The following is a 71,486-nucleotide window of genomic DNA, read 5'->3' on the forward strand; positions in this document are numbered from 1 at the left end:
CGGTTTGCAGAAGGAAACCCACGTGATTCTGCTTCTGAAAATCCCTAATTTTTTTTTTAATGCAATGTCTCTTCTGGGTGTTTCGAGGGTAGGAGACAGAGGTGGTTTGTTCACAGGTCTCATTCTCTTCCCCCTCCCCTCGCAGAAAAAAAAGAATCATCACGCTTTGGAAACTTGAATAAAGGAAGTGGTTGACGGTGTAGCCGATAGAAGTGGAGATGAACAGCTTCTGGTCAAATGATTTAGCAAGAAACTACCACCCCTGCCAGTAACAAGGCAGGCAGCCCCCTCTGGGCGGGGCAGTTTGCAGGGTCCCCCAACATGTGCCCCAGCACCTCCCCCAGGGCCCACAGCCAGCACTGCCTTCCCCGAAGCTATGCGGCCAGCCTGGGCGCTGCTTGCCTTGGGCAGCCTGGTCTTGAGCGCCACGGGGGACCTGTCCCCAGGTAAGTGGAGGGTGTCCCCTGGGTTCTGCCTCCCTCGGACACAATGCCCAGACTGCTGTAGGAGCCAGGTGCCATGAGCTCCTCTTCCCATGCCCAGGCCCCGAAGCACAGTCCTGTTTGGGCAGCCCTAGCAGGTATGGCTGCGAGGCCGAGGACCCAGGGCTGGCAGCAGCTGCCTTCCAGAGGTCCCAGGGGTTCCTGCCTTCCAAGGGGTCCTAGGGGTTTGGGAATAGGGTTTAGTGCCACCTGGAGATGAGGGAAGACTTCTGTTCTCGGCTGCTCCCTGATCCAGGGGAGGCTCCTCATGCCCCTCCGTGGGGACAGAGGAATGGGTGTGGGCAGGCAGTTTCTACCTGATGGCCAGCCGTTCCTGCCTGCTGGCTGCTGCCCTGTGACTTGGCTCTAGGGACCTGATGATCAGACACTGTCACCCTTCCTGCCTGGCCAGCGCTGGGGAGAGGGGAGGAAGAGAAGGGTAGCCTTTGCTCCTGGAAACTGAGGCACAGCTAGGGTTGGCAACTTGCCCCCAGTTCACATGGCCAGGGAGCCCCTGCCTACACACACACACACACACACACACACACACACACACACACACGGAGTTGAAAATGCCTTCCCAGCACCAGAAGCATAGGCCACTAGATCAGTGGTTCTCAACCTGTGGGTCGCGACCCCTTTGGGGGTCGAATGACCCTTTCACAGGGGTCGCATAAGACCATCGGAAAACACATATAAAATTACATATTATTTTTGTGATTAATCACTATGCTTTATGTTCAGTTTGTAACAATGAAAATGCATCCTGCATATCAGATATTTACATTATGATTCATAACAGTAGTAAAACTACAGTTATGAAGTAGCAACGAAAACAATTTTATGATTGGGGGTCACCACAACATGAGGAGCTGTATTAAAGGGTCGCGGCATTAGGAAGGTTGGGAACCACTGCCATAGATGATGGTGAAGACCTAGAGGCCCCTGTCTCACCTCCTTTAGCCACCGAGGAAGCTGGTGCTGGAGGCCGGGATGACCTGCTCCGGTCACAGCCACTGCTTGGGGAGCAGGGGCAATGCCCAGGCGGAGGCTGGTTCCTGCCCTCCGTGTTCTTCAGGGGGGGCTGGAGCCTGGCCAAGGACACCAAGTGGGGGGTGTTCAGGCAGGACCAGTACAAGGGGCCAGCCCCAGTGCCTCTCAATCCATGGAGGGGTCACCCCCCTCCTGGTGACACTGTCTCAGGGGCTATGGAAACAGGTTCCCCTGCCTCCTCCTGCTCCCAGAGCTTCATTCTTAGCTCACACAGTGAAACCCTCCCCACCCGCACCCCCGCTTTCCAGCCTGTCCTGATTGGGTGCCACTGTCTTCCTGTGCCCCCCTAGTGCCATAGGAGGGGACAAGCCAGGGGGAGGAAAGGGGGTGCTCAGACCAGAGAAGCGCACTCCTCAAACCTTAGTGAGGGGACCTGTGGAGGGATGTGGTCCCTGCCTTTCAGCTGTATGGATGCAGTTATTCAGAACACATGTAAGTTCCTTCTGCTTGCCTCAGTGTCATCCCCTACAGAGCAGGGACAGGTCCAGGATGCATGGGGAATCCTTATCCTAGTCTTAGTGCCCTATCACCAGAGTTGCCCCCTCTGCTGGTGTTTCCTACTAAACAGAGCCCTCTCCATACACTCCCCTCCCCGCCACGCTGCGCCTACCCCTCCCTGCCAAAGCCCTGCTCAGCCAGCCCGGCCAGCCCCTTAGACCTGCTCTCTGCCACCAAGCCCCAGGCAGAGTGTTTAGAGTTCACACTCACACGCAGGCCTCGGGACACGCAGACTCCCTGAGCCTGGTAACTGTGGAGCCTGGAGCCTCCCTAAGCGTCAGTCTCTTGACCCATGAAATGGGTCAATAACCCAGCCCCTTGGTCCCTAGCGAGGCTTGACTGGCATGGACATGGAAGGCATGCTCACTGAGCCTGGAGTGCTTGCAGCCGCCCACCCCAGCCTTGCTCCTGAGTCTCTCCAGCCCGGTCCTGGCAGCCCCAGGCTGTCCCACCCCACTCACCCTACCCCAGCTTCAATCCTCTCAAGTACATCCTTCATTTGACAGATGCGGGCCTCAGAACCAGGGGCTTGAAGGCCCCTCTGTCTGGTGGTGGAACAGAGATGGGAACTCAATCCCAGGCCTGGTTCTCTCGCCCCCTCACACCCACCCTGTACCCAAGGCCCCCACAGCTTCCCCCTCAACTTCTGAGAACAGATCCCAGGGTCTTCCTGTGGGAAGGGGGGGTGACAGTTACTCTAACCCCCCTAGGGTGGCGGCACCATCTGGGAAGCTGGCTTCTCCCTAAGCGTAAGCACTAAGCTGCACTCACCTAAATGCAGAGCCCCCAGCAGCTCACCGCCACCCCCACCGCCCCCCCCCCTGCCCCGCCCCAGCCCGGCAGAATTTAGGGGAAATGAACCTGTTAGCGCTCCTGGAAAGCTGCACTCGGCCACCATGTCACACTCTGCTCTCCCCTCCTCATTTAGGTCATTTGCTACTGGTCTCCCCAGCCCTAGCTCCCTCGCTCAGCGCTCTCCCTCACGGCAGGTTACAGTCACTTTCCTGGATGGGCTCAGCCGGGGGCCTGCATCCTGCCTCCCTTCTTGTACTGTGGACTCCCTAGTCTCAGAGTCACCTTGGCATTGCCCATAGCAGCTGCCAAATGATACTTCTTGAGTGAGGAAAGGGAGAGCATGGCCTCTAGAACTAAGCGTGCTCTGCACTCCTCTGAGGCCTCAGTTTCCTCGCCTGTAGAATGGGCACCCAAGCCGCTGCAGAGCAGGCTTCCCTGCTCCCCGCCCCCTCCCCGCAGCGCAGAGGACAGCAGGCAGGCAGGTGGGGCTGACTCCGGGATGGGGTCCAGGGACCTGTTTGTCTTCTTCCCTGAAGGGGAGTCGCCTCTTCATGATCAGCCCTTCTGTTAATTTCTCTTGAGTCATCCTAAAACTGGTGTGACTTTTCAACTTTTTTTAAAATTAAAAAAGGAGCTTTTATTGTTTGTTTGGACCCCTGTGATGACTTGAAACTGACATTTTAGGAAACATGTAGCTAACTAAAAATAAAGCAACTTCAATATTTTCCATAACTTTTTTCTAACTTTACCAAAATCACTTAGAAACTAACATTACATATTCATCTGAGGTTCAGCCTCACCTGATTTCACTTCACTGTTTTAATTCTGCTAAATTCAAGCAAAATTAAATGTAATACATTTTATTTATTTATTTATTTTTTTTAAAAAAAAAAAAAACAGTTAAAGTGGTTACCTTGGAGAGTTTGGGATATATTTTTGTTAAACTGTTCTGTATTTTTCAAATTTCCTACCCCAAATAGGTAAGCTTATAATCAGAAAAAGCAATGGCTGTATTAATCCACGGCGGGGGGGGGTGGGGGGGGGCGGGGGGGGGGCTGGGGACCATGCAGTAACTGGAAACTGCTGTGTAGACTTCAGTGATGAGCAGAACGCAAGCTCCTTCCCCAAACAGTTCTTGTCAAAACCGAGAGTCAGTAAGCACAGCCCCCAGGAGTAGCGTCCCCACCTTGTTAGCATCAGCGTGCATGGGCGTGGGAGCCACGTGGGGAGCCGGGAAATGAAGGCTCTGGGCCTGACGCAGCCTGAGCAGCCCAGCTCCTGGAGCTCAAGGGACAGAAACAGTTTTCATGCTTCAGTCTTCAGCCCCTCAAGTGAGGGCTTCGGCTCCTGTGAGGATGTCATTTGAGGGCTGGACTATTGCAAGGCAGAACCTCAGGGACGCTGTGTGGAACGAGTGGGGGAGCTCACGGCAGCAGAAATCTCTAAGCCGGGAGCCTGTGGGGTTGGCGCTGCTGCTGCCCTCACACCCCCTCTCCACTTCCTGTTGCTTGGGCACCCCTGCCACATGCTAACCCTACCTACCTCTGCAGGACCCAAGGCCCTGCCGGCCCAGATGGCAGTCACCACCACGTGTGGCTACAGAGCACCTGCCACCAGCTGGGCCACCGAAAAGCTGAACTTGACACCATTTAATATAGCGAATGAAATAAAATTTGTGCCTGGGCCGTTGCCAGCCTGTGGTGTGGCATGCTAATTTTTCAGGAACATCTGGGGAAAGTCTTAGTAAAGAGAAGTTCACAGACCTAAAAAGCTTCTTCCCACACTCCCTCCCTCCTGGTTTATTTAGATTTCCCCCTAAAACTTTTAACTTTTCAATATACAAGCAGTACATGACCACTGCAGTAAAACTGACAGATTCACCAGGAGCCAGCAACCAGAAAAGGCCATGTTCACGTTGCAATTCACACAGCCTGTGGGTTTTCACATTCCCATGTTCTTTATAATAAAAGCCAATGTTCATAGCCTGGATTAGCACACACCCCCACCGGGCCAGCCTGGCCTCTGAGCATTTCTCCCCACGCCTCCTCGCTTTGGAGCGAGCCCTGGAACACCTCTGCCCCGCGGCCCACGCTCAGGCCCTCCATCCGGATCCGTGAAAATGGCTCAGCCCGACCTGCTCTCTGCGGACAAATCCCTGCACAGCTCCTCCCTCTCCTCACTCGCTGCTCTGAGGTTTTTCTTGCCTGTTTATTTGCGGAGCATGAGCTCCAGCGAACATAAGCTTCTGCACCCCCTGCACATGCGGGATGAAGAGGGCTCAGCCCGTGGGGACTGAACCAAGGAGTGAAGTCAGGTTCTTCTTCAGGGAGGAGCCTCGGGTCCGCCTGGGCCTGCTGCTGTGGGGGCTGGGAGAGGAGGATGTGGGGAGCCGAGGAGGGTGGCGGGGTCCCTGGTTCTGCCTGGCTGCCAGAGGCTGGGGTGTGGTGGTAGGGGAAGCCCCCCAGGTTGCTTTCCCCACCTTTTATCCAAACATGGGCCTCCTTGGGACAGGAAGTCCAGTCCTCCCTCCCTCCCTCCACCACTGCCAGCTCCATAAAGGAGCCATGTGCGATGAAGTCACCCAGGCCTGGCCCTGTCCTCAGACTTGTACCCGAAACAGTGCAGAAAGAGGCAGCAAGGTGAGGAGCACCAGGTGCTATGGTGCTGCCTGGGGAACGGGGCCCCTAGGAGCGAGGCCTGGAAGCTGGGGAGATGCTAACAAGAGCCCCGAGGTGGAGGAAAGCAGCAGCCTCCTTGTCGGTGAGAAGGCGGGACCAGCCTTGGGCACTTCCCTGTGGTCCACTTGTTGGAGACAAGCTGAGGGGTCGGGGCCAGATGTTGGCCTTGAAGGACAGCTGGAGCGACTTCTCCTGACACCCTGAGGCTACATCCTGTCCCGAGGCTCTGCCACCTCCAGACATGTTCAGGGTTTCTTTAAGACGCATTGGAAATAACCCTGGGTTCTGAAGGGGGCTGTGTGGGCAGGGACAGGAACTGTATCTAACCCATCATCGTAACACCCACCTCGCCTGGTCCTCAGGGCAACCATGGGGATTCACAAGAATTGCACTGGGGGGGTTGTGGAGGGGAGGGGCTGGATGGGCCAGGGAGGGTGGACAGGAGAGCAGAGGGTAGGTGGTGAGGGGAGGATGGATCGGTGAGGGGAGGGCAGATAAGTGACGAGCTAGACAGGCTGGGGACCACACTGGGAGCAGAGAGAACTGAGCACCAAGGTGTGAAGACCCTGGACCAAGGGCCCCATTAACAACAGTGTTCTTGTCTGGTTCTGTGTTTCTCTTTCAGATGTTTGTTCCCAGACCTTTAACTCAGGTGTGAAGCCGGGATTTCCCAAAACAATCAACACCAACAACCCAGGAGTCCTCAAAGCAGCCAGATACAGTGTTGAAAGGTTCAACAACTGCACGAATGACATCTTCTTGTTCAAGGAGTCCCATGTCAGCAGAGCCCTGGTCCAGGTGAGCATCTAGGTGCTGGTGGCCAGCATCTCTGGGGCCAGGCTGCAGAGGCTCCTACCCCACAGGGGCCCACCGTCCAGCGCCCTGGTCATCTAGAACACAAAACAGGCCAGGAGGCTGGCAGTGGCAGCCACAGAGAGCCTACAACCAGGCCACCAGTGTCACCAGACTTGAACAAAAAGTCCGGGACCGTCTCTTATGGAAACCAACTTCTTCAGGGTAGAGCCACTGGGAGTAGCACAGAGGTGGGCTGGGGTGGAACGGGGACTAGACGTGAGCCTGCTGAAGGCTTTGGGTGGGGAGAAACCAGAAGCTGGGCATCAGGAACCAAACTGATGAAGATGCTGCCCCTTGGAGGGGCCTACTGCCCCACCTGCCACAGTTGCCCCGGCCTAGGGCCCCACCCCTGCCTCACCCCCTCATCAGAGCCACAGCCCCATAGCACCTTTTGACGTTCTCCACCTGGGACTTATTTCACATATGAGCTTTGCCCAGAATGCACCCCCTCCCCCACACACAAACCCGTCCTCCACCAGCCTTGCCTCAGTGTCACACCCTGTGAAGTTGTCACAGGATGGCTCAGCCACCTCCCACCTAGAGGGGACTCTACAGGGCAGAGCCAGGTCTTGCTCATCTGTGTCCTGAGGACACAGGGTCAGCTTGGGATAAGGGATGCAGAATAGTGATGAGCCACAATGACGACGTGGCTGCCCACGTCTCTGCCTTTCCTGAAACCAGGGATACTGTACAGCCACTCAAAGGGAAGTTCCCGGCTGTGGGAAGCTGGCTTTTGGACAAAACCCACACATTCCCATGGGTTTGGTGGTGCGTGAAGGAGGAAAGATGCTGCCAGTTTGTACATAACTATTAATGGTTGGTTACCTTGGGTCACATAATTATAGGTGATTTTTACAACCGTGTTTATTCTTTTGGAAAATTGCAAACTTTTTAAGAGCAGTGTATTTTTTTTAAGATTTTTAAAATTGATTTTCAGAGAGAGAGGAAGGAAGAGGGAGAAAGAGAGAAATATCAATGCAAGAGCGAAACATCAATCTGCTGCCTCCGGTACGCCCCCTACCAGGCGTGTGCTCTGACCGGGAATGGAACCGGCAACCTTTCGGTGCCTGGGATGACGCCCAACCAACTGAGCCACGCTGGCCAGGGCGAGCAGTGCCTTTTTATACTTAGAGAAGCATTTTCTAGAAGGCAGTCTGGTGTGGGGAGGGTTTTTAATAAGGTTTCCATGGAAAGAGTCCGAGTGTCATCACTCCAAGGACACAGCTCCGGAGACTGTGTGAGGCCTCCTGCAGGACCACTGCGAGTGCAAGATGCCCAGAGCCGAGTGCCCGAGCCTTTGGGGGCAGGGGTGCATTATCCCTCTGTGACGCTGGGGACTGGATTTCACTTGGTACGTGGTGGGGCGAGACCAGGTTGCTGCCACATCCAAGTGAAGAAAGGCTGTAACTGAAAAGAAAATGCCCACTCTGTTGCCAGGAATGGTGAGGAGCCAGCAGAAACACTGCTTGCCCTCACCCCATGTAAAGGCCACACAGGGCAGGTGACTGTGGGTGACTGGGGCATGGGAGGGGGCCAGGGCAGGACTTCACCACGGCCCTGAGGCCGGGGCAGCCCCACGGCACCCCGCCTCTGCCACCCTCCTGATGCCCAATGGAGAGGCCTGGGGAGGAAGGGCTGTCCTAAGACAGGACACAGAGCCCACGTTTCGCCCCTGGAACCAAGAGCTAAGTCCCTGAGCAGGAATGAGAGGAGCGAAGAAAGGAGAGAACCGGGAGGGGCCTGGGGTCCAGTCACAGGCTTTCTTCAGCGGTTGGAGTATGTTCCACATTCCCTCTCCACCACTCACTCCCTTTCCAGAGGGCAGGGAGGGACCAGTCCCATCAGGGCACCCTCACCATCTGTCCTAAAGCCGCCCTCTGCTGGGCTGAACCATGTAACCCAGGCCCTGCCCTCTGCTCTCTTTAGATAGTGAAAGGCCTGAAATACATGCTGGACATGGAAATTGGCAGAACTACTTGCAAGAAAACCAAGCACCCCAGTCTGGACAACTGTGACTTCCAGACCAACCACACCTTGAAGATGGTAAACAAAGGGGCCTCACTCCTCAGACCCCTCCCCGCTTTCCTAGCCCCACCCCCTCGCCATGGCTCTGGGAAACACTCCTGCATCCTTTCTCTACCCCCACAGTTCCAGATTTCACTCTTGAATCCAGGTCTCCCAGTGTACAACAGGATCCTACAGACACGGGAGGCATAGAGGAGAGACCCCCTCCTCAGAGGCACATCCACATTCAGGGGCAGGTTAGAGCAAAAAAAGACCTTTCAAATAATTCAGAAATGTATATACACAAGCAGGGGGAAACCAAATGCGGCAACATTTAAGAATTTGTAACTATAGGCAAAAGTATATGTTCTTGAATTACTCTTTCAATGTCTGTAGGTTTGACATTTTTTCACAAGGACCCTCGGGGTATGGAGAGAACTCCTCAGTAAGGAAAACGCACAAGCATGCACACACATGTGCACGCACACACATGCATGCACACACAGGCGGCAGCACTGGAAACTGCAGAGCTGCAAGTGGCAGCCTCGGCGAGGCGGTGGTCCCTGCCTGTGGCAGGCAGCGCGATTCTTAAGGTGCCCTTCTTTGTTTCAGATCCTCAGTTGTTACTCTGAAGTCTGGGTCATCCCCTGGCTCCAGAGGTTCGAGGTGCCCGTTCTCCACTGTCACTGACTGCCTCTCAGCAATACCACAGCTGCTGGCACTTCTGAAGTAGTATCTCCCGGCAAGCAGAATGGAAGTGCCCACGGGCTCATTACAGAGTAACTGGGATGGAAGAGTGACCGCCCCACAGTTAAAATAAATACTTCGAATTCTCTCCTAAGCTAATTCTGCTGATGCTGTGTGCCTGGATTCAGAGTCTGAACATACAGGACTAAATCCTCCAGTGGAAATGTTCTGGGCTCTCAACTCCTGAAGGAGCCCCTCCCACCCAGGCCCTGGGTCCCCGATGCAAGCCCGAGATCTATCCTTTCGCCTGAATACTTGCACACTGGACGAAGGGATTCAGCTGCTATTGAGCACCTTGACCTTTCATCAATGAAGTTATAAATAAACATGAATAAGAACTGACCATCTCAAAGCAATGGCTGCTGCTTTACCTGTTACAGGGTCTCAGGAAGGTGAGGTGGGCGGTGAGGGGCCCCCTCACTGAGAGCCTGACCGGTCCAGGTGACTTCCACAAAGTGTCCAGGGCTTTCCAGCCTTTAGTCCATGAACACAACATACAGGAGACCAGAGAGCCAGAACCAGGCCAGCCTATGTCCATACCATGAACCGGCAGGGTAGGGGCACCCCAAGAGGGCGTCCACCTGCCAGCTGTGCTTCCTTCTGACAGGGGATGTCCACTCAATCCTCTCAGCTGCCTTAGAGACTCAGCAAATGCACAGCTGTGTCTGGACAAGTGGGTATAACAGGGTGCTGGGATAATATCCCACACATCCCCACTCAGGAGGAGCATCCCCCACAGAGATTCACCTAAGAGAGGGGGTACCCACACCCACAGACTCACCCAGAAGGGAGAGCACCCCCCCACACAGACTCACCAGGACAGGGAGCATAGCCTCACCCAGGGGACAGAGACCCACACACACAGACCCACCCGGGAGAGGGAGTTACCCCCCCGCCCCACAGACCCACCAGGACAGGGAGCACCCCTACACACAGACCCACCAGGACAGGGAGCACCCCTACACACAGACCCACCAGGACAGGGAGCACCCCCACACACAGACCCACCCAGGAGATGAGACCCCCACACATAGACCCACCCAGGAGATGAGACCCCCACATACAGACCCACCCAGGAGAGGGAGCACCCACACACACAGACCCAGCAGGAGAGGGAGACCCCCACACACAGACTTACCCAGCAGAGGAAGCACCTACACACACACAGACCCACCACTGGGGGCACAGGAGGAGACCACCCAGGGTCCGTGTAAGACAGGCCTCGCGCTCGCACTGGAAGGGTGTAAGACTGGACCGCAGAGGAGGAGCCCAGGACATGCCACAGGCTGAGAGCCCTGAGGCTTCACTCAGAGAAGATGCCCCCAGACACCCCGCGCCAGTAAGCCTGGTGCAGATGCAGGCCCCCCTTTGGAAATTCTACCTCCCAACGCCTTCTTCAAACTATGGGCTGGTACAAAATATGTTGTTGCCTTTAAAAAAAACACATGGACCTGGATCATTCACAGGAAAAAGGAAATCCGCATTAAATATGTATGGCAATTGGCACACGTCATAAACTTGATCAACGTGAATAACCAAAATAACCCACAGCTTCCTTCAGTGATGACAGAAAACTATGATTCCAAATCCTCAATGTTTTTTGCTGCCTTGATTCACCTCCTTCTGGTCATTTAATTCAGGGACACGGGGAGCAACTATGACACAAGACATTTAATTTATCCTATGATTCTAAAGGCCCCTGAAGGCAATGCTTTCATAAAGAAAAGTGAGTTCACTCAGTGCTGTTGACCCCCTACATCAGTGGTTCTCAACCTTCCTAATGCGCGACCCTTTAATACAGTTCCTCATGTGGTGACCCCCAACCATAAAATTATTTTCGTTGCTACTTCATAACTGTAATTGTGCTACTGTCATGAATCGTAATGTAAATATCTGATGTGCAGGATGTATTTTCATTGTTACAAATTGAACATAATTAAAGCATAGTGATTAATCACAAAAACAATATGTAATTATATATGTTTTCCGATGGTCTTAGGCGACCCCTGTGAAAGGGTTGTTCGACCCCCAAAGGTGTCGCGACCCACAGGTTGGCGACCCACAGGTTGAGAGCCGCTGCCCTACATGAACAAGATGGCAGGAGCACTGACCCCAAGAGCATAAGCCAGGTGGGCTTCAGAACACAGCTCAGGGGGCCTTTGTGACTTGTGCACGATAATGCAGCAAATGAGGAGGACCCCAGATTCTGAGCTCCCAGTTAGTCCTCACACTTAAGTACAGACCAGAGCTCACCAAGGCCAGGCCTGTCCTAAAATTACTCAGACCTCCAGACAGCCCCACCCCACTGGTTTAACAGGCAGGTCAGAAATGAGAATTCACACGAAGGAAGCTGTTGGGGAGAGCTGCCTTGCAGCCTCACAGCACACCTGCTAGGAGCTGCATTTGAACCCTCTTTCCCCGCCTCTCCTCCCCACCACCGCCCCTGCCCAGCCAGAAGACTTATGGGCTAACCTTCCCTCCTGGCAGGGAAGAGAAAGCCTCAAACCCCATCTCAGAACTCTCTTTGAACCCTAACGTATACCCACGATTTTCACACCACCACTTGGGTCCAGGAATTGACTGCCTCCTATAAGTTGACAAAGTCTTAGAACTATGGCAAACCAGCCAAGACAGAAGCCAGTGGACTATGTCCCCCAACCTCAGGCTTCTGCAAACCCTCCCTCCCTGAGGTCCCCAGGGCCCGAATCCAGGTAGAGAGGGGCTCTGCTTTATAATGCACCCACAGTTCTATCCCCCAACCCCAATCTGTTTTATGCAGTGTCCCTCACAGAAGTAATTGCTTGTCTTCAGATAACTCTTAAACCTCCCATGGTGACACCAGAAGGAAAGGGGCTGGGTGGCAAGCCAGGGTGAAGCTGCCTTGTAACTTGGAAATCAGCAGCTGGCGTACCTTTGTCTCCCCCAGAGCTGTGTCTACTAAACAAACCTCCGGAGACATTTTGCCCCAGCTTCCTGGAGAGCAGGCACTGCGTGCACTGACTGTGTCTGCTCCGCCCAACGTTCCCATCCTCCTAACTCTGACCACGGTGAGAGACTGTTCTCTCGGGACTCAGCACACCAAAGCGCCACCAGGGAAGGAGCCAGAGAGGCCTGCAGTGGGTTCAAACAGAGGAAACCAAGCCCCACATGGAGACAGTGTACTGACCACAGGTGGCGGATGTCAACCAGTGAACTCAAGTCCTGAACTGCAAACCCAACTCTACCTGTTTTTAAAAACTCATCAGCTTTACTCTCCTCAGAGGAAAGCTGTACCATCATCTGATGGTATTGTCATGGAGAACATGCAAAGTTAAGTGCCCAGTATTCTAAGACACACTAGAACTATGACCAAAAAGAAGCACTTTCTCAAAACCATCAAAATTCTGTCAGTCCTGTCCTAAGTGACCTAGCTTTCCCTGGCCACGGCCCTCCACCCTCCTCCCCAGGTGCCCCCAGCTCCAGACATTCACGCAACCTGGGCCTCTTGAGGTTGCAGATAAGCTCAGACTGTGATGAAAGTCTCACCAGTACCCATGGAGACCACCTCTGGAAGTGTGAACCACAATAATGCCCAGCCCACCCCAGGGAGCTGGGCAGCCCAGGGAACTCTGCCCTGCAGCCAGGATCTGACCCTCAGGCTGGGCGGTGGCCACCGCAGAGCCAGGCCCTCACGCCACCCAGCCCCGTCTCCCAGCTTCCCCAGCAGATTCCACAGTCACAGAACAGATCCTGGCTCAGTTGTGTGCTGGCTGTGACTCTAGGCAAGTCATTTACACACCAGCCTCAGCTCCTACCTGTAAAATGAGGCCCTATCTCCTTGCATCGTTAAAAGGTCTGAGTACATGAAAACACTTTCTAAACTGTAGACCATTCTGCAAGTGTATAGTCGTAATAAAAATATCAAAATGGGTCTTCTGTCCTATAAAAAGCAGTAATGAGTCATAATAGGGTTTTTATGATAGATAATAAAGAAGCACACAGTGAATGAACAACTTGATTTAATTTTAAAACCATGTTAGTAATTCACATTAGAGCAAATCCATTTTGTTTACAATAAAAGCGTATCACATATTCAAACCTAATAAGGTTATATTTTGCACTTCACCATGGCAAACTACCGAATAAAATACAGGAAATGACACTTTGAGACAAAAAGTCAACATCTAAATCAAATCAAGACTCCTTTGCTGAAAACTGTGAAAAGCAATTTACCAGCTTCTTTGTAACAGTAAAAATTAAGCACTAAAAGCAAAGCCCTTTCTTCTCATTCAAGAAGTCTACTTAACACCCAGCTGGTGTGGCTCAGTGGTTGAGCGCCAACCCATGAACCAAGAGTTCCCTGGTTCGATTCCCAGTGGGGGGTATGCTAGAGGCAGCTGATCAATGTGTCTTTCTTTGATATTTCTATCTCTCTATCCCTCCCCTTTCCTCTTTCTCTAAAATCAATTAAAAACTATTTTTTTAAAAAGACGTCTACCTCTTTAGGCCCCAAACATTTAAATTGATTTTTGTGGCAGAACGACGGGGTTTTACCCCATTATTCTTATATACTTGCTATATGGGGTACAACATTATCTATTTAAAATATTTAATAATCACTACTCAATTTCCTTTCCTGTAAAGTTACATAAATAGTAAGTCATTCATATGAGACAATACGGGTTGCACCACCTAGACTCAGGGGTGGGCAAACTTTTTGACTCGAGGCCCACAATGGGTTCTTAAACTGGACCGGAGGGCCGGAACAAAAGCATGGATGGAGTGTTTGTGTGAACTAATATAAATTCAAAATAAACATCATTACATAAAAGGGTACGGTCTTTTTTTTTTTTTAGTAGACTGAAGCCAGTCTTTGACTCGGTTCTACTGTTGCTACATAAAGCCGGCCGGAGGAGGGTGACAGAGATGAGGCCACCGCTAGACTCCGGACTTCCTTCCCCCAAAATCAGGCTGACCAGGGCATGGGCGGAGCTGGCTACACTGGAAAAGGGAGGGAAGGGGTTGGAGGCCAGCCAGTGAGACAAGACACAAAGGTTCAGATTTCACCACAGCTCTCAATCCCCTTTGAACTGTATCATTCATTACCTATTAAAATACTGTCCAATCAAGTTCTTAAAAACTATCCCAGAAGCCCAAACTGTCCTTCAGGACATTTCTTCAGAAACAGGTATCAGCCCCACTCTGTAGGTTGGAAAACAGGGAGCAGTGTGCTATCAACTTACCCAAGAATGAATTAAGGACGGAGGCAATGGCCTGAGGCCGCTGCTGCCCCCTGAGGGATCCCCAGAGGAACTGCTTGACCCTAAAACAAGACCCCAGCTAAAACGATCCTCACATCAGCATGGGTTGGAGTCAGATATCAGTCACTGATAATTATATTTAAAGAAGAGAAGAAACTCCTAGGCAACACCATCACAAACGGTTAATCAGCATAAACGTTTATTTAATTATCATCACTACAGAGGTCTCCCTGACAAAACTATGACCAGTGTGTAGACATAGAGCAACTTTGGGCTTTTGACACTGAAGCAAATATGACATTAACACCCGTACTATTCACACCTGTGGGTCTAGAGGTGAGGAACAAAGGAGTGTAAATAGGACTGCCCTAAACTCACCCAGCTGCTGGGTCATTCATTCGTGTGGTAGGTTGTTCAGAGAGTAACCGGGTAGTCCTCTTGGAGCTTTTGAAATCATGCTTCTCCTATGCACTTACTCAGATCCCTGCCTGTATATGACAGGACTCAGGAGTTTTTTTAAAACCCTGTTATGAGCCGGAGGAGGTTGGGGGTGGAAGCAATGGGAGGAAAAGGCCAGGGGTGGAGGCCGTGCCCTGCTCAGCTCTGGAGAAGTCGTGCTGAGGTCAGCGCTTGCACAGGCCCTTTTGCACTGAGCACTCCTTGCCCTTCCTTTGCTCCTCCCCATAAGCAGGCATCACCCTGTTTTATAATGAAGATACTGAGGCTGGCAGGACAGAGCCAGATGCCTGGACAACTCATCTACTGCTCTAGCCATCAAAACTCTGAGGCCTGCTAAAAGTGCATGATGCCCCCCAAGTCCTAGAGAACTACCGTACTTAGAATTTTTTAAGAGAAAATGGCTTTACATGAACATATCTCCCAATGGCATATGCTATGCTTCCCTCTAAGTGCAAAGTCAAACCCAGGTGAGTCTGTCCTGCAGGGGCACATACCTCCCCAGGGTCACACCACACTTCCAAGGAACAGTGCTACAAATGAAAAGGGCTGTGTCCATGGTGCCTCCTGGACCAGGTGGTGCCATGTGCCAACTCCTGGCACAGCCACGATCAGGGCTGCCATCGGGTGGCTAAAGAGACTGAAGGCTGAGTCTGCAGAGGAAGGGGGACCTGAAGGAGCCCAGGTAGAGGTACCCGTCATGCTCGTGCGCTTCGCTGATGTAGGTGGCCACCTGCCCGTCAGGATCGTGCAGACTTCTCTGGATGGTACCACTGCTGCTGAGTTCTAGGGCGAGGCTATACCGTGGCACAAACTTCATCACCGTCTCCTGACTAAACAGCTGGAAGGGAAGCACAGTGTGAGAAGTTGACCTACTGACTAAAGAATGTGACCTTTTAAAAACAAGATAACAGGCCCCCAATGGAATCGCTGATAGTAAGCCCACGTCACCAAACCAAGACTTCATTTATTTACAGTTTAGGCTCCCCCAGAAATGGAATCTTAAGCCAGTCAATCAGGAATCAGTCCCTAATGAGCACTAGTTAGGTCATCTGCCTGACAGCCCTGCGCCCCCTACAGGAAAGTGACCTTGCAGCCACCAACATGGTTTTTGCTCAGTGTGATGTCCTTGTTCCTATTCCCTTCTGCCTATAAAAGTCTCTCATTTTGTACATCTTCTTGGAGCTGCTTTTTATCTGTTAGACTGCGTGCTGCCCAGTTCATGAATCATTGAAAAAGCCAATAAGCTCTTTAAAATTTATTCTGTTGAATTTTATTGTTTAACAGACTCCACAGCCCCTCACCATCTAGAAAGGGCCCAGCTCCTCCAGTAACGAGGAAGCCATATAGGGCAGAGCCAGGTCAAACCAGTTCCCTACTCCCAGCACAAGGCCTGTCCCACAGCAGGTCTCCCCCAGCCTTGCCCCTTGCCTGGGGCAGATCAGGCCAAGGCGCCTCCTGTTACTTGCATACAAGAGGCAAGGCTAACATAGCACGAGGACAGTGGCTATCCAACAGCCTTATGCGATACCCCCCAATCCTGCAATGTAGGTACCTCTGGATGCCCTGGCTGAACACAAAAGCACAAATCACATATGAGGAAGACACAGCGTGACATCAACCCCAGAATGCCGGGTTAAAACCAGCACAGCCCGACAGGAATAAATGCCAAGCCCTCTGATTATATTTAAGATATTTCAACTGTGCAAGGTGCAAATGATGGAGATCTGAAAGCAGTTCACGTTAAAGACAAAAACCTCAGCAGGTCACATCAACAGTCCCTGCCCTGTGAGACACGAGGCAGCTCTAGGCCCTCCTGCAGCCAGTGTAGAGACCAAAGACGCCCACGCTGAGCAGGCACCTCCAGGAGCCTAGCCCCTGGCTCGGCTGGGCCAAGAGGCTCCTGGAGCTATTGAAAGGTTTTAGCAAAGAAAAACATGGTGAGATACATAAATTTCTGGCAGAGCAGAAAGATAACATGTAGAAAATGATGACAAAGGACACCACTGCATAAGAACAGCAAATGAACTCAATAGTCAAAGTTCAGCCTTCTAATAAAAGGGGAAATAGCCACACAATTACAGATGTCCAATGAATAATGTCTCCTAGTCACTGGAAATGTTCAAATAGACATACAAGTTGACTGTGGTCTAGAACAGCCGTGGGCAAACTACGGCCCGCGGGCCGGATCCGACCCGTTTGAAATGAATAAAACTAAAAAAAAAAAGGCCGTACCCTTTTACGTAATGATGTTTACTTTGAATTTATATTAGTTCACACAAACACTCCATCCATGCTTTTGTTCCAGCCCTCTGGTCCAGTTTAAGAACCCATTGTGGCCCTCGAGTCAAAAAGTGTGCCCACCCCTGGTCTAGAAGGTTCTATAGTGATGGATCAAAGTTGCATTACAGCTCAAAATATTCCACAAGGCTTTCCAGGACCCATGAAATCCCACCTCCCTTCAGCCATAGGTCCTCCTCTCTCCATTTTGTACCTAAGAGATCTCATCCCTTCTCGTTAGTTTAACTAGTCACTTTCCCAGGAAGCTCTCAAATCTCTGCCTCTATTTCCGATGCCCAGAGCTAAATTCCTCACTACCTGGGAATTTCCACCTGGACTTTCTAACAGCTCTTCAAACTCAACAGACTCCCCAGCTCAGGAGATGGGGCTCCTGACACCAGCTGCTGAAGCCAGGAACTCAGCCCTCACACTTAATCCCCCTCTCTCCAGCCTACAAGCCAGCACCCAGGGGTATTGTCATCTGTTGTGCATTACCAACCCCTCCCTGGGCTCTGCCCACGCCTCTCCCGACCACTCTAACCACCTCCACATGGGCTCCCCAAGCAGTGGAACCCTCCTGCAAGCTGTTCTCCACAGGGCAGCTGTTATCTTTTTACAACCTTCTTTGTAACACATTACTCCCCTCTCAAACAGTTCAGTCAAGCAGCAGCGTGCAGGGCAAGTGAGGCAGGTGTGTGCAGACATACAGCAACTTTGGCACTGAGCAAAAGGGGAACCCCAGTGGCTAGTCCAGGGAGTCAGTCTGAACAGGGTGAGGGAGAGTCCACACTGAGGGAAGGGAAAGGACAGTGAGGCGGAGTAGGGGGTCAGAGCTTAAGCAGGATGAGGAGGGTGTTCACCTGGGGAAGCTGTGCAAGTTTCAGAGCCCCTCGGAAGAAAGACTGGCCCCACAACATGGCCACGAGGAGGGAGGAGGCCCAGGCTGGTGCTAGAGCCCTAGCAGAGACCATGTGACAGGGGACAATGGCTACAAATTGGTGACATTTGGGGAATCTGATCAAATAGGTACGGAGGATAAGGGGATCCAGGTTTCTCACGAATAGAAAAAGGAAGTACAAATACAAAAGGAAGAAAACTAGAATAGACCCTGGGTATTAAGCTGGATGTAGGGATACCAGCTTTACTTATGGTTTTCAATTTAAATAAACAGATGATAAATAAATGTAGGTGTAAATGTGTGTATGTACATTGTATATACGTATATGTGTATACATGTATGACTACACATGCAAAATACATTCCCTGCTTTGTCCATGAGGGGGCCTGGGAGCAGTTATGTGGCACTTAGCCCCAGATCTCCTCTAGAAGGAACCAGGCTCCTTGAGGAAGTGGCTGATTCCAGAGCTGGGGTGGGGAAAGGATGAGATGAGCCAGAAAGTGAGGAACCACCCAAGAATAATAGGTGAATGTAAGGCCACGGAGCCACACTGAAGGGCTCTCAGTGGCCACGGCTGGACAACCTAAGTATCAAAGTAAATAATGATAGCCCTGCCGGTGTGGCTCAGTGGCTGAGTGTCAACCCATGAACCAGGATGGTTCAATTCCTGGTCAGGGCACATGATGGGGTTGTAGGCTCAATCCTCAGTAGGGGGCATGCAGGAGGCAGCCGATCAATGATTCTCTCTCATCACTGATGTTTCCCTCTCCCTCTCCCTCTCCCTCTCCCTCTCCCTCTCCCTCTCCCTCTCCCTCTCCCTCTCCCTCTCCCTCTCCCGCTCCCGCTCCCGCTCCCTCTCCCGCTCCCGCTCCCTCTCCCTTCCTCTCTCTGAAATAACAAATAAATAATGATAGTAACAGATTATATAACCCACTGAGTAAAATAGGTAACCATAAGATAATACTAATATTTACTTAGTTATAAAGTGCCTCCCCACAATAAATAAATTAAATTAAATATTAATTAATTAATTAAAATAAAATTTAAAAAAGTAAAGTGCCTCCAAACAAAATACTCATTAATTACAGAGGAAAAAGGGTGGCTTCACAGGGGAGAAGCCTGGCATTCACCACCGAATCAGATGAACTCCAGCACGGGACATGGTGGCATCAGCCCCCTCCTGCAGGACACACTGAAAACCCAGCTGCACTCTGTGGTCTCTGCCAGAGATGCATACCCTGACTCTAACCACGAGAAACACCTGCACCCAAATGGAGAGGCTTCCTGAAATATAACTGACCCGCAACCTTCCAACAGGTCAAAACTGGGGAGCTGCTCCAGACCGCAGGAGAATGAGGAGGTGTGTTGGCTGGAAGCAATGTCTGATCCTGGGCTGAATAACCAAGGACATCACTGGGGCAACCGCAGCAACCTGAATGGGCTGTGCGGCTGGACAGCAGCAGGTGTTCATGTAACTTTCCTGTCTGGGCAGGTGGTCTTGAGGGAGAGTGTCCTTGTTGTAGGAAATACACTAAGTATCTGAGGGGCATCAGGCAACAACTAACTTGCAAACAGTTCTTGAAAAAAGTTCTTTGTGCCTTTCTTGCTACTTTTCTATGTCTGATATTGTATCAAAAATAAAAAATAAAAAATCCCCAATGACTTTGATCCCATTTTGAATAAAATCTAACCTCCTACAAGGCCGGGATCCTCGCCCGCTTCTCCCACCTGCTAACGCCTGTCATGTCTCAGGTCACACACAGATGCTGAGCTCTCCTGCCCCAGGGACCCTAACCATGTTCTCCGTCACCAGGAACACACCCCACTGCTCCAGCTCTCTCTCATATTTATGGCCTCAGCTCTCGAATCACTCATTTATTCAACAGAAACTTCTGAGTGCCTACTATGTGCCAGACACTGTTCTCGGTGCTGAGGATAAAGGAGTAAACTAAACAGAAAAGTGCCTGCTCTGATGAAGCACACATTCTATCAGGGAGAGGCAGCACGCACCACCCAGGGGCCACATCCTGGCTGCAGAAAAGCTAAGAGGGCCAGAAACTGAACACTTACTACACTCAGCGAAGGGCATTATGTGCATATTCGCATTATATGTTTTCAGCATGTAATGAATTGCTACTATTCTTCCCACTTGACAGATGGAGCAACTGAAGCAGAGAGACCACAGCTGATCAGCTGGTGTGATCTTCGAAACTCTTCTTCTTGCCACTCTACCCTTCTGCCTCCTCCTAGATTCCAACGGAAACAGATGTTGGCTCTGAAGTCAGCCATACATAGAGGAGGATGTGTTCTTTCTGAACTAATCAGGATTTGCTACATTGACCGCTAAACTCAGAACAACACTGAAGGCCATGGAACAGCCTGACCGAGCAGGTGAATGCAGCCCCTCACTGGGGCCCAAACACAGGACCTGGCACCACATGGCCTCAGTAATTTCTGCCTGCTACCTTTCAGGACTTTAAGTTATAAATATTTTAATATCTATGCAAATATTCAATATCAATTTCAGATACTATTCAGCCTGTAAAAAGAAGCTTTTCAGAAAATAAAATTTCTGTATGAAGGAAGTACCTGTATCAGCAAGTGACTCATTCCCACTGTAAAATGTGTTTTACATTCGGGGCATTTCGTGGAAGCCACTGGAAGAAAGGGTAGGATGCTCAACATTTAAAGGCTGTGTTGAATGGTCTGCTGGCCGTTGGCAAGGGTGAATGATTTGTTTTAAATGGGGAAGAATCGGTGTGCTAAGATGTCAAAGGGCAAAATCCTACGGAGAGGGGTGACTGGCAGGAGGTTCCAAGAAGGGAGGAGGGAGCAAGGCAGCATGGGTCCAAGGTGAGTGAGTTACACGTATGGCCACAGGAAGAGGCACCTGGGAACTCTTTGAGGAGAAGCAGTGTCAACTGCTGACAGGGAGGGGAAGGCCAGGATCCAGGGTTTGGAGGAGAAGAGAGACCTTAAAAAGCCATCGCAGAGCAGGAAGAGGGAGGCTGACAGGCAGGGTAGAGACACCAAAAAGTCATGCTGGTGAGGGTGATGATAAAAACGCCTAGACCAGAAAACCAGAAAAAAAAAATCAAAGGGTCCAAATGTTTACATTTCATGTCAGGCTGAAGAATAAAAGGTGTTTAAAGAAATCACTAAAAGTACTAAATATTACAAGCAGAACTAGAATTTTTAGAGCTATAAATCAAACTAGATCATAATTAGATGCATCTTCTAATTATAGTTTTGAATCTTAGAATTATAGTTTTCAGTTACCTTAAAAATCATTCTTTTAATATAAGGTCTCTCGGATAAGAAATCCAACATTGAAAACCCAGGGTTGGGGCGAATGCTCGACATGCAGACCCAGTAACCCCCGGAGCTGCTGGGCCGGATGTTGTCTGGGAATCCAGGCAGGTTCTCCACGAACATGTCGACCCCTCCCTTCATCAGGCCAGACACGTAGACTCTGAAAAAGTCACCCAAGTAGGTATGAGCAGCAGCCCCCCAATTTAAGGAAAAACTTTAGCCAACCACAAAATTAGTCTTGGTTCCAATAAGTTTATGAAAATAACTATAAGTATGTCCACTATGAACAAAAGTGCAGCTGCTGAAAGAGGCGCTCGAGCACTGGGCCCAGCTGGAGGCGGTTGGGGATGTGGTGCGCCAAGACCCACCGATAGGGAAGGCACACGGGATGTGCATCGGCATTAAACTGAGACTCTCCCAGATGGTGACACTCAAGTAGGTGAGACATGGGGGAAGAAAACACGCCCTTGAGTATGATGTTTGACATCATTACACAAAGGAGAAGGTGCCCTGTCGATTCTCGAATTCTCTCAACTGACACCTCCACACCCACCCCGGGCACAGGGCTCTCTGGTGAACACGGGCCGCTCAGCAGATGCCACACGCACCTCCTTATCCTGGCCATGGTCAACTCTGCCACCAGGACGAAGTCCTCGTCAGGAGAAAGCTGCACTCCGTTAGCGAACCGCAACTGGTCCAGTAAAACCTTTACTTCTTTGGTCTCAGTATCGTACTCCAGCAGGCTGTGGGTGCCAACAGCAAAGGGTCACGCCGGGAGTCCACAACCCCCTGCTGGGCTGGAGCCTGGCTCACCTCTGGGCAGGGACCTGCGGGAAGGGACTCAGCCTCACACTGGAGTGACAAGGCCCCTGGTGGCCCCCTGCTCAGACCTGGGCCCAGGCTGGCCCCTAGGAGCCCTTCCCCACCCACGGCAGCCCCAGGCATCCTCTTCCAGACATCCCCCAGTCATTCTCTCACTGACCGGGAGCAGGCTCAACACCACAGGGCCATCATGGCTCCAGCCTCACCAGAGTTCCCTTTAGAGAGACAACCTAAAACCCAGGCCTGCTTGTAGGTCTCTCCCAGACTGCCCAGACCACATCCTCACACGAACAGGCCTATTTTTATTCATCACATCAAAGAGAAAGTAAGGTCCCCTTGCTCTGTTCTGTTGCACCCATCACCCATTTCCAGAAGCCAGTAAGGTCCTATCTGAAATGCTGAAATACTATGCTCAGAAACACTCCAAAGATTCCTAGAAGCAATCCGCTCTGCTAAAGCTACCCTGCCTGACTGATGATCTCACTGAGCAAAGATGTGAAATACACACTCACCGCCCATCATCCGTTCCCTCCATAACCAGAAGCAGAAAATCTCGTCTTTGCCATTTGCTGCTGGAATCTGTAAAATAAATCTTCCTCCCATCCCGAGTTATTGTGAGGTCGTTCACAAAGGACATTTTCCGCCCCTCGATGGGTATGTCGGAGGACAGCAACAATTTCACTTCACCTGAAGTGCAAAGAAGAAAAGGAGAAAAGGAAAGGAATGAAGAAAGGAAGGAAAGACGAGAGTGACGTGCTTTTGTTCTAAGAACTCGTATCACAATAATTTTGAAATATTAATTAGCCTGATTTAAAAAGAAAAACTAAAATGAACCTCTCTATGCCATATGTCAAAAAATGCATTGCTTCTTACAATAAAGTGTTTTCCGTTCTTTCATCAGTTAGCTGATGAATACTTTTAGACTACATTAAAGCAAAACCCTTTCCCTGAGAATGAGGAACTTTCTTTTATCGAGATCAACTGACTTAAAAGTTTATGTAAAAGGCAACACTCGATTTGTTTGCTTGAGAGAAATATAAAATGTTCTATTCATCTGCTTTTAAATAAAGAAATAAGAGTAGCTCAGTCAGTGAGGCTTGGTGGATTGAGTGTCATCCTATACACCAAGAGGCTGCCGGTTTGATTCCCAGTTGGGGCACATGCCCGGGTTCCGGGCTTGATCCCCAATAGGGGTGTGCAGGAGGCAGCTGATCAATATTTCTCTCGCTAATGTTTCTATCTCTCTCTCTCTCCCTACTTCTCTAAAATCAATAAAAAACTATTTTTTTAAAGAAAGTAGTAGGTTTTTTAAATAGTAGAACATTTATTGAGTGTCAAACTCTTTCCATGTATATCACTGAAATCCTCACAACAATCCCACAAGGAAGGCTACTACATTATCCCTATCATGGATGAGGACAGTGTTCACAGAGAGACTAAGTAACCTGCATAGTCACACAGCCAGACAATAGCATGGCAGACCCATGCAGTTGGTCTGCAGTGCCTGGACCCAGGGCCCCACGCACCTTCCATGATAACAAACTCCTCCATGGTACGACCCTCCCCTGCCAAAGCACATACAGCGAATGTTATGCCACTGCTCAAGATGACATCATGACCAGACAGGGGAAAGGAACGGGAGGAAAAGCTAGAGAAAGAAAATGAAAAGACATAGACGAAGGATAAGGATAAGAAAAGACTGAGAGGCAGAAAACAAACAGGAAGACAAGACGTCAAGAGAAACACAGAAAGCCCAGCCAGCATGGCTCAGTGGTTGAGGGTCGACCTATGAACCAGGAGGTCATGGCTCAATTCCCAGTCAGGGCACATGCCTAGGTTGTAGGCTCGATCCCCAGTGTGGGGTGTGCAGCAGGCAGCCTATCAATGATTCTCTCTCATCACTGATGTTTCTACCTTTCTCTCCCTCTCCCTTCCTCTCCGAAATCAATAAAAATATTTTTTTAAAGAGAGAGACAGAAAAATAAAGATGGATGGATGGAGGTCTAATAACCTCCTCTTGAGATCTGTGGCTAAAACACAAACGCCGGAGGAAATCAGGGTGCTGAGTAAATGCACACAAGTAAGGATTTATATGGTGCTTATGCTAGCTGATATTTGTAAGGCGATGCTTGCAGTACTATTCAATGAGTAAGAAATATCAGTCTCCAGCTGACTGTATTGAACAAATTCTCTTAAGTTCACTTATGCACATATTGTTTAAAAAATCTGAAATCATCACAGAAGGAAATAAGATATTGTCACATACGTGTCCAGGGATTCACTTCAAATAGCCCCTTGTATGCGTCAACCACAAAAAGGGTCCCATTGGGCCCCACCCGGATGCCCAGGGGTCTTCCACAAGTAGGCTCGTCGTCTCGGGTTTCTAGGGAAAGAAACGGACAGGAATCAGGGGCTGGTCTGTGCCCCCATTAGTGTGTAAGCACCTCATCCCACCATCCCTTCCTAAATTTATGCATAGTTCTATATACCATGCAATGGGATACAGACCCGCACCCCAGTACTCTAGCACCTAGGATTTAGGACAACTGTCCAGCATGTCCAGAGGGACCACCTGAGAATCCAGGTCTGGGCATTTACACAGCAACTGGTACCCAAGAATCATGTTCACATCAGCATCCCAAGACTTGAACAGTTAACACAGGGATGTCATCAGGACCCAGGCCTCGATTCCAGAATCCCCACAGAACCTCAGGAGCTGGGAGGTTCATCCCAACGGCCTGATATGAATACTCTGCCCATCTAGTAGCATGGTTTTCTCTCCTCCTGGCATAAAGGGAGAGTTCTATTTTATTCCTTAGGTTAACTCTCTTGCTCTACGACCTACACTCTTTTAAAACCTTTGGGGCCCTAGCTGGTGTTGCTCAGTTGGTTGAGTGCGGTCCCTGGCACCAAAAAAGGTTGCAGGTTCCATTCCTGGTCAGGGCACATGCCTAGGTTGCGGGTTTGATCCCCGGTCCGTGTGTATGCGGGAGGCAGCTGATCAATGTCTCTCTCTCACATGAATGTTTCTCTTCCTCTCACCCCCAGCCCTCTCTCTCTAAAATCAGTAAAACATATCGTCAGGTGAGGATTTTAAAAAACTGTGGCAATGCATATTTCCTGCAGGGTGCCCACTGTGGGGTGCCCACTGTGGGGTGCTTGCAATGGAGTGCTGAAAGCAGATGTTCACTGCAGGAGTGCTTACAACAGGATGCTTCCTACAAGGTGCTTACTGCAGAGTGTTCACTGCAGACGCAGTTACAGCAGAAGGAGGGTGCTTGCTGCAGGGTGCTTACCAGAGGATACTTACAGCCAAAATATGGAGTGGAAAAGGGCAGGTTAAAGAACCAAATGTAAAGTATGAGTCCACCCCATATAACCATGGGTGGCTGTGAGTTTTCATGAACAGAAAGATATCTGAAAAGTTATTCACTAAAATGTTAATAACAATTACATCTGAGAAGATTCCGGGGTGATTTTTACTTTCTTCTTCGTACTTTTGTGTTGTTTGCATTTCACAATGAAAAGGCATCACTTAAAAAAAAACATTTCAGCTATTAAAAAATGATAAGAAGAAGTCAGGACTACCAGTGTTTAAACAATAAGATTTTTCTGCTCTAGTTTTCTAAAATTCGAGTGACTTCAGGGTATTTTCACTTTGAATGACACTGCTGAAATTCCTAAGAAGCTAATGTAGGAATCACATTTAAGTATCCAAGTAATGACAAAGCTGTCTGCTTTGCTATGGTAGCATTTCAACAAACCTATTAATTTTCAAGTTACCTTAAAAGTGAGCATGGGCCTCTGCAGAATAGAGAGGGGTGGAGCTAAGAGTAAGCGGCAGGTGCCATGGCCACTGCCTAGCTGGGAAATTGCAATGAAGGGTGACAACCAGGCACCGTGAGGTCCAAGGACCACCAGCAAATGAAGAGCATGTGATAACACCCAAATCAGCCTATCGCCAGATGATCGGGGCTCTTTTTCTCCGAGGGTGAACCTGACTTATGGTACATAAGGCCATTTTGCACCTTTCTGAATGACGAGACAAGGCATACATGGGGAGGACTGTGACTAACTTACTGCATGGGCCCGACCCAAACCGGGCGATGGTATCTATTTCACCGTTTTCAATTTTTATGACCCGGCCATCTGCGGTACCAGTAAATATCACATCTGTTTAAAAAAATAAAAAGAATAAGAGTGTTACTGAGTTGGCCTAAAACTGTGATCATATTACCTTCTTCTAAAACATATGTGGCTTATTGGCCATTTTCATCTCCAGAGAAGAAAAGGCATTTCTGAAGATGGAGGAGAAGTGATGTTTGGGAACAAAAAGTCCTTAAAATGTGCAGCAGTAAAACTGTGGGGTTTTGAGGCATCTGCCTGTGGGTTTGAACTAACACTGAAGCAAGGGTGCAGCAGACACCAGGCAGTGATAAAACCATGAGGATTTTCTACTTTCAGAAGAGTACAGGCTCGTGGGCTAGCACTCAGGGGCACGTGCTCATGTCTGCCTCACATCAGTGTCTGCTGTTGAGGCTGATCAGATCCAACTAAAAGAGAAGAATTGCTAGGAGGTCCCTCAGTATAAGATTAAAGCACAATAGGTGCTCACTTCAGCAACACATACACTAAAATTAGAAAAAAACAGAGATTAGCATTGCCGCACACAAAGATGACATGCAAATTCATGAAACATTACATCGTTTTAAATATTTATAATAAACTCTAGGGCAACCACTAAACAAATTATAACAGTAACTAATATGCTAAGAAAAAACAGAAAATAGAATGAACCACAAAAGGTAGAGAGTAGAAGACAAACTTAGGAGCAAAAAATAAGGTCAATGAATAGAAAGCAGTAACAAATATGGTAGCTACTAATCCAACTGCACCAATTTGTACTTTAAACATCAATGGTCTCAACATGCCAAGTAAAAGACAGAGACTTATAAGTCAGAGTAGATAAACAAAAAAAAAAGCACTCAACTATACCCTGTCTATAAGAAACTCACTTTAAATATAAAGACACATATAAGTTAAAAACAGAGGACTAGAGAAAGATGTATCACGCTAGCACTAAACAAACAAACAAAATCTAGAATAACTATATTAATTTCAGACAGCCAACTTCAGAGCAAGGAAGTTGTCAAGGGGGGAAAAATGACATTATAATGATAAAGGGTCAATTCTCCATGAAGATACCTTTAATGTGTATGTGCCTAATGACAAACTGTCAAAATACATGAGGTAAAACTGATAGGACAACAAGGAGAAATAGACTAACCCACTATTAGAGTCGGAGACTTTAGCATCCCTCTATCAGAAATGGAGAGGTCCAGCACCCAGAAAATCAGTAAAGACATAGTTGAACTAAACAGCACCACTGATCAACTGGATATAATGAATACCTATCAGCTAGGTAATCCAAGCATACCAGAATATACATTCCTCTCAAACTCACATGAAACATTCACCAAATTAGAACACATTTTGGGGAATAACAAACACACCTTAACAAATTTAAAAAGTTAGAAATTACATAATGCCTACTCTCAGATCACAATGGAATTAAACTAGAACAGAAAGATATCTGGAAAAATCCCAAAATACTTAGAAATTAAATAACACATGGGTCAAAGAAGAAATCTCAAGAGAAATTAAAAAATTTTTAAAGTAAATTAAAAAAAGCAATTTATCAAAATTTGTAGAATGCAGTAAAAGCATTAATTTGAAATTTTCAGTACCAAATGCATATATTAGAAATCTAAAATCAACCATCTAAACTTCCATCTTAGCAAACCAAAAAAAAACCCAACAAAATTAAATCTAATATAAGCAGAAGAAACAATAAAAATTAGAGCAGATATCAATGAAATTGAAAACAGAAAACCAATAGAGAAAAATCAACAAAACTAAAAACCAGTTCTTTAAAAAGACCAATAATATTGATAATCTTCTAGCCAAAATAAGAACAAAAAAGAGCAAATGCAAATTATCAATCTCAGAAATGAAAGAGGGAACATCGCTACAGACCCCAAAGACATTAAAAAGATAATAAAGCAATACTATGAACAACCGTATGCCCCAAAATTTGGTCATCTAGATAAAATGAACCAATTCCTTGACAGACACATTTCTGCCAAAACTCATACAAGAAGAAATAAGATAATTTGATTAAGCCTATATCTATTAGAGAAAAGAATCAATAATTATTATCCTTCCAAAATTGAAAACACCAGACTAAGATGGGTTAACCAGTGAATACTACTGCCAAACATTTAAGGAAGAAATGGTACAAATTCTCTATAATCTCTTCCAGAAGACAGAAACAGAGAGAATACTTCCTAATTCATTCTTTGAAGTAAGCATTGCCCTAATACCCAAACCAAAGTCATTATAAGAAAACTATAAACCAGTATTTCTCATGAACAAAGATACAAAAACCCTCAACAAAATATTAGCAAATCTAATCTAACAATGTGTAAAAAGAATTATTCACCCAGCCCTAGCTGGTTTGGCTCAGTGGATAGAACGTCGGCTTGCTGGCTGAAGAATCCCAGGTTCGATTCCAGTCAAGGGCACATGCCTGGGTTGCGGGCTCGAACCCAGTAGGGGTTGTGCAGGAAGCAGTCATCAATGACTCTCTTTCATCATTGATATTTCTACCCCTTTCTCCCTCTCCCTTCCTCTCTGAAATAAATAAAAATAAAATTAAAATTAAAAAGAATTATACAACCAAACAACTGGGACTTATCCAGGGTGTGTGAGGCTAGTTCAGCATTTGAAAATCAATTAAGTAACCCACAACATTAACAGGCTAAAGAAAAATCACATATCAGTAGATGCAGAAAAAGCATCTGACAAAATCCAACAGCTATTCATGATAAAACTTTCAGCAAATTAGGAAGAGAGGGGAACTTCGTTAACTTGATAAAGAGCATCTATTAAAAAAAAAACAAACAACAAAAAAAAAACTACAGCAAATATCCTTAATGGTGTCAAACTAGAAGCTTTCCCACTGAGATAAAAAATAAAACAAGGATGTCCCTTCTCACCTTCATTTACAATATTGTATTAGAAGTCTTAGCTCATGCAATAAGACAATAAAAAGAAAAGAAAATCAATACTAATTGGGAAGGAAAAATAAAATTGTCTTTGTTCACAGATGACAAAATTCTCTATGTAGAAAATCCAAAAGAATCAACAACAAACCCCCCGCCCCGAACTAATAAGCAGTTATAGCACAGTTGTAGGATATAAGGATAATATACAAGTCAATCACTTTCTTATATAGTGAATAAGTAAAATTTGAAATTAAAAACAGGATACCATTTACATTAGCATACAAAAGAAGGAAATATAGAGGTCTAAATATAACAAAGTATATAGAAGATCTATATGAGAAAAACTATAAAACTCTAACGAAAGACCAAAAAAAATACATAAATGGAGATTCAATATTGTCAACATGTCAGTTCTTCCTAACTTGATTTACATATTCAAAGTAATTCCAATAGAAATCCCAGCAAGTTCTTTTAATATACATATCTGCAAACTGATAATAAAGTTTAAATACAGAAAAGCAAAAGATCCAGAATAGCCAACACTATACTGAAGAACATCCGAGGACTGTCACTACTTGACTTCAAGACAGCCACTTTGGAAGACAGTTTGGTGGTTTCTTACAAAATGAAATATATTCCTACCACAAGATCCAGCAGCTGTGATCTTTGGCATTTACCCAAATGAGTTGAAAACATGTCTACACAAACATCTACATGCAGATATTTATAACAGCTTTATTAATAACTAGAGGCCCGGTGCACAAAATTCGTGCATGGGGGGTTCCCTCAGCCCAGCCGGCACCCACTCCAATCGGGTACCCCTCGGGGGATCACCCCTAACCTCTTTGCCTGCCTGCCTGATCGCCCCTAATGCCTGTGCCTGCCTGATCGCCCCTAACTGCCTCTGTCTGCCTGCCTGATTGCCCCTAACTTCCCTCCCCTGCCAGCCTGGTTGCCGCCAACTACCCTCCCCTGCTGGCCTGATCTTGCCCCTAACTGCTCTCCCCTACTGGCCTGATCGCCCCTAACTGCCTCTGCCTGCCTTATGGCCCCTAACTGCCCTCTCCTGCTGGTCTGATCTTGCCCCCAACTGCCCTCCTCTGCCAGCCAATTTGGTTTCGATTGGTCAGTTTCTATGCCAGTCAGCATCAAAAGCTCCGCCTCCTAGGCAGCCATTGGCTCCTCACAGTTGACCCAGATTTGGTTCTGATTGGTCAGTTTCTATTCCAGTCAGTGTCAAAATCTCTGCCTTCTAGGCAGCCATTGGCTCCTTACATTCATCCAGATTTGGTTCTGATTGGTCAGTTTCTATGCCAGTCAGTGTCAAAAGCTCCGCTTCCTAGGCAGCCATTGGTTCCTCAATTCACCCAGATTTGGTTCTGGTTGGTCAGTTTCTATGCCAGTCAGTGTCTCTGGGCCTATCAACGGGGCCTGATCAGAAAGGCGAGGCTGATCAGCAGCCCCAGTGGAGGCCTGGAGAGAAATGGAGGCGCAGCTGTTGGTCAGGCGGGGAGAGAGAGAGAGGCAAGTTCTGATCAACGGCTGCCACAGAGGCTACGGATCAGACCCTGCCTCTCTCTCTCTGCAGGCCTCTCTCCGGGCCTGATCTGCAGCCCCCTAGGCAGTCAGTGCTGGGTCCAGGCACCTACAGCGGCCCAGTCAGTGCTGGGTCGCCATGGCAACCCAGCACAGACTTCCAGTCTGGTCGAGCCTTCAGTTGTTATGAGCCTGGCTCTTTATTATATAGACTAGAGGCCCGGTGCACAAATTCATGCACCAGTGGGTTTCCTGGGCCTGGCTCTCCAACATCCCCCAAAGGGTTCCGTATTGTGAGAGGGCGCAGGCCAGGCCAAGGGACCCCACCCATGCACGATCGGGGCGGGGAGAGGCATGGGAGGTTGGCTAGCCGGGGAGGAACCGCAGGAGGGCCCCAGGGCTTGTCTGGCCCGTCTTGCTCAGTCCTGATCAGCCAGACCCCAGCAGCAAGCTAACCTACCAGTTGGAGCATCTGCCCCCTGGTGGTCAGTGCACGTCATAGCAAGCAGTTGAGCGGCCTTAGCATATCATTGGCATATTATGCTTTGATTGGTTGAACAGGCAACTGTACACTTGGCATATTAGGCTTTTATTATATAGGATTGCCAAAACTTGGAAGTAACCAAGATGTCCTTCAGTCAGTGAGCAGATAAATAAACTGTAATATGTCTAGGAAATGGAATATTATTCAGGAATAAAAAGGAAAGAGCTATGAAGTCATGAAAAGACATAGAGGAACCTTAAATGCATATGACTAAGTGAAAGAGGCCAATTTGAAAAGCTGCATGCTGTATGATTCCAACTGTATAAAATTCTGGAAGACAAAAACTATAACAGCAGTAAAAAGATCAGTGGTTGCCAGGACAAGTCGAGGGGAGGGAGGGATAAATAGGCAGAGCACAGAGGATTTCTTAGGACAGTGAAACTGCTCTGTATGATACTAAAATAATGAATGCATGTCATTATACATTTGTCCAAACCCACAGAATATCCAACACCAAGAGTGAACCCCAATGTAAACTATGAACTCTGGGTGATAATGTGTTAACTGTAACAAATATACCATCTGGTATGAAACGCTAATGGGGGAAGCTGTGCATGTGTGGGGGGAGGGGGTACATGGAATATTTCTGTACTGCCTCTTCATTTTACTGTGAGCCTAAAACTGCTCTAAAAAATAAATATTGTTTTAAAATTAAAACACATTAATTGGTGATTGATTACTCAAGTACCTCCTGGGGCTGACGCCTCCCTCCAATGTCAGCAACACGCCAGCCATCCCTCAGGATAACTTCCAAGTGAGGCAGCAGCAACGAGTCCCTGGGGGCCTCCCTGGGGTTCACACCTGCAGGAGGCTAACTAGATAGGCCCCTCTGTACCTAACCAGAAATGTCACCAAGAAGATAACCAGCTCCTTTATCTGGTGACAGAATACAATGAGATGTTAGCCCAAGTGAAGAGGGGAAAAGCAAGAAAAGCATTCTCTTTGAAAGTTTTTAAAAAATCACTTTAACTCCTCCCAGTTCCAGATTTGATTTCCAATATTTGATTTTTCTCCCCCTAAAAAACCCACAAAACTTGTAAAATGTATTAATAATAAACAACAATGTCTTTTTAGAGGAAATATAAAGTTCTATCATGAAGTACCTATCACTCTTGAAACAATTTTGACTTTGCAAGTCAAACAAACAATTGCAAAAAGACACCAGTCTTGCCTGGCCAGCATGGCTCAGTGGTTGAGTGTCGACCTATGAATCAGGAGATCATGGTGCGATTCCCAGTCAGGGCACATGCCCAGGTTGCAGGCTCGATCCCCAGTGTGGGGCATGCAGGAGGCAGCCAATCAATATTTGGTTGCAGAACACCATGCAAGAGAGGGGGTTCTTTGAAGCTGCAAAATAGTGCAATTATAGGGATCTGTCTACAGAAAATACATTTATAAAGTATAAAGTATAAAGCCAATCAATTCTCACTCATCATTGATGTTTCTCTCTCTCCTTCTCCCTTCCTCTCTGAAATCAATGAAAATATACTGAGAGAGAAAAATGCACCAGTCATGGGCTCCTGCATCAAACAGCAGGTCTGGGAAAGACAAGCAGTCAATGTCATGTGAGAAGCGGCTCTGGCCTGCCTTCAAAACAAAACAGAGGAGCACCCCCAATGCAATGTCCACAACTACTCCGCAGAAAACATATTGGACTTTGGAATGAGGAGCAGAATGCTTAGTTCAGCTGCTCAGAAATCCTCACACCATTTTAGGTATAGCACCTTTTCCTTAATTTTTTTTAAATTTTATTTTATTGTTTAAAGTATTACAAATAGTAGTACATATGTCTCCTTTTTTTCTCCATTGACCTCCCTCTGGCCTCCCTTACACCCTGGCACATACCTTCACTACCCCTCTTCTCCCCCAGTGTCTTGTATCCATTGGTTATACTTATACGAATGCATACAAGTCCTTCGGTTGATCTCTTACTCCTCCCCCCAAACCTCCCCTGCCTTCCCACTGTACTTTGACAGCCTGTTTGATGTTTCTTTGCCTCTGTATCTATTTTTGTTCATCAGTTTATAATGTTCTTCATATTCCACAAATGAGTGAGATCATGAGGTATTTATCTTTCATTGAGTGATTCCAAAGCTTAATACTCAAGTATTAGAACTAGACCCAATTCTAGTTCTTAGGTTTGGTGGAAATACTGAGAATCATTCATATTCTTTTCAAAAAAGAAACTGATACAAAGAGAAACCGAGCTAAGAAACAATGTTCTGTCAAGAAACACCTACCAACTTTGATAAATAAACTAAACATCAATGTCTGCATTTTTCATTTTTCTTCCATTTTAATGGGTCATATACTTTGAGTAGAATAAAGTATGCCATAGAAATGAACTCAAATCATCCAGGACTAAAATGGCCCACAACTCAGAGAGCCGAGATGCTCTCTGCACATGCACATCCCACATCCACAGCTAACGATGTCGAAAGCTCCTCCAGGGCGGCTGCTCCTACAAAGCCCCCATTTAAGCAACAGACAGCCTCAAAGGCACCCAGTCAGACTCCACAGTTCCAGGGGTTTACTTACCCCCAATATTTGTTATGGACTCTGGCCCAACAAGTTGATTTTCAAATAGTCTTTCCGCCTGTCGTAACTTCGTATTTGGTTGCAGAACACCATGCAAGAGAGGGGGTTCTTTGAAGCTGCAAAATAGTGCAATTATAGGGATCTGTCTACAGAAAATACATTTATAAAGTGTTTACTGAGGACCTACGACATGCATAATTCCATTTGAAAAAGAGGGTTCATTCCAATAATAACCTTATTTGCCAGAAACACAAAGGTTAAGAAAAAAAAACACTGTCCTAGGATATTAGAAAAGGCCATAGTATTAAATAAAAATAAAAATATAAATACAGCTAATGCAAGAACTTTTGCAATCACCTGCCATTAAGAGCACCCAGGGCCTCCACTCACCTGAACTTCTCATCACTGATCCAATAACTCACAGCAGGTTAGACCTTCTCACACCCTGATTCACACACCCTGGCATTTATACTCCCAGTGGTTGCTCTCCCACTAAAGTCCAATGGAGATGGAGGGAGCCCTGTCGACCTCTCACAGTTTATGACCTTGCTTCATGGAGAAGACAGAAGAAACGAGAGGAAGCAGTCCAGGAACTGGCTCCACCTCCCCATCGTCCAATATAAGCCCCTCTTAGGACCCACCTGACTTCTCTGAAGACAGCCTCCCCTGGGCCCTGCCTCCCACCCTTCACTCAGACTGGGCTTCGGGAACTCCGCCCTCTTCCCAGATCCTTCCAACCCACATGCAAATATGCTTTCTCCCAATCCACCAGCAAATCATGCTGATGCCACCTCCAAAAGACAGACATCATTGAACACCTTCACCCATGTCCATTGCTTCCACCCTGGTACAGGCCATCATCTTCTCTTCCCTGCTTCCTCCCTGTTCCCTACAGTCTATTCTCAACCCTGCATCACATGTGAGCACAATAGTCAGATAATAGCATTTATCTGTTTAAAGCCCTGTGAAGGCCCCATCTCACCTGGACCCTAAGTCCTTGCTGTGGCTCTTAGCTCTACATCATCTAGCCCAGTGATGGCGACCCTATGACACGTGTGTCAGAGGTGACATGCGAACTCATTTTTTTGGTTGATTTTTCTTTGTTAAATGGCATTTAAATATATAAAATAAATATCAAAAATATAAACTTTGTTTTACTATGGTTGTAAATATCAAAAAATTTCTATATGTGACACGGCACCAGAGTTAAGTTAGGGTTTTTCAAAATGCTGACACACCGAGCTCAAAAGGTTCGCCATCACTGGCTAGCCTGTCACCTCTCTCTCCTCCTCTCCCAGTAGTTCACTCTGCCCCTACACACCAGCCATTCCCTGCTGGTTCTGGACTGTACCAGGCATCTTCCATCCTAAGTCCTTCTCACTGGCTGTTCTTTTCACCCTCACCTTCTCAGTGAGGCCTGCTCTGACCATCCAATTTAATATTCAACGCCTCCCCCAAAAGCACAGCTCCTCCCTCTCTAGCCCTTTTCAGCTTCTCACTTCTGTTGTTTACTGTCTGTCTATCCCCACCCGAGCACATGAGATCAGGGATTTGTTCTGTGTTTTTCACTGCTGTATCCCAAGCACCTGGCACACAGGAGGCTCCCAATGAACACTACACGAGTGAGGGTGGGGAGTGTGGGAAGGGGTGGTTATCTCCCAATTCCCTCCCCACCCTGCCCTCCACCAAGGCAGTTTCCTAGCCAGCCCACCAGAGTGGGAGAACCAAGGGGGAAGTGGTAGCTGAGGATGTGGAATGATGGACAAGCTCTCTACCTTGCTGGCAAAGTACTTCACCTTTGCCACCCCTTTTGAGGCACCTCTGCAGGCCACAGCACAACTTCCCCAAATTAAATTGCCCCACCGCCCCCCAATGTGACTTTCAACCTGCTTAAAAAAAAACATTCTTGAGTTTACTAGTTTTAGTTCCAAAGGAAGAATTGGATTGCAACCTGCATATTTGGTGAAAAAAGCCTGGGCTATAGAATTGGGCACATCTGCTTTCAAATTCTGACCTTGAAGGTCATACTTCCCAACAGTATATGTGAAGACTGAACAATACTGATACACACATAAAGCCCAGGGGTAGAGGAGAGTACAGCTGACATCAGCCCCTCTCACCCAGTCCTTGGACCATGCCTAATTCCCTATACACAGGAAGTCCTCAGGAAAGATTTGCAGAATCAAACTAATCAGTAAATCACACACTGACCCTGCCCACAATGAGCCTGAGCATTATCTCAATAAGGAGACAAGAAGAACACTTATGTGAGGAAATGCAAAGGATAGGCAAGAGAGGGTCCCCACTCCTGCAGCCAGGCAACAGAAGTACCAAGGAAGAGTGGCCCCAGAAAGCCCAAATCAACACTCACAGCCAGCCAGGCTACATGGACTCTGATCAGGGCCACTGAGCTTCTGTTAACTCATTAACTCCTGTTAACTCATATTAATTCCCGCTAACTCCTGCTAACTCCGTGTGTCAAATGTATGCTGAAAGACACTGGTCAACATCCTCCGGAAATCAGGATGTCACATTGTTGTGTTTGTAATAGGCCTCCAATCTTCCAAAAAGGAAAAGAAAGTGGTTTTGCATGGCGGGTGTTTGCCAAAGTCCTGCAGCCTTTCAGGCGACTTAACTCCCTAGAACTGAAATCAACTGCCTAACAACCTGCCCTGGAAGGGTTCCACCCTTCTTGTCCCTGGTCTGTCTGTCCTCGGATTTCTCAGAGATTTCTAACTGTTGTCTAAGCTCACACAGACGTCATTTGGCACCCTAACGTGATGCCGTTGGAATTGACCTAGTTATTAATAACAGGAAAGGAGCAAAGGGGGAAGCCAGCCCTTATAGGCATGTTATTTGGACAGCTTCACCAGGAAGCTACAACTTAACACTCCTCCAGGGGACTGGACAAGGAAGTTAGACCTGTGCCCAATAAAGCTGGGGTGACATGGGGAAGGTGCTTGCTGTCAATCACATCTGGAGACAGAGGTGGTAGGCCAGTCTGGGCGTGGCCGCTGCAAGGGATCAAAGATTTGGGATATTTAATCCCCTGAACCAAGGAATTTGCTCTCTTGCGCTTTTAGGATCTTTGGGACTCTCCTGCATTCTCCCATGTGGCCCACACCATGAGGCCCCCACACATCATGGACCAATGGACTGCAGCCAGCCCAATGCTCTACTGGACCCAGCTGCAACATGGAATGTAAACTCTGGACACTGGCTTTGTTTCTACCTTTACTGAAACCCCGGCTACACATCTTCTATGACTGGACTAAGGGAAATGGAACTTTGGAAACCCAGGAATTTAACTCTACACAAATAAAAATCACTTGTTCCCCTACGTGAGTCTCAGAAAATTCTTTTTCTTGCAGTATCATAAGGACTCCACCTCCAGCAGCACCCAGTGGGGAAGAGGACCCCCCCTCCCCCACTTCATCTAATAACAAAAGCAGACTCCCCAAGGCGCTGCTATTGCTGGCCTCCCACCTGCCAGTTGGCCTGATCCCATTGACCATGGCGCCCCCGTGGCTGGGAGATGACGGTCCTCACTCAGGCAGTGGGTCTCTCCCTTCCTGGCTCTTTTTGCTCTGAAGAGAGTTTAAAATGGGCTTTTTTGCTGTTGTCATTAGCATTTTCCCCAAACTTCAGTTTATTTCTGTTCTTACAATCTCTGCCACTCTTCTGCTTTTGTTCTGCACTTTGGGGCCCATGCTTCCAATTTTTGAGTAAGTCATTCCCAAGTCTGAGTCTGTGGGAGAGACCCTGTCCGCCACACCGATGGCATTAGTTCCTCCAGCTTCCCCATGAGGCCCATCTACTCCGCAGGCAGGACTCACTTGCACAACTTCACATCCGTATTGGGCCACGTTTCCTTTCAGTTTCTGGGCATGAATACCCACCAGTCCTCTGAATTTCTTCACCACTCTTTCCACACATAAACTCACCTTTATTGAGATTAAAGGTCTTCAGTCACTTACGCTCCATCCCTCCCACTCCAACTCAGAAACTCCATCTTTACCTGCTCTCTCCACTTTCCTCGTCTTTCCCAGACTAGCTCCCCAGCCCAGACTTTGATCCCCACTGTGGACACAGTTCATTTCCTCACCTTGCCAACCGAATAAAGTCAGGTCAGTTTCTATTTGGGATGGGCTGAGCCATATCCTTCCACATGTTGAGAGGGGTTAGCAAGAAAGAGGCCCCTCCCCTCAAAGTGTCCTAGAACCCCCTCAGAAAGAACTCCCAGCATGCCCTTGGGAGGAAAGGCATGTGCAAGGAAACACTGGCACACCAGGAATTATAGAGCAAACATACTTATGGGTCTACAGTGCCCAGCCTCCCCCTTTTCTCAATCTTACACAAGCTAATGGTGTTTTCACAACACCATGTACCTTTACCAATTCTAAATCCAACAACGAAAAGTTGACTCTTCTACACATATATCAATCTAAGGTCAAAACTGTGTCCTCTTTGTGTCTGATACCCGCCTCTAGCATACTAGTGCTGAATATGTTTTTAGTGAACTGAATTCAAAAACCTTAAGTTTTATTTACAAAACACCAACACATTATAGTTATAAATGTTATATTTACTCTATAGTAAGATGTGGTTCTTTCTGAAGTTTTTAAAATCTTACATGGCCTAGCTCAGTTAAAATAAACTCCAGAAAGCTCTGGGCAGTTGCAAGGGAAAAAAAGAAACTTATTGAACCAGACTGCACAACCCTCTTACACCACCTTGACACCAACATCATCAATCACATCAATAGCAGCCTGGCTCAGTATTACTATAATTAAAAATGTGAATACATTTCATGGAATTCCCCAGGTGTATACTATTTTTTCAAGTTATAATGGACTGCATTATTCACAGATCCCCAAAGATGAAAGGGAACTTAGGAAAAAGAGGTGACTAATTACAAGTTGTTTTTTTAAGTAAGTTATTTATAAAACTTACACAAGGTAACTTAAATTTAACCTTTGTTTGTGTATGTCTTTGCCACTTCATATGAATTCAGACTAACTGTGTTTAAGACTTAAGCTTCTCTCATTTGGGGTTTTTCTGATTTTTGTTTTTGGTTTGTACAGTTTTATTTTTGAAACAATAACATGGACAATACCATGCATATATTCTGTGAAACATAATTCAACATAAAATGGAGGCCAAAAAAACATCACAAATTTCTATTTCTCGTAATAACTTACCTTTCGGATCAGACTGGTTTAGTTACTCTAGGAATCATCCCAGCCTATTATATTTTGCTGAGCAATCCCTCCCAAAAATTGCTGGGGCAGCTCACCTGAGAGGCTGTGGATCTATGGGGGAATCCAGCAGCATCATGGCTCCGAGCAGGGGAACGGTGAAGGAAACAGCCAGCATCAAAAAGGTCACTCGGAAAACTCTGCCGCTAAAGGAGCTGCCAGAAATGAAATATGTACAAAGGCAATCAGCTCGGCTGGTTTTAAAGTCCTTCAAGCAGGGGTGAGCCTCTCACCCAGTGTCCCCACCACGAGGCCCTTGACTTCAGTGGCATGTGATGAAACTTCAGTGCTGTTTACCGGGATTGGCAAACATGCTTTTGCTGTTTCTTTTTTCCCCGATGTGTGAGGCACTCTTATCAGTTATTTTCCAGATAGTAAGGTAGGCTGTATCTTGAATCCTCTAGGAGTTGTAAAGAAGGAAAACGCGCAGCATTGATGAACACAAAAAGTAACGGGAATAAAGAGTTGCCATAAAGGAAGGGAGACGCACTCATCTACAGAGAAGACAAGTGTTTCCCAAAAGCCACTACTTCCTGGTGCATGGATTCAAAGCAGCAACACTCAGTACGGTGTCCCTAAGATTCTCATGTTCTGTGAATAAAAGAAACAGAAACGAATTCATGAAGGAGAAGAAGGAAAACAATTCCTGAGCACCAATTCCCCAGTCATTTGCTGATCACGTTTTTAAGAACTGAAAAGGTAATCCCAGCTCTTCCACCCTAAAGAGTCTGACAGATGCTGACAGTTGTTTACAAAGAATCTATAAAATTGCAAGTCCAAGGACGCACTCCTAAAGCGCTGGGAAGAGCTGAAAGTTGCCTTGGGAATCTCGCACTACATTTTTGGACAAATGACCAACAGTGATTAAAATTTCTCTCAAATGATCCTCACATACATCATTATTCATTTGGTAAAAAAGTGAGCACATTTAGCCTCTTGCTACTAAATAAACTTTACAAAATCATTACTTGCTTAAGTGCATCCAAATTTACTGAGCGCTTGATGTTAAGATTAACTTAAAGCAAATAAAATCATGAGCTCCTAAGATGGAGAATCTTTTTCTATTAAAAAAAAAAAGTGAGTTAACAAAAAAAAATCAAGACTCGCACCTAACAAATGATTTAAGGGGAGTGTTTTGCCTGATTTTTGACAGGATAATCTTTTGCTGCATAAATCTGTAGAAATGTGGGTGCCTGGATGCCAGTCCCAACTCCACAACAACCAGCCAAGCCATTATATGTGGGTTTCTTCACCCAAAGCCCATAGGCTCCCCTCTGTGTAATGGGGTATTGGGGTGGGGAATCTCAAAGTCTTGCCCAGTCTGAACATGCATGATTTTATTAAATGCAGAAAATAAAATAAGCCATTCTGTTTCTATAGGGGTAGGTAGAAATAAAAAGCAAAGGGAATAAAAGAAAAAGGAGTGAAGGAAAGGCTTTCATGTCACCTTACAGACATTTGGAACAACAGGACTGTAAAGTGTTTGAATTCTGCCAACAATCTGAGTGGGCAGGAAACAGGTTACCCCCTAATGCAGTGGTTCTCAACCTTCTGGCCCTTTAAATACAGTTCCTCATGTTGTGACTCAACCATAAAATTATTTTTGTTGCTACTTCATAACTGTAATGTTGCTACTGTTATGAATCATAATGTAAATATCTGATATGCAGGATGGTGTTAGGAGACCCCTGTGAAAGGGTCATTCGACCGCCAAAGGGGTCGCAACCCACAGGTTGAGAACCGCTGCCCTAGAGCCTCCACAAAGAAGAATGGCCCTGCAGCACTTGGATTTCAGCCAGGTGGCCTGCCCAGGACTTGTGGCCTCCAGAACTGTAAGATAACCAATGTGTTGTTTAAGTTACTAAGTATGTGGTCATTTGTCACCAGAGCCACAGAAAACTAATACATTTTTCTCATTAAACTAACTTTATTATCTGGAAATGAGATGCTGCTAGAACAAATACCTAAAATAGGGAAGTAGCTTTGGAATTGGGCTATGGGTAGAAAATAGAAGAATTCTGAGAAGGAGGATGGAAAAAGTCTAGATTTTCTTAAAGACACTGTTAGTAGAAACATGGATGCCAAAGACCCGGCTAGCAAGTGCTCAGAAAGAAGTGAGTGAGGAGCATGGTAGAGAAACAGATATCATAGGAGAGAACACCTCAATTGTCAATAATAGACTGTGGGCAGAAATACGGACATTGGAGGCACTGCTGGTGATGGCTCCAAAAGCTGTCAGAAATAAGTTGGAAACTGGAGGGAAGCAGGTCCTTGTTAATGGTGGCAGACGCTTGGTTGGATTGTTTCCTGCAGGGATATGAAAAGCAGAACCTGTAAATGATGAGCCAGGACATTCAGCTGAGAACATTTCCAAGCGAACTTGAAGGTGCAGCCTGTTTCTTCTTCCTACTTTCTCCCCGAGAGCAGGACAGCTTAGGGGACAGTGCTAACCAGTTCTTTTTTCCTTTTGACATTTCCCCTTTGCCATTTTCCGTCTAATAAAAGGAAAAACAAATTTTGCTCCTAACTTCCTTCTCTTCAGTCACACAGGATTCAGAACTGCCCCTGGCCAGGTAAGATGCCATGTTGTCGGCCTTTACCCCTTCTGCTAGCTGGGAAAGGAGGTGGTCCAGTCCTACCGACCCTGTAGGAAGAGGCTGAAGGAACCCAGACTCCTGGAAGAGGACAGGTAGCCAGGAAGGACAACAAGCAGATAACCCCTCTCTCCCAGCCTGCCTCCAAACCCCAGGGCCACACAACCTTCTTCTAAGGTGACTGATGCCCATCGAGGTACAAGATCACACAGTGTGTGAACACGCATGTCTGGCACAGATCAGCTAGGAACCCACACAACAGCAGGCTAATGCAACCTGAGAGTCCTCGGCAGGAAAGGAGTAAGGGCCATGACAAAAGCCACGATACATGACAAGAAGGACGTGCCATGCAATGTGCTTTACCTGGGTAACTAGGGGGATTGTGTCTCTCTCCACTTTACAAACAAGAGAAGTGGACAGGGAAGCACGAGCAGCTTGCCCGCAGACAACTGTCAGAACTGGAAGAACACGACTGAGTGCCAGGTCTGACTCTAAGCCATTAGCAACGGAGCCTGTCAAGCACAGGAAGGCAGGGAGAGGATACCCGGACCTGGAGCCCTCAGAGTCAAGGTCTGAAACACGCTCTGCAAAAGTTAGTGGCGATCTGCCTGTTCTGAACATTTCATATGATGGGACCAAATGGGGTCATACAATATTTGACCTTCCATGACTGGTTTCTTTCTCTCAGAACGCTACAATGTCCACCCAAGCTGCAGTATATATCAGAACTTCATTCCTTCTTATGACTCAACAATATTCCACCTGTTGATGGACATTCTGGTGGGAAGGGGAAATGGGGAGTGATTACCTAATGGGTGTAAGATGTTCTTATGGGGTGATGGAAAGCTTTTGAAACTAGAGAGCTGGTGATTGTCCAACACTAAACATCACTGAACTGTACACTCTGAGGGTAACTTTACATTATGTAAATTTCACCTCAATTTTTTTAAAAAGTCAACAGTGATGAAAATGTTCTAAACTTAGATTGCAATGATTATTACAAAACTCTGTGAATGTACTAAAAACCGTAAAACAATTTAAATGGGTAGATTTTATGGTATGTGATTATATCTCAGAGAGGTTTAAAAAAAAAAACAGCCTAGCCAGGGGTGGGCAAACTTTTTGACTCGAGGGCCACAATGGGTTCTTAAACTGGACCGGAGGGCCGGAACAAAAGCATGGATGGAGTGTTTCTGTGAACTAATATAAATTCAAAGTAAACATCATTACATAAAAGGGTACGGTCTTTTTTTTTTTAGTTTTATTCATTTCAAATGGGCCGGATCCGGCCTGTGGGCCGTAGTTTGCCCATGGCTGGCCTAGCCAGTGTGGCTCAGTGGTTGAGCATCAACCCATGAACCAAGAGGTCCTGGTTCAATTCCTAGTCAGGGTGCATGCCCTGATTGTGAGCTTTACCAATGATTCTCTCTCATCATTAATGTTTCCATCTCTTTCTCCCTTCCTCTCTGAAATCAACAAATATATATATATATATATATATATATATATATATATATATATATACACACTTTTTTTTAAAAAAAAAGTCAATGACTCAACTATGCAAACTGCCACTACAGAGGCTGGGACAATCTGTAACTCAAGTGATTTTCTCCTTTTTTTTTTTTTAGTTTTCACCCAAGGATATGTTATTTATTTGAGAGATAGAGAGGAAGGGAGGAAGGGAGGAAGGAGGGGAGAGAGAGAGAGAGAGAGAGAGAGAGAGAGAGAGAGAGAGAGAGAGAAAGAGAGAAATGTGAGAGGAAAACATCGATCGGTTGACTCCTGTACACATCTTGACCAATGATCAAACTTGCAATCTGAGTATGTGTCCCGAACAGGAATTGAATCCACAACCTTTTAGTGTATGGAAAGTGCTCCAATCAACTGAGTCACCCAGCCAGGGTTCAAGTGATTTCCTTTAAGTGGCCTAAAGTCTTTCAACACAATGGAAAAAACTACTTATAAGTAAAAATGACAGCAAAGACTTTGTGTGGTTCTTTTAAAAGCAGAATCCCTGCCTGGCCAATTTGAGCATCGATCTATGAACCAGGAAGTCACAGTTTGATTCTTGGTCAAGGCCAGGTTGCAGGCTGGTTCCCCAGAAGGCAGCCAATCAATGATTCTCTCTCATCGTTGATGTTTCTTTCTCTCTCTCCCTTTCCCTTCCTCTCTGAAATCAATAAAAATATTTTTTTCTAAAAAAAAGCAGACTCCCAAAAGAGAGACAAATGGTAAAGATAGGTGCCTGTCAGAGGTGAGTGCTGACCACATGGCATTCTGGTAGGGTCCCTGTCCGTAAAGGAGGCTGATGTAATCACCCTTCCCCATCCTAGCAGAGGAACAGTCCCTTGGGGGAACTGTTCAATGTCACCATAGGGCTACTTTACCTTTTCCTCGGCTAATGTGATTCTACGTAAAACAGGATCCTGCTATTTGTCTTAGACTCCTGTAGTTAACTGTCCTTTATCACACTGCAGTTTATATCTTTTTCATCTAAATTTAGTAGTAATCTGATTTAAAGCCTGTGACACCCTGCTTAAATATTTGGTTGCCCCTTCTTCACACAATGGTAAAAGGCTCACTATCTCCAAAAATAAAATAAAAAAGTCAAGCCAGGACTGAAAGCAACAGTGCTTATAATTAGAAAGGCAACCAGAGGTCTGGGACGATGACCTGTGTCCCACATGGCCCATCCTTGCCAGAGATCTAGGTGATACCCTCTTAATAGTGCAACTAACTGGTCACCACCAACCTTATCTAACTTCCTCCCCAGTGAGAGAAGTCTATCAACATTGGCTAACCATCAGCTAGCCTCTATTGAAACGTTCTGGAATATGGCTGCAGAGTAGCTGGAAGCTTCATGCGCTTGCTCCCAACACCGGACCAGACTTATAGCTAAATTGCAGAGTGTTCATCCAGAAAAAGCAGATGGCGTATAGCTGATCTGAAATACTGAGAGCAGGGAACTCAGAGAAAAGGTACAAGGAGATGAGGAGAGGGTGAGCCAACCTGCACAGGTACACAGCTGGGAAGCAAAAGGGATATTGCAGCAGTGTAGCCTTATCCCCTGGAAGTGTGGGGTCTCAGCCAGAGTGACAAGAGAAGAGAGGGGGAGCCTGTGTAGTGTTGAAAGTGGGGCTCAGTGGGGATTCCGTACACCTAGGAGACCCAGACCACACCATACCAGGCAAATAATGATTTCTTTGTTACACACCAGCCTGAAGTGTTCACTCCAATCGAGGACTACTAGAGCGAGGCAGCAGAGCTTGGGGCCAGCAGAGGGATCTGATTGGTGCACCCAAAAGTGACACTGAGGGGCCCTCTATTCTCTGGAAGAACCTTGGGCAGAGAGCCAGGCAGGTGCTAGTTTCTGTGGCTTAGGAAAGAGGATTGGTCTTGCCCAATGAGAAAGCATGGTGATACTCCAGCGACCATGTGCAGAGCTCTTCAGTCTGCCCATCCTGTGATCCAAGGCAGAGGGAAGCAGTGCTGGGCTGGAAATCTGAGCCCGTACTGTTCAGTATGATAGTGCAGAGGTCTTGGGTATTTGGCCCAGTTGGAGCCTGGCTAGAGGCTCTGCCCAGCGCCAGGCTGGTCATACAAGAGAATGAAGTGCCAAGCAGAGCTGATTTTTTTTTTATCTCCTACTACTTGGTGTGGCAGCAAAGGGGTGCCAGGGAGCCAGAGCTGAGGTATTGCGACTGTGTCTTTCAGATGGGCTTCTATTTGGAGATAGATGGAGGTGTGCAGCTATGGCTGCATTGTGGGGAAGCAGGTACATACAATCTCCCCAGGGAGTTCAGCCAGCTCAGCCCTGGAAAGGAGAGGAAACACCCACCACCCCGTCTATAGGTTAAGGGTACTATCCCCAACCTGAGCCTGATTAAACTGCCTCCACAGAGTGCAGTTCTGTGGGAGAAGGGAGAGCAACTCAGAGCAGGGACATTCAAGGGGCATGACCTCAGATAGACCCAGCCCTTGGGCTCCAGAGGCCCCACCTGCCAGATGGCTTGGGGCTTCGACCTGCTAAGCTTCAGGTTACCAAAGGCCAGGCAGGGACAGCAACTGACAATAGCTTGCACCAGAGGACCTCCTAGGAGGCCCCAGCCTGGCATAACAAGTGCCCAGCTTCAGGCAACACTAGAGCAAAATCCAGTGACCTCCAAAAATAGCAGATCCAAAGAGCAAACACAGTAGGCATTAAAATGTGCAAAGAGGAACTCCATTTTGGGGGGTGTTGTCTATGTTTGTATATGTGTGTTATTTTTAATTTCCTTTCTTTTCTTATTTCATATTTTAATTTTTCTTCTCTATTTTCTTTCACATCTCTTATTTCCCTCTTTCCTTCTCTTATTCTATTTTCCCTTTCTGTTTTCTTTTTTATTTTGTTTCCCATTTTTCTTTTCCTATTTTATATTTTATTTTATTCATTATTATTACTTTTTTAAATTTATTAATAATTCATTTCTTTTTTTTCTTTACTTTTTTATTCTTTTTTTTTCTTTTCTTGTCTTCCTTTCTTTGATATTCTATTTTTCGTGGGTTTTTTCCTTCTCTAATTCTTTTGGTCTCTTGTCATTTAGTATTATTTTTTTTCTGTTTGTTTGTCATTTGTTTTCTTATTCTTTTGTATTGTTTCTGGTTGTGGTGGTTTGTTATTTTCTCATGTTGTTTTTGGGTTAGTCTTGTTTTGTGTTATTTTGTTCTGTCAGCACCTGTATAACAGTTGGCATGATGTGTCAAGGTTAAGCCTCACAGTCAACCAGACCAAGGGCTGAGCACACATGAACAGGACAACAACAATTAATACCTAATTACAACAAGGGGGCCCACGTAACCTGCGCAAGGGACATTTCTAGAGCTCAGAAGACCAAGGAGGTTACACCTCTGCATCCCACAAGACACCCAGGACAGAGAACCAAACCACCAAGATTGGGGGCCATCGCTATACAATGCATATAAACAAATCCAAAGAAAAAGCAAAAATGGGGAAACAAAGAAACAGGCCTGAAATGACAGAAGGAATCCCTTGAAAAAGAGCTAAATGAAATGGAGGCAAACAATTCATCAGAAACAGAGTATAAAGTAATGGTTTTAAGAATGCTCAACAGCATGAGGTCCCACAGTATCTGGGACAAAGCAATGCAAGCAGAGGAAACACAGTAGCACTCAACAAGCACTTGGCATATGAGTAAAGCATACATGCTTTAGGCATTAACTTAAAGTCTCCATTCCCAAGCCTTGACCACAATAACCAAAACAGGGAGTTTGAGGCACAGTGAGTGAGGGGAAGCTGCTCGAACAGGTCAGGCCCACTGCCAGGGGCAGATCCCACAGAACCCTGCAGACCAGAGAAGTACCTGCCAGCATGCATGGTCAATGTCCAAAGGCAGAACAGAGAGCACTTCCCTAATCCTTTGGCTCAAGGACCTTCGCTGCTCATGTCATCTCATGCAACATGTTCTGAGAAACACACTTTCCCCTTGCTTACACTGGTTGGTCACAGTTCTACTCTGGGAAGCAACAAACCCTTGCCCTCCTAGACAGCCCTCCCTAGAACTGATATCTGAAGTCACACCATCCTCAGTTCTCTCGTCTCCAAGCAAAGCATCCCCAGTCCTACTGGAGCTCCTCAGATGGTGGGGCTTACAGAGCATTCTCTTTTCTGGTTGTTTCAGAGTTTGTCAATGTCTCCCATAAAATGTGGTGCCCACAACTCAAGGAAAGCTCTAATTTAAACAAAAATGATCACTCCACAAAATGGCTTTAGCTGACAAAACTAAAAAGTAAAGGATTTCACAGAAAAATATGGTTTCCAGCTTCTCTTGAAAAGGCGGCAGATCTGGCCCTACGAAACCCAAAGTTGCAGGGTGGCTGCACAGGGTTTCCAATCTTCAGACAAGCACACACTCTGCTCTTCCCAGCCTCACACTTGCTGCAGACAGTATCACGTCCGGTTGGTACAAAAACCACTGTGACTGATGCTAAGACGAAGGCATGGAACACAAAAAGCTCTCGGAAAATGGTAGGACCAGGACTGCAGCTCTCTGGAGGCATCTGAGCCCCTGACTGGTGCAGAGTTCCTTGCAGTGGTTTCTGTACCCATGCTCTAGGCACACTTATTTTATCCCCAGGTTCATTAACTTTTTGCCAGACCCATCTCACTGGTTCCTGCAAACTCACAGTCAACTTCAATTCTGCCTTTCCTCCAGGTGTGCCCGTTGCCTCTGCACTCCTTCATTATGGTAACTTAAATAAAGGATGCCCCACTTATCCCTATCCATTTCTACTGACAAAACCCATCATACTCCCCTTCACTGTCTGTGCTGACACATTCAGGAGAGCTGACAATTTCCTTCCCAGGTACAGTTTGGGAAATCAACTTGTTTGCCCCAATCTCTTGAGCCTGAAATTTCCTACAGTCTTTAAGTGCCAGAGAACGATTACAGTAATGCAATTACTGTTGGCTCAACCACAATTTACACAATCCTGTACTTTCACCAGCCAAATATGAAAGGCGTTCTCTAACCCTTTCTGCACACAGAACATCAGAGCCTCGAGTAATGGACTGAAGTCCTGACCCACTGACCCTGTGAGAATAAAACAACCCATGATTTTTGTGGGAAACCTGTGAGCCCCAAATCTATGTGGGACCAGAACCCCAGGTGTCAAGTGATCTCTGGAAACTGAGAAAGTCAACCAGCAACAAAGTCTGTCTGTTTGAGTGACTGCACCTTAAATTTGTTTATTTTTCACATTCCTTTATACTAGGGCTCCTAGACTGTAAATGTCTTCATATTAGCATTGAAAATAACAAAGAAGTTAAAAGAGCCCCTTGACAACACTTATTGACACAGGGGAAGAGCTGAGAAGAAAACTCCAGATTCCTAAATCCTCATGGCTTCATGACTTTATGACAGCCCTATCTGTTTCTCCACACTGCCTCTCTCACTCTTCAGTCATTTTTTTTAAAAATATGCTTTTATTGATTTGAGAGAGAGAAAGGGAGAGGAATAGAAAGATAGAAACATCAATGAGAAAGAAATATCAATCGCTGCCTCCTGCACACTCCCTGCTGGGGATTGAGCCTGCAACACAGTCATGTACCCTGATCAGAACCAAACCAGTGACCTCTTGGTGCATGGGTTGACGCTCGACCACTTAGCCCCACGGGCCGGGCTCACTCTTCAGTCTTAAAAAAGAAAAAGGAAAATTGACCAAGTAGAGATATGTAATTAGTTTTAAAATCATTTAGGAAAAGCCATTGAGCCCTAGCTGGTTTTGCTCAGTGGATAGAGCATCAGTCTGAGGACTGAAGGGTCCTGGGTTCGATTCCAATCAAGGGCACATGCCCAGCTTGTGGGCTTGATCCTCAGTGGGGGGCATGCAGGAGGCAAGCAATCAATGATTCTCTCTCATCATTGATGTTTTCATCTCTCTCCCTCTCCCTTCCTCTCTGAAATCAATAAAAATATATTCTAAAAAAAGAAGAAAAAAAAGCTATAAAAAATAGCTATTAAATCTTCAGTGTATTCACTCTTGAGTCCTAAACAGTTATTTTTGGGCATAAGACAGCTATTCTCTCTTCCCAGACAAAAATATGTTTCAAAGGGAAGGAATATGTTTCAAAAGGGAAAGAATATTTTCAGTGTTACAATCATTCTAACATGTAATCTTTATGATACAATCATAAAGTTTCTGAAGCACCTGGGAAAATTGATGCCAAATAATACTAATTATAAGCTTGCAATGGTATTTTAAGTGCTTAGCAATGGTATTTTAAAGTGCTATGTTCCACAATGAATAAATGGATTTAATGACTATATTCCTCATCATAGTTCAAACACAGAATGTGCTTGTCAATCATTGCCCAGTTGCCAATTCTACCCTTCTTCATTCATTTTCATTTCTTTTGACTCCAATACTCTGTAACTTTGTGTAAACCATTTCACTCACACAGACCTCAATGACCTCATCAGTGAAAGAGCTAACATCGCCTTTCATGCCAAGAATCAGGAGTTAGCCAAGGTATTGCTAGATGTCCCATTCACTAAAATCGATTGTCCTACTTCTGTTAATTGAATAATGTATCTTCCACGGCTTTCTTTATCCTGTTTAGCACATATAAAGTTTATTTTATAGCTGTCACATTTCTACTTCCTTCAGATCCCTTTACTTCACCCATTATACTCAATGTTTTTGTCTTGTGATGAATAGTCAACTTTTAAGGTAATCAAGAAGACAATTAGATGAGCTATTTAAAAATGACCACAAAAGAAACGAAAAACAGAGAATCACATGACAAAATAATTTTTAAAAAACTATAGTATCCTATATAATAAAAGGGCAATATGCAAATTGACCAAATGGTGGAACAACTGGTCGCTATGATGTGCACTGACCACCAGGGGGCTGCTCAATACAGGAGCTGCCCGCTGGTGGTCAGTACGCTCCTACAGGGGCAGTGCCACTCAGCCACAAGCCCGGCTGATGTCTGGTGAGTGCAGCGGCTCCTGGACTGATAAAGGGCACAGGCCGGGCTAAGGTCCCCCCCCCCCCCCCCCCGCCCCGCCACAACCCTTAAGTGCACGAATGTCATGCACCAGGCCTCTAATTATGATAATAAATGTAGAAAGGAAGATGGCTAACAAAAACTCACTATGAAAGAGACCATTAGAGATATATATGGTTTCCCAGTCCTTGCATGACCATTCTAAAAGGCTCCTCGGTCACCAGCAGAGGATGGCTTCACTATGTCCACAGCCAGCAGGGTGACCACCGTGTCCTGGTCTGCCAAGGTTAGCACTGAAAGTCCTGCGTCCTTGGAAGTCTCTGAGTCCGGGGAAAACCAGGATGGTTAGTGACAATACGTCAGAGCTCTGTTATATCCCCCGCCTTCCACTGAGCCCAGAAGTCAGATATCACCAGAACGTCTTCTCATCGAATCGCCTTTCTAGAGCCCAAGCAGTCCCCTCTGCTATCGCTCTCCTTCCAAGGTGTTCCTCTTATCCTCATCAGTGAGTAAATTCGGTCTGTCCCGGCCAAACCTGTCCCTTATTCACTATGTACCACACCCCTTGGCACACACCAATAAATATCTCCATTATTTCTCTCGACCTACAAGTCAATCCGTTCCACGACTTTCAGCTTGGTCTATCTAGAGCCGCTTGAATACCAAAATATTCAAAGCTGTGAGACTTGGGACACAAAAATTTTTTTTAAAAAAGCGGAAGTTTATTTTATATTAAAATAGATAGATGTCTGAGGATCATGCTTCCGTTGGTGGTTAACAAAACACAGCATGCTTAAATTCTAGAAGGTTGAGAGAAGCAGCAAAGGCCAAAATCTGATATTTCTTCCATCAGGCATCAATAGCTACCGTTTCCTATGCTTCTCCGTCCGTATCGGGGAAAATCTGCAAAGCTGAATTCTCACAAAAAAAAATAATTGCCGATCCAAGTCACTTCTGAGCTCTGCCCTCTCCGGAAAGCCTCGGTGAGGACGGGTCGCCAGCGAGGAGGGCCCGGTGCAGAGGACAGCCCGCGCGAGCTAGACCTCCGGGGGCGACCGGACGTCTTCTCGGACTCCCCCACTCCCCCTGCGGGACGGTGCGAGCGCGGGGCCGGGAGGACGCAGGGCAGGGGCCGGGCGGCTCTCCCCGGGGACCGGGTGAGCCAACGGGAAGGACAGCGCGCGGAGGAAAGGGGAGCGAGGAGAAGGCGAGGACACCACCGCTCTGGAAGCGGGGGCGGGCGGGGCAGGTGCGGTGCGTGGCGGCCTCGAACCCGGAGCCTGGGACACCGCAGGACAGAGCGCAGAGGGGGCCCAAAGCCACCAGGACCCGGCAGGGGCATCCGCTTGGACCGAGCCTGTTTCCTCCCCGTAAGGCGAGTGTTGCCACAGGGACTACCCGACACGGGCGCATGCCGCGCGTTGGCACCGGGTTTACCCGGCTGCTGTCACGGCCATCCTCACGCTTGGGGGCCGGGGTTACCTGCCATCCTGGGCCTCCGGGGTCTGGCTGTCGTCCGTGACGACCGGCGGCCGCGGGGGCCGGCGCTGCCGGAGCCCAGCCGCCTCGCTCATTTTGGAACTGTCACCGCCGCCTGACCGCCGGCACCGAAACGGAAAAACGCCAGAACGCGGGCTCCGAGGGCGGCCGCGCCCCGCCCCTTCCTGGTCCGCCCCGCCCCTTCCTGGCCCGCGCTCCCCAGCTACGCACTCTGACCCCGCCCCTTCCTGCCTCCTGGCTGTCACTCAGTGGGCCTTCCAGGCGCTTTCCAGCGGCCCGGGTGCTGGTTCCCCGCCTCCCGGGGGGCCTGCAGTCCAGAGTGAGCGCCTTGGCCTTGGGCTTCGGAAGCCCAAACGCGCGCCGCCTGGTGCAGCCCCTGCGCTGCCTGTTTCATTTCATTTCATTTCTGATGGTGAATGACAATAATTGTGCACATGGCAGTGAGGTGTCGGTGGTTTGTGTTGGTAAAGAGGCTGGTGCAGCTTATTGGGTTCCTACAGGCAGCGTAAAAAGTAAGTTCATATTCTTGGAGATGTTAGAGGCACCTCTCACAGACACCTGAGCCACTGGGAGAGGGCTGTCCCCAATCTCAATTCTTGTCTTCTCACATAAATGAATTTAAATGAGAAAACGCCAGATGATTGCGCTGTGATGGAGCCAGTTTTATTAAAGCAAGCAAATTTATTACAGAAGCAAGCAAATCTAGACCTCGGGCTTCTAAAGCGAAGGTGGGCTCTCAGCTGATCTGAAGAGTGAGTTGGGTGGGGGTCCGAAGCGTTATATACCTTCCTGTCTATAGGTTTCAGAATGCCTCTGCTGAGTACTTTGGTACACATTAATTCTCACGGTCCCGTTTTACTTTGTTACGGCCTTCCCAGAATTCATGGGAAGCATCTGGCAATGGGAAGCATCTGGCAATTTTATCTTGCCAAGCCTTGAGACTGCTGGCTTTTCTGCTTGCAATGGTTCTCAACCTTCCTAATGCCGCGACCCTTTAATACAGTTCCTCATGCTGTGGTGACCCCCAATTTCATTGTTACAAATTGAACATAATTAAAGCATAGTGATTAATCACAAAAGCAATATGTAATTATATATGTTTTCTGATGGTCTTAGGCGACCCCTGTGAAAGGGTCGTTCGACCCCCAAAGGGGTCGTGATCCACAGGTTGAGAACCGCTGGCTTAGGGAGTAAAACTGCCCTTATTTCTTTCATCTTTACCCCTCCTTTTCTGCATTCTCTGGTTAGGGAGGCTTTTAACCATTAGCTCTCAAGTGTCCTTGGTTTGGGGAAGATAATGGCTTGTTATTTACAAGCCAGCTGCAAATTGCCCACACTGGTTGGCCTTGTTTTAACTTTCCTTTCTCGGTTTCCCTATTCTTCTTGCCCTGAGATTTCCCTAGCTTTTCACTGCCCTGTAACAGAGATACAGCAGGGCAACAACCCTCCCTTTGTCTGAACAGATCTGGTTAAGGGGAAAATAGGCTGGAAATTGTCCATATGGTTAAGGCCAGATGTTGAGCGTTAAAATCTTTTTGTGATGATTACAACAGACAGTTGATAAAGTTTATGAAAGTGATAAGAAAAAAATTCTAATTAAGTTACAGCAGGAGAGTGAAAGAGACAGAACTGCTAGTCTGTTAATGGATGCTGACCAGTTAGCAAAACACTTCTCACATTCCTGTTTTGCCTGTTGGAAGTGCAGATTAATTTCCAGGTGGATATTTCCACAGGTTATTTTATCCAGGCACCAATGTCAGCATAAGAAGCGTTCAAGTGTATAGAGATCTTTATGAGTTTATTTGAATCAAACTGAGGACAATTGCTGGGAAGCAAAAACTCAACAGATTGAGAAAATGCTCCAGAAAAAAAAAATGGTAGTTTTGCACCTTATTTTATACATTACAATCAAAAGAAAAGATGTAAGTGGGTTACATGAAATCCATTGGTGATGGATTAGGGAGAATGGGTGGGGGGACCTCTGGGATTGGATAAAAAGTAAAATGATAGGCACATACTTCTTTTACATAGGTGAGTACAGGATAGATAACAGTCAACAATTAGCATGATAACCATACAATGAGGGGATTTCTGGTCTCCACTCTGCAGGTTCAATGCCTGTGCTTTGAGGGGTCCAGCAAAAGGAAAATTACTTTGTTATTTCGAAGGCATATTTATCAGGTATGTTATCCTAGGTACAAAAAGACAATAGGCAGGCTTAGTTAAGGTGAGGATTGACCTTTGTTAGGGAAATATATTGCCTTAGGTCGAGACTACCACCATGAACCTCTTTTAGTTAAAAAGTTTTCATTTCAGCCCTAATTGGTTTGGCTCAGTGGATAGAGCATTAGCCTGCAAACTGAAGGGTCCCAGGTTCAATTCCAGTCAAGGGCATGTACTTTGGTTGCAGGGTGTGCACGAGGCAGCTGATTGATGTTTCTAATTGTCTATCCCTCTCCCTTCCTCTCTGTAAAATTAATAAAATATACTTTAAAAAAAAAAGTTTTCCTTTCAGACCATCCTGTGTGGTTACTGTAGGTCTCTGAATTTGTAATGGCTGCCACACAGGCCTCCCTTGTTGTAATGTACCCCGCGAACACAGAAGGACGCCTCAAGAAGTCGAATTAAAGAGTCACATTTATTGCAATCCAGGACTATGAGGGGCCATTCCCAAATCTCATAGCAATAAGATGGTGGCAAAACCAGACTTATATAGGCAAAAATCACAAAGGTATTGATTACATCCCAGGGTTTGGAATGTGGCACCTGGCTCCCAAAAAAGCAGATTACAGAAGCAGAATTAAGCATGTTAATTACAGTTTCGGGTCTGGGGTCACTGAATTGACAGAAATACATTATCTAGAGCCCTTGGGTAACCTGGGTTAAACTTAGGCATGTTATCTAAATTACAGTTTTGGGTCTCCTGATCACTGAGTTGATAGAAACACATTATCTAGAGCCCTTGGGTCTCCCGACCACTGAGTTGTCAGGACAATTTAGAGTAATTGTGCTGTCCTGGTCTCGGGACCACTGAGTCAGCTGGAACGCACCACCTGTGGCCACTAAAACAATTTAGGGTAATTGTGCTGTCCTGTTTCCCAGGTACAGAAGAATGTGCTCTCTAAGACCAGTATGATACAATCAATGGAATAGTCATTCAATCGATAAGGCATTCAATCGAATTGGATGATTTATACAATTTAGAAAATCAAAGTAACCTTTCTATTGTTAAGCCAAACAACAGGGTTAGAGTTAAACTACAGTTTCAATCTGAAATGATTGCTACCATACTTCACCTTGAGCTTGTCAGGTTTAGTATTTGGCCTCTTTTTTTCATTCATACATCTAACTCCAGGAGTCCCACTTGTTTACAGGAGGGCTTTTCAGACTGCTACCCTCAGCCAATCTACAAGAGCAGACATTTCTTTATTCCAACTCTGCCGCTATCCCAGGGCTGGCCCGTTTCACCTTCCCCAACTTCATTGCCTATAACTCATGTAAATTCTTTCGTATTACCACTTACTTCTCCCTTCCCCCTGCTTGATGGATAAAATGCTTACAAAACTCTGGGACCATCGAGATGCTGTCTTTTCTACCTAGCCATGCTACTGGCAATTAACCTAGTTATTGATAACAGGAAAGGAGCAAAGAGAAGATAGATGCATGCCCAATAAAGTTCAGGGGACTAACGAAGGTGCTTACTGCCAATCACACCTGGGAACAGAGGTCATTGTGTTATTGGAGAAATTGGGGTAAACTCTTCCTCACTAGGTGCTGGGGGTGGGGTCCTTATGATATCCTCAGAAAAAGAATTTTCTGAGACTAGCCCGGGAGGATGAGTGATCTTTGTTTGCATAGAATTAAATCTGCATTTCTAATGTCCCATTTCCCTTAGTCCAGTTATAGAGGAAGTGCAACTGGGTTTCAGTAGAGCCTGAAGCAAAGCCAGTGCCCAGAGTTTCCACTCCATTCCATGTGGCAGCCAGGTCCCGTTCAGCATCAAGTTGGTTGTAGTCCATTAGCTCAATGTATGTGTGTATGTTGGCGGGGGGGAGGGGGAGGGAGGTCCACATGGCTCATGGCCACCTGAGAGAATGCCAGGAAGCAGGGGCAAGAGAGCCCTACAAGCCAGGAGTCAAGCACAACACGCCAAGAGCATAAGAGAAAGCAGGAGGGCAAACTCCTTGGTTTAGGGGATTTAATATCCCAAATTTCACACCCTTGCAGTGACCACTCTGGCCAATGACCTGTTCCCAGGTGGGACTGACAGGCAGGTACCTTCCCACGGTCACCCCAACTTTACTGGGCATGTGTCTATTCTTCTCCCTGTCCAGGCCCTTCCCCCAGGGACCTGTGGGGAATGTACTGATGGTTCCCTGGGGAGTGTAAAGCTTTAGCTTCCTGGTGACGCTGCCTAAATGACATGCCTATAATATTGGCCTCCCCTTTCCTGTTATTAATACGTAAATAGGTTAATTACAACAATATCAATGGGCTAAAATGGGCGTGGCCACTGCAAACACAAGAAGATTTGGGATATTTTATCCCCTGAACAAAGAAACTCACTCAGTTATGCTCTTGTGCTCCTGCGCTTTCAGGACCTTTGGTACCCTCGTGGCTTGGGGCACACCCTCCTGTATTCTCCTGTGGCCCCCCACACACAATGGACTAATGGACTACAACCAGCTTGATGCTGTACTGGACCCAGCTTCAACATGGAAAGGAAACTAGACTCTGACTCTGCTGCTAGCTTTACTGAAGGGATGTAATTCCACGGAAATAAAGCTTTCTACCATATCTCATCCGCCCACAGGGGCCTCCACAAATGCTTATTCCAGCAGTATCCCAAGAACCCCACCTCCATTGCTAACCCTATTGGTTTAGATCAGTTGGTTTTCAACCTTGGCTGCACATTAGAATCACCTGGGAATCTTTTTAAAATCCTGATTTCTGGGCCTCATCCTCCAGAAATTCTGTTTCTTTGTTATGGGGTGGGGCCACAACATTAGTAACAAAGAAACAATTTTATTTTAAAGAAATCAGGATTTTAAAAAGATTCCCAGGTGATTCTAATGTGCAGCCAAGGTTGAGAACCACTGGTTTAGATTCTATGCCCCAAGACCCATCTTTTGGCTAGCACTTTTGGCTCAATGAAACCTTAATTACAAAAAGACTTTCAGCTGTGGTGTAACACGGTATAGAATATTTTAAAAAACAACAACAACTCACATTTAATTAGCTAACTAGCCAAAAATTAAAAGTAAGAATATACTAACAAAAAACTTATAGCCTAAAATATTAATAGTTCCATATGTAAGCATGTTACAGGCAACAAGAGTTCCAGGAGTCCCCTTTTCACTGGCCTCAACCACAGGAGTATAGCAGATGCTGATGGCTGGCCAGGCCTGCAACATCCTATTCCCAGAAATAAAAACTGCCGAGAGAAAAACAAAACAAAACACCAGACACTGACACACATGAAAGAGAGTACCAAAAGCACCCAAGAACTGGAATGTGAAACTGCACATCACCAAAATTCTTTAATTCCCCTCTTTCCAGGACCCCTCTATAAAAGCCCTTTGCCTACTGAGATGTTAAGATGGTTGTTAAGGCATGAGCCTGCCATCTACTCGGGAGATCAGAACCTGAATAAATCACTTTCCTTCTAGGAGCGTCTGTATCTTGTGTTTGGGCCAATTTCAGTAGATGTTAAAAAATTTTAGTTAGCAAAGCGAAAGGTTACCCTTGGAATTATAAAGGCAGGGAATAAATAACAATAAAGTGCAAAAAGCATGACATAATCATCAGTTTGTTCATTACTGCTATTTTAATGAGCCAGTGCTGAGTGCTGGAAGATAATGGTGAGCAAACCACAGACAAACTTGCTCACTTATGGATATTTAACTCAGGAGAGAGACAACTTTAATCAGCTCACCATAATAAATGTAAATTTTAAAATATATTTTTATTGATTTCAGAGAGGAAGGAAGAGGGAGAGAAACATCAAGGATGAAAGAATCATTGCCCTAGCTGGTTTGGCTCAGCGGATAGAGCATCGGCCTGTGGACTGAAGGGTCCCAGGTTCAATTCCGGTCAAGGGCACGTACCTGGGTTGCAGGCACATCCCCAGTAGGGGGCATGCAAGAGGCAGCTGAATCGATGTTTCTCTCTCATCGATGTTTCTAACTATCCCTCTCCCTTCCTCGCTGTAAAAAATCAATAAAATATATATTTTAAGAATCATTTATTGGCTGCCTCCTGCACACCTCAAACTAGGTTCAAGCCCACAACCTGGGCATTTACCCTAACCTGGAATCAAACTGTGGCCTCCTGGTTCATAGGTCGACACTCAACCACTGAGCCATGCCAGCTGGGCTAAATTTTTAAATGCAATAATTGCATTAAAGTGGAATAGGATGATCTTGTGAGAACATTTGACAGATAAAAATGCTGAAAGGTTAATAGGATTTGGTGAAGGGAAAGAGAAGAGGATTTCCACGCAGAGGAAACCAAGTCCTGTTACTATATATCATCACTAGAAAAGGCAAAATTAAATATTAAGAATTAATTTCCCCATTGCACTCAAAGGCTTTCCTGATGGAAATGTGCCTTTACCTTTCTTAGTGCTAGATGGCACTAGAACCCCACATGACTGTTCCATAAGGAAAGAGATAAAGAACCAGCATGAAGGAAGTAAAAAGTTCTATAAATCCAGGTCTGAAGGGACCCCAGGTTATAATTCAGGCATTGCCACAATTTACTACATGCCCTGTTAAATACAACCAGTGTAGCTATTATGTCAGGGACACCTTTAACAGTACTGCGTGATCTGGCCCTTCCTGCCTGTCTAGATTATTCTTCCTGTCCTGAATCCCATGTTTCAGACACTCAGAATTGCTTGCTGATTCCAATTCTATACATCCCTCCCTGCCTTTGTCCATATTACTCCTTCTCCCTGTGATAAAGCTTTCCTTCACCTCCACTTCGCCAAAACCATTTTTATTATTCAGGACCTACTTCAAGTATCATTACTGAAAACCATTCCTCTAATTTCTCAAGCAGAACAATTCTTTGTTTCTAAGACACTTTGAACATGCCTGAATGAAAGGACTTAGTCCCCTGCATTGGAATTATTTATATGGCATGCCCAGTGTTAAAGCCCTCCAACCAAAAGCAACCAGGAACATATCTGAAAAAAAATATAATAATACTACTGCCCCAGTGCACGGATTCATGCGCATTGAAAGGAAATTAATTAGAAGGTGTCTGGTGGGGCAGGACTGGGCAAGATGGGCCAGACACACCCTGGAGCCAACCTCCCACAGTACCTCCCCAGCCGGCTGCACCTGGGGTGGTGCCGTGGCTCAAAGGGCATCTGCGGAGTGAGCAGGGTCCCTCCAGCAGGTGGGGTCCCTCAGCCTGGCCTGCGGGGACTGGGCTGAAACCAGCTCTCCAACATCCCCTAAGGAATCCCAGATTTTGAGAGGGTGGTTCTTGGGTGACACACCCCTGAATTGGGCTCCCTCCTCTCTGGTTCCAGGATGTGTCACCCAAGAACCACCGCTGCCAAGTCACCACAGCTCGGCAGCTCCTGCATTGAGCATCTGCCCCCTGGTGGTCATTGCGCATCATAGCTGACGGTCGGACAGTCATTTAGTCTTTTATATATATTGTACAGATTAGTGTACTGCATACTGACTGGTTAATAATACTGTATTGCGTATTTGAAAGTTGCTAAGATAATAAATCTTAGACCTTATCACAAAAAATAATCTGTAACTATGTATAGTGATGGTTGTTAACTGGATTTGTGATCCTCTCACAATATATACAAATGTTGAACAATTATGTTGTATACCTAAAACTAATGTAATGTTAGATGTCAATTATTCCTCAGTTTAAAAAAATAAGTTAGTTTTATTGAACTTGCTACAACAAAGGAATTCACCAGAGGCCCTGTGAGGCTCCTCAAAACAGTGGAGTTATGGAAGGGTCCTCTTGGAATTTGAGAGCTGATGTAGTCACAGATGGCCTTGTCAGGGGATAGGTCAGAATTTGTAAACTAGCAGAGTCACTGGAAGGAGTCAGTGGTCTTCTCTTGGAGTAGATGGTCTGAATGAGCTAAATGAGTTAAATGATCTGAGCTTAGATCCCTGTACCTTGTTCATATCATTTTTTTGTTTGTGAGTCATGGTGAGGTACACTTTTGATAGCTGTGCTGTGTTTCTCAACACTATTAGCATTTGGGGCCAGATGATTTTTTGTTGGGGGTTGGGAGTGGGAAAGAAGCTGTCATGTGCATTGTAAGATGTGTCCCACACTAATTAGCAGTCTCTGTGCAACATCCAGATTCCTGATCTGAGACTCTGATGTTCCCAACTTCAGTGAAGTGCTGGAGCCTGGCTGAATATCTGTGTTAGAGGATAGGATCCCATGACCCACCATTCCGTGGGAACCAGACTAGACCAGCGATCACCAACCTTTCAGACCTCATGGACCACCATGGGTCCGCGGACCACCAGTTGGCGACTGCTGGACTAGACAGTGTCAGCATGAGTAGGGTAGAACTGTCACATGGAATTATGTTGGTCCCAGTGAAAAGAAAGCAGACAGGGGTAGAGGTGAGGATTATAAAGAGGCTAACAGGAGAAAAAGGCTTCAATAGCCCTAATGAGGAAGGTTCTGAAGCTCAACACAGACTTGAAAGGAAAACGTGTTCAGTAGGAAAGACGTCCAGCAGTCGTCTGCCATGGGCATGGTGTTCACGTTTGCTATCGCTGCTGAAAAGTGAACTCAGCTGTCCCTTGTTCCCATGGGACGCTTAAACTGACATTTCATGCTTGGCATGAGTCACTCATTACAGCCAGAAACCATTTCTTGAAAGCAACTAATCATTGCCCTTTGTCCTGTTTCTGCTCTGCCTTTTGAGTAAGCATATGCATACCTGTAGGCATTAAAGGTTTCCTTGATTCTCAGGAATAAAGAGATGTGTGGTTGGGTGAAGTGATGTCCTGTAGGAAAGGAATTGGCCACTGGTGTGTCTGTTCATTCAGAAGGCTGCCTAGCAGAAGTTTGGATCTGCAGGAGCAGGAAGACTTAGACAACTCAGGATTACCCAGTTAATGGCTCTTACCCAGAAAATTTTACCCTGTTGCAAGAGAAGTTAGCAAACTGGTTATTCCAATATGTTTTCTGAACTTCTTATTAAGGCTTAGTACTTACTGGTTTGTTAATACTGTACTGGGACAGCCAAAATCCGCCTTTCTTCCCTTTTCTACTTCTGGCTTTATTCAGAGTAGGATTCTTGCCCTTTGGCTTTTCACCTCCTTAGAGACAACAGCAAGCAGATTAGCACTTCTTCCTGCCCTTCCTGCTTCATAGCCAGTTTGCTTCCTCTTAAGTCAACTATTCCAGGAGGACCATCCCAGAGGTTAGTTACTGTAATAGGAGTGTTGTGACCTTCACAGTGGCAATGACTGAACTCAAAGACATTACATGAAAGTAAAACTAAACATGTACACTATGCAACACTGGCAAATACTTCCACTGGTCATCGTGATAAGATAGTACTTTGTCTGTACATGAGAATCATCTGGGAAACTTTAAACTATGATGATGTCGGCACCCTACCCCAGAAATTCTGATGTAATTGGTCTGGGGTGTGGCTTGGGCATCAGAAGCTTAAAGTGCTTCCAGGTACTTTTAAAAGACAAAGTTGAACATTGCTGCTTACAGAGGAAACAGGAACTAGGGAAGTCTATATAGCAATCCAGTTTGTGGGAGGGATAGAATTTGAATCCAGTGTCCCTAAGATTGGAGACTTGGAGAATCACCCCCACCAACAACCTGAAGGACTGCCTACCCACAAGAAACATCTGGGAGATAGTTCTAAGCTGAGAGAGGTGAGGGTGGGAAAGACTTAGGCAAGACCCTGATAAAACAACCCTTCTTTGGACTGGGACCCTGAGGGCCTGTGACTTGGCAGTGGGAGCACAAATTTTTATGAGGAATGGGTAGAGGGTAACTTTCAACATGCTGGCAATGTTTCATGTCATGACTTTGGTGAGGGTTACCTGGATTTTTGTTTTATGTTAATCTGTACATTTGTTTTTTTGCACACATTTCTATTTGTTTGTTACACTTCACCAAAAAATAAAAGAAAAATATTATTGCCTAGCTTGAAAGATCTATCTAGGCCACTTTCTTACATTGAAATAAAAGGAAATACATTTAGTGTGGGGCTTGATGAGTGATCCCCAAAAGCTGGTCACCAGGGCCTGACTAGCTGTGAAAAACAACTGGAAATTATTAAAATCCCAGATTCCCAGACCCCAACCTCCTGAGAACCAAACTTGAAATTCTCAGGGAATCACGAGGGCAGAGTGAACAGTGTGAGCCAAGCTAATGGAAACTCGGATATGGCTGCCAGTCAGCTCTATGACGGGGGCAGTCCCAGCACAGGAACAATGACCCCTGTGAGCACCCCTGTCTGGGAGAAAGCCACCCTTAAGTTCTTGCCCTGATACCAGACAATCCAGTTCCTCCCCGATTGTCCCAAGTTTCTTTAAAGCCACTGCCCCAGCGTTGGAGCCCAGAGGAATCAAGTCTGAGTAAGTCCATGTGCGGGCCCTTTAAGAGGAACTGCCTAGCCAAAACCGGTTTGGCTCAGTGGATAGAGCGTCGGTCTGCAGACTGAAAGGTCCCAGGTTCGATTCCGGTCGGGGGCATGTACCTGGGTTGCGGGCATATCCCCAGTAGGAGATGTGCAGGAGGCAGCTGATCGATGTTTCTCTCTCATCGATGTTTCTAACTCTCTATCTCTCTCCCTTCCTCTCTGTAAAAAATCAATAAAATATATTTAAAAAAAAAAAAAAAAAAAAGAGGAACTGCCTAAGCAGCATCTGTGTCAATCAGCCACAATCCCCACTGGTTTTGATATCCTGAAGTACAGGGACTTCTCTTCCCAGTCCTGGAACCCTAGGCTGGGGGTCTGGTGTGGGACTGGGACCCCTTGCTCCTCATGGGAGGTCTCCACAGCCACAATGTCTCTCCATATTTAAAAAAAAAAAAAAAGACGCACATGTGGGTGCCAGACCAGCCCATTCCATGCCTCTGTCCCTTCTACCAGTCTCAATGTGCTCTCTTCTTTACTTCTCTAGTTGTAGGACTTCCATTCAGCCAGATCTCAGGCAATTCTAAATGATGGTTGTTCTGTATTTTAGTTACAATTTTGATGTGGTTGTGGGAGACAGTGAATACCAACATTTACCTACACTGCCTTGGTTCTTCCCAGTTTTGTTTTGGTTTTTTTATCTGTTGTATTTTTTTTTAATTAATTTATTTTTAGTTTCTACTTCATTTATTTCCATTCTGATCTTTATTATTTCCCTCCTTCTGCTTACTCTGGGCTTTTCTTGTTCTCTTTTTTATTCTTTTAGTTGTAAGGTAAGATCATTTATTTGAGATTTTTCTTGTTTCTTGAAGTATACCTGCAATGCTATCAACTTCCTTATTAAGACTGATATCACTATGTGCCACAGATTTGGGTTGTTGTGTGATCTTTTTCATTTGTTTCCAGCAAGCTTTTTATTTCTTTCTTGATCTCATTGGTAACGCATTCACTGTTCAATAACATGCCATCTAGCCTCTGTGTGTTTGAATGTTTTTGAGTATTTTTATTGTAGTTGGCTTCTAGTTTCATGCCATTGTGATCTGAGAAGATGCTTGACATGATTTCAATTTTCTTGAACTTTGTTAAGACTTATTTTGTTTCCTAACCTGTGGCCTATCTTTGAAAATGCTCTTACCCTACTTATCCTCTATTGGGGGGTCTGCAGCACCCTATGGTGGATTCCTATCCATCCCGAGTGTGGGGGGGCTTACCTAGGGGAATCCTGTTCGAGGTGCCAAATGTTGGGGTCCAGCCCCAGCAGGTCCAGGGGTTCCCAAAGGTGTGGACGGAGTCGGCGAAGAAGGAATGACACGGAGACAGTGTTCAGTTGATCAGCATAGCCAGGTTCTCTCTTTTTCTCTCCCTTATTGTCCTATTACAACTCTATTTATAAGCATGACACAATGGTATGTTTTGGGTCCTCCCTTGGTCTTCTACAGTTCCTGGTTTCATGTCCATAGTTTCTTATCTGACCTTTGCCAAAAATCCTGTCTCTATCTAGTTCTGTTGATTTTAATCTTGTCTAGGTTAATCTCTGTGTTCCACTATAAGGGCTATTCCAAAGTCACTATTCTACTGCTCAATTGATAAGCTACAAGGAAGTGACTGAAGGAGATTATCCTACCCAATAAAGGTTATGTCCTCCCAGCCCCAATGCTTGCCTTCCCTGGGACTGCCCTGTGTCAGTGGGTCTCCAGGGGTATAGGCTTTGGTGCTTTCTCTGGTGGGCAGACCCCTGGGGATGTGGGCCCAACAAGTCCCAAATTTATTGCCAACAGTCTTAGTTCTTCATAAGTAGTACATGGTATTTCTGTAACACTAGGGGGTTTTACTGATTCATTCCCCTCCCCAGTCCCGTCAATCCCCAACTCCAGGGAAACATCCCCACCTGGGGAAACAACCTTTCTTGGGGAGGAGGCCCTGGTTAAAACACATAGCGCTAAGAGGGGGAGCAAACATATTAAGCACAGTATGCCATATACGCCAGGTCCTTTGAAACATACGCTGTGCAGATGTTTCTTCCCTGCAGCGACTATGTCAAGCAGCAAGGATGAACCAACTTCTGGCAAAGAATGTATATTCTGCAGCTCTGGGATTAAATGCTTTGTAATATCAATTAAATCCATCTGATCTATTGTGTGGCTTAAGATCACTCTTTTCCTTGTCTGGAAGATCAATCCAGTGAGGTCAGTGAGGTGTTCAATTCCACCACTATGATTGTATTGCTGTCTGTCTCTCTCAAATTCCTCCAGGAATGTTTATTTTTATTTTTATTTATTTATTTATTTTTAAATATATTTTATTGATTTTTTACAGAGAGAAAGGGAGAAGGATAGAGAGCTAGAAACATCGATCAGCTGCCTCCTGCACACCTCCTACTGGGGATGTGCCCGCAATCAAGGTACATGCCCTTGACCGGAATTGAACCTGGGACCCTTCAGTCTGCAGGCCGACACTCTATCCACTGAGTCAAACCGGTTAGGGCATCCAGGAATTTTTAAATAGATTTCTGTGCTCCTATTTATGTGAAGATATGTTTACAAGGGTTATATCCTCTTGTTTAATCAATCCCTTTAGTATTATGTAGTGACCTTTTGTGTTTCTTTTATGGCCTTTGATTTGAAGTCTATTTTGTCAGATATAAGTATTGCTACTCTAGCCTTTTTTTTTATTTCCATTTGCATGGAATATTTTTTCCATCCCTGCACTTTCATCCTGTGTGAATATTTTGTTCTGAGGTGGGTCTCTTATAGACAGTATATATACTAGTATGGATCATGCTTTTGTCTTCAGGAACTCTATGCCTTTTGGTTGGAGCATTTAATCCATTTACATTTAAGTTATTATTGATAGGCAACTATTTATTGGCATTTTTATTCTTTAGGCCTATGTTCCTCTCTCTCTCCATTTCTTCTTCTCCTTACAACAGTCCCACGATTAGCCTTTCCTGCAGTGCTGGTTTGGTGGTAATAAACTCCATTAGCCTTTTAAAAAAATCTGAGATGCTCTCTATTTTACCTTCAATTTTGAATGACAGCCTTGCTAGATAAAGTAGTCTTGGTTTCAGATCCTTGCTTTTCATTATTTTGAATACTTATACCATTCCCTTCTGGCCTGTAAGGTTTCTGTTGAGAAATCAGCTGACAGCCTTATGGGGGCTTCCTTTAAATAACTGACTGTCTTTCTCTTGCTGCCCTTAAGATCCTATCTTTGTCTTTAATGTTTGCCATTTTAATTATGATGTTTCCTGGTGTCGGTTTCTTTGTGTTCATCTTGATTGGGACTCTCTGTCCTTCCTGAACTTGTGTGACTTTTTCCTTCATCAGATTAAGGAAGTTTTCAGTCATTATTTCTTCATACAGGTTCTTTTTATTGTTTGTTTGTTTATTTGTTTGTTTGTTTGTTTAAAGTATTACAAATAGTAGTATGTCTCCTTTTTTTCCCCATTGACCTTCCCCCTCCTCTCCTACCCCCGCACCCCCCCACCCTCACCCCACATGCCTTCACCCCACCCCCTCCAGTGTCTCGCATCCATTGGTTATGCTTATATGCATGCATACAAGACCTTCGGTTGACCTCTTACCTTATGCCTTGCTCAAGTTCCTCTCCAGCTAGTACCCTTATGATGTGGATGTTATGTTGTATACTGTTTCTTGTCTTCTAATTCTTTGATTCAATCCTCTGCTTCCTTTAACCTACTGTTTATTCCTTCCACGGTTGTCTATATTTCTCATGTATGTCATTTTTTTAAATTTCCAACTGGTTCTTGTACATGGCTTCTATGTGCTTTTTCATGCTATTGAGCATTCTAAAAATCATTATTTTATATTCTGTTTCTGATAAATTGCTGGCCTCCATTTTATTTAGCTCTTTTCTGGGGATTCCTCCTGTTCTTCCAGCAGAACAAAGTAATCAAGGAGAGGGGGGTGAAAAGTTCTCTATGTGCAGTCCAGCACACACCATTCTGATAAGAACCTCAGAACTGATCAAGTGATAGTCTGGTGTGCATTATCCTGGTTTTATGTCATTCTGGTTCTGTGGCTGAAGGTCAGCAAATCTCCTAGAACTGGAATGACTGAAGGTCGGAGTCTGTATCTGCTGAAGTTAGTTCCTAGGATTTTTTTTTAAAATATATTTTATTGATTTTTTACAGAGAGGAAGGGTGAGAGATAGAGAGCTAGAAACATCGATGAGAGAGACATCGATCAGCTGCCTCCTGCTCATCTCCCACTGGGGATGTGCCCGCAACCCAGGTACATGCCCTTGACCGGAATCGAACCTGGGACCTTTCAGTCCGCAAGTCGACACTCTATCCACTGAGCCAAACCGGTTTCGGCAGTTCCTAGGATTCTTATACACACATGCCGTTTATCTACAAGCTACATATTATTCAGAGTCAGCATTTACAGAAACAATGTCAAAAGAATGGTGAGGTGGGTTATGATTTTCCACTGTTACAATACTAGCTTAGCACATGACTACTAGCCATTACTCACTTTCAGTTAGAAAGTTTTAATTTCAGACTATCCTAGCTGGTGACTTTAGGTCTCTGAGTTTGTAAGGCTGCCATACAGGCCTCCTGTGAGCTTGTCACATTTAGTATGTGGCCTCTTTTTGTCCACATTTTCCCCTTTTTGTCATAAATCAATCCTGAGGATACATTAATGACAAAATTTTGATTGGATAATGTGTTCCCACTGTGCTAAGAAGGCTCATTCCTAGAAATTATTAGTGTCAGTGTTGGTCTTGCTGAATGATCAACCACTGGGAATGGGGCAAGACTGTGACCTTGGATAGAAGTCAAGGCCAAATTTTTTTCAAAAGTGAAGAGCGGATATATGGGAGGCAGTCAGGTCTAAGAGCCTTCATTAAGAAAAACACTCTGGATCCAGGTTTTGCTGTTTCCCTTCTCTGTATTTTGCATCTAGTATATTTACTTATAGTTTGAGGGCACACCATATACCTCCAATTTTTACAGTCTGCCCATGGGATGGGTTCCCATTTACTATGGCCCATTGGCTTCCCATTGGAAACCCTCAAGTGCTGTTCATTACTAATCTGATTCCTGCTAGTTGTGCAATTGGGAACTATAACCTAAAGATTTACTCAGGAACCAGGCTGTAAGAACACAATGCTGTAAATTACAATTACTATCTAAAAATTCCAGAGGCCAGAAGGACAGTAAGTTTCACAACTAAATTTTCTATGCCTTAGCAGCAGTTATAGAGGGCCATGTTTTTATAGCCACTTTAGCTTCCATTTGAATGAATATAATTAGTAGTTTTTGTTGGGTTAGGGTGTAAGCACATTCCCATAATTAGGTTCTAGAATTTATACATAAAATTTCTTTCTTAATATTTCTTTGCCACTAACCTTCTACAACTTGCCTTATTCTTCTTAGTTTATCTCTTACTCATTCACAGATAACCAACTTATTAGGACAAACTACTTACTTTTAACTTCTCTTAAAAACATATATATATCCCTTTCCTTCTTTTTGCTATAGCAGTCCTTCTAAATTTCAAAAGACAAACCATAAAAGGAGCATTATTGATAATAGAAATGTAATCTTATACACCTTTAGCAATTATTAACAGTTGGATTATGTACACAAGATTTGAGAAAAGCCCAAAGAACAAGTATAATTATGACTAATATTAACAGACAGGTATAGATAATCAAATTAATAAAGTTCAAAATCAATTTGTAGGTATACAGTCCTTGTCAATGTTTTGAGAAAGATGTCTTTCTCTGATATCAGCACTACTTATCCTCAAGAAGTCTTTGATCTCTACTCTAGGTGGAGGCAAGAATCAGAGACAGGGGTAGATGTCCATTTGAAGTTTGGGACCTGGTAAGGTCCCATCCAATAAAGGGAAAGAGCCTTTAATCAATATCTTTTCCAGTGGACATAATCTTCTGTTTGTAAGTTGTGGTCTTTGAAGTCTTCATCTCCCCGAAGCACACTTGTGAAATGAATGTCACTAATTTATCAGTCCCTATAATCTGGTTAATAAATTCTTGATAATAATGCAGAATGTCTTCTTCTAGTAAGGCTGATTTATATGTCCCTTCATCCAGATGCATAGGGTGACCAGTGACTATTTAATGAGGAGATAAACTATATGTTTACCAAAAGAAGTAAATTTCAGGTTGAGGAGCACCATAAGAAAAGCTATTGGCCTAGGGCTATTAAAAGCTTCAGAAAATTTACTTAGTTGACTTTTAATTGTACCATTTTCATGATCCAGACAATTGGGGTGATAGGCACAATAAAAATACTGTAGAGTAGGCCAAATATTACAAATGGATTGAATTATTTTCCCAGTGAAATGAGTGCCTCAATCACTAACTCAGAGGGAATTCCCCAGTTGGGAATAATTTTTGCAAATAATAAGTTACCTACTGTTAAGACTATTGCTGTCCTGCAAGCAAATGCTTCATCCCAGTGAAAAAAATATACAAATCTGCCCAAACTGGTTTGGCTCAGTGTATAGAGCGTCAGCCTACGGACTGAAGGGTCCCGGGTTCGATTCCGGTCAAGGGCATGTGCCTTGGTTGAGGGCACATCCCCAGTGGGGGGTGTGCAGGAGGTGGCTGATCGATGTTTCTCTCTCATCGATGTTTCTAACTCTCTATTCCTCTCCCTTCTTCTCTGTAAAAAATCAATAAAATATATTAGAAAAAAATATATATACAAATCATAACTAACATATTTGTATTCTTTAGATGGTGGCATTGCATAAAATCTAATTACCATACTTCAAATGAATCTAAAGAATGTGGGAAATGGCCTTGAGACACATGGAATGATTTTCCAGGGTTATATTTGGACAGATAGAACAACTGCTATACACTTTACGAGCTACAATAGGAGAAGATTTCCAGTAATATTGTTTATTTCATGAAGTCATATTTTCAGGACTCCAATGTGTTAGCACATGTACATGTTAATGTATAGCTCATTAATTCCCTATAGATAAAATTGGCTTCTGATTCATACCATTTCTGGATCAAAGGTTCCTTCATTTTGTTGCCATATCCTCTTTTCTTCTTCTGCAGCTGTCTATTGGAACTGCAAAAGATAGTTTTTTATTGACTTACTAGAAAGCAAGGAGCATTCTTGGGTCTGGATAATTTGACTCTTTAATGCCACCTGCCTAGCTGTAGCATTGGCTAAATGATTTCCTTTTGCTTCCATGGTTGTAACTTTAGAATGTCTTAAAATTTTGATAACTGTCAATTGTTTTCATTTCTGTATGACATCTAATAATTCTGCAACCTAGTTTACATTTTTTATGGGCTGCCCTGAGGAAGTTAAAAAGCCTCACTGCTTAATAACATTCCAAAGTCATGAGCTACACCAAATGCATAGTGACTATCAGTGTAAATATTGGCTACTTGATCTTTGCCCAATTGACAAGCCTGAATTAGAGCAATTAGCTCAGCTTGCTGGGCAGGTCTTATTTCAGGTAGATAAAAACTTTCAATTATGCACACCACAAAAGTTATTGCATATCCAGTTCGGTAATGTCCCTGTTCATCTTTCAGATAAGATCCATCTATAAATCAAATTAAGTCAGCATTATCAGTAGGAGTTTCTTGTAAATCATTCCTAGGTGGTCAATAAGCAAAACACAATTGTGGGTGTGTTCATCCTGTAAAAAGGGTAACAAAGTTGCAGGGTTAAGATGATTACATCAAGTTAAAGTAAGATTAGGTGCAGAAAGCAAGAGCCAGTCAGTTGACAGTAGTGTTTAATGTGATGAGAATTCAGTGGAGATTCAACAGAATGAGGAACATAACCAAAGGAGAGCCCATAACTATCTCTTCTGTGTGTTTATACAACATGGCTGTAGCAGAGATGGCCCTCATACAGGGAGGGAGCCTTTTGCTACTGAATCTAGTTGCTGACTAATATCCTACAGGTCTATCATGATCTCCATGTTTCTGAGTTAAAACTTCCAAAGCATTTCCTTTCTTTTATGCATAAAAATTTAGAAAGTTTATAATTAGGTGTCCCAGAGCAGGAGCTTTAGATAATTCTTTAGAGATTTTACAGCTTGTTTCCCTTCTGGGTTCTACTGAATTGGATCAGGTCAATTTGACTTTAATAGGACATGTAGAGGCTGGGCCATTAATAAAAAATTTGGAACCCAATTGAGACAAGCTCCAGTCAAACCCAGGAATCCTCTAAGCTATTTCTTGTTTTTGGAAGAGGAAAAGATAGGATTCCTCCGAGTCTCTCAGGGTTAATCAGTAGCTCATTTTATTTTATTTTTTTAAATATATTTTATTGAGTTTTTACAGAGAGGAAAGGAGAGAGATAGAGAGTTAGAAACATTGATGAGAGAGAAACATCGACCAGCTGCCTCCTGCACACTCCCCACTGGGGATGTGCCCGCAACCAAGGTACATGCCCTTGACCGGAATCGAACCTGGGACCTTTCAGTCCTCAGGCCAACGCTCTATCCACTGAGCCAAACCGGTTTCGGCATCATTTTAGATATGAGATGGCCAAGGTGTTTTACGTGAGGTAAGCAAAATTGAAGCTTATCCTTTGAGACCTTATGTCTTTTTACAGCCAGCTGTTGTAATAGGTAAATTGTGTCCTTTGGGGAGTCTAGTAATGTCCTAGAGCATAAAAGTATATCATCCACATGTTAAATTAGAGTAGAAACTCTAGGAAATTTAACATTATTTAAATCAGTCTTTAATATCTGGGAGAAATAGCTGGGACAATCTGTATATCCCTGGGGCATTATTGTCCAAGTAAATTGGCAATCTTCCCAGGTGAAGATAAGAGATATTGACTATACTTTTCTACTGGAATGCTAAAAAAAAAAAAAGACACTACAGAAGTCTATTACTGAAAATTATGGCAGTCCACAGGAATGGCTGTAATAAGGCATGTGGATTTGGAACCACGGGATGTCTGGGGATAACGATCTTATTTATAGCTCTGAGCTTCTGTACAAATCTCCATCTGTTCCCATTGACTTTCCTTGCTGGAAGGATAGAAGAATTACAGGGGCTTGTACTTGGAATTATAAGACCCTTTTAAAAAGTGATCTTGTATATTGGGCTCAATGCCAACTTGAGCATAAGGAATATCAGTGACTGGAGGTGTATTGGAATATCC

At 45.6% G+C, this 71,486-nt stretch overlaps 2 protein-coding genes and 1 non-coding gene across 6 annotated transcripts; 2 read left to right on the forward strand and 1 right to left on the reverse strand.

The window, feature by feature from the left end:
• The first annotated feature begins 226 nt into the window (after positions 1-226).
• On the forward strand, positions 227-9,454 carry CST7 (cystatin F). The gene is made up of 4 exons (XM_036323722.1): positions 227-446; positions 6,132-6,304; positions 8,288-8,404; positions 8,978-9,454. Exons 1-4 carry the CDS (start codon positions 377-379, stop codon positions 9,053-9,055), a joined length of 438 nt encoding a protein of 145 aa, XP_036179615.1. The 5' UTR covers positions 227-376; the 3' UTR covers positions 9,056-9,454.
• A 5,075-nt stretch (positions 9,455-14,529) lies between these two features.
• On the reverse strand, positions 14,530-51,825 carry LOC118662850 (adipocyte plasma membrane associated protein). Of its 4 annotated transcripts, XM_036321802.1 has the most exons (11): positions 51,655-51,786; positions 41,264-41,370; positions 39,554-39,654; positions 39,102-39,218; positions 33,806-33,921; positions 26,201-26,293; positions 24,387-24,503; positions 22,633-22,807; positions 21,907-22,041; positions 21,266-21,458; positions 14,530-15,649 (listed from the first exon to the last, which is right to left on the reverse strand). In XM_036321802.1, exons 4-11 carry the CDS (start codon positions 39,179-39,181, stop codon positions 15,440-15,442), a joined length of 1,119 nt encoding a protein of 372 aa, XP_036177695.1. In that variant the 5' UTR covers positions 39,182-39,218; positions 39,554-39,654; positions 41,264-41,370; positions 51,655-51,786; the 3' UTR covers positions 14,530-15,439. The 4 variants fall into 4 exon arrangements, with proteins under 4 accessions (XP_036177695.1, XP_036177697.1, XP_036177696.1 ...); XM_036321804.1 differs by lacking the exon at positions 41,264-41,370; XM_036321803.1 differs by lacking the exon at positions 39,554-39,654.
• LOC118663859 lies at positions 26,728-26,830 on the forward strand. The gene has a single exon (XR_004970164.1). It is a non-coding gene; the product is annotated as a U6 spliceosomal RNA (small nuclear RNA).
• Positions 51,826-71,486: the final 19,661 nt, after the last annotated feature.

This window comes from Myotis myotis, unplaced genomic scaffold (genome assembly GCF_014108235.1).
Source record: "Myotis myotis isolate mMyoMyo1 unplaced genomic scaffold, mMyoMyo1.p scaffold_m19_p_9, whole genome shotgun sequence".
Taxonomy (NCBI): domain Eukaryota; kingdom Metazoa; phylum Chordata; class Mammalia; order Chiroptera; family Vespertilionidae; genus Myotis; species Myotis myotis.

Excerpts from the sequence above, each read along its gene's own strand:
- CST7 (XM_036323722.1), top strand. The coding sequence starts at position 377 with ATGCGGCCAGCCTGGGCGCTGCTTGCCTTGGGCAGCCTGGTCTTGAGC. Across the intron at positions 447-6,131 it reads CACGGGGGACCTGTCCCCAG|ATGTTTGTTCCCAGACCTTT; the intron begins GTAAGTGGAGGG and ends TTTCTCTTTCAG. Across the intron at positions 8,405-8,977 it reads CCAACCACACCTTGAAGATG|ATCCTCAGTTGTTACTCTGA; the intron begins GTAAACAAAGGG and ends TCTTTGTTTCAG.
- LOC118662850 (XM_036321801.1), bottom strand. The coding sequence starts at position 51,746 with ATGAGCGAGGCGGCTGGGCTCCGGCAGCGCCGGCCCCCGCGGCCGCCG. Across the intron at positions 39,219-51,654 it reads CCGGAGGCCCAGGATGGCAG|CTCCTTTAGCGGCAGAGTTT; the intron begins GTAACCCCGGCC and ends CATTTCTGGCAG. Across the intron at positions 26,294-33,805 it reads GTCCATAACAAATATTGGGG|ATGTGATATTTACTGGTACC; the intron begins GTAAGTAAACCC and ends TTTTTTAAACAG.